At 46.8% G+C, this 69127-nt stretch overlaps 5 protein-coding genes, 2 long non-coding RNA genes and 1 pseudogene across 17 annotated transcripts; 1 reads left to right on the top strand and 7 right to left on the bottom strand.

The window, feature by feature from the left end:
- Positions 1-14170: 14170 nt before the first annotated feature.
- On the bottom strand, positions 14171-16039 carry LOC120640341 (annotated as a pseudogene).
- Positions 16040-17748: 1709 nt separating this feature from the next.
- LOC120641837 (autophagy-related protein 8C-like) lies at positions 17749-20834 on the top strand. The gene is made up of 7 exons (XM_039918109.1): positions 17749-17931; positions 18062-18126; positions 18225-18279; positions 19614-19669; positions 19746-19798; positions 20293-20411; positions 20518-20834. The coding sequence occupies exons 3-7, from the start codon at positions 18240-18242 to the stop codon at positions 20610-20612; spliced, it is 363 nt and encodes a 120-aa protein (XP_039774043.1). The 5' UTR covers positions 17749-17931; positions 18062-18126; positions 18225-18239; the 3' UTR covers positions 20613-20834.
- Positions 20835-33580: 12746 nt separating this feature from the next.
- Positions 33581-35255, bottom strand: LOC120641836. The gene is made up of 3 exons (XR_005662429.1): positions 35193-35255; positions 33877-34144; positions 33581-33788 (listed from the first exon to the last, which is right to left on the bottom strand). It is a non-coding gene; the product is annotated as an uncharacterized LOC120641836 (long non-coding RNA).
- Positions 35256-42699: 7444 nt separating this feature from the next.
- On the bottom strand, positions 42700-46115 carry LOC120641831 (aminomethyltransferase, mitochondrial-like). Its single transcript, XM_039918094.1, has 3 exons — positions 45341-46115; positions 43926-44044; positions 42700-43457 (listed from the first exon to the last, which is right to left on the bottom strand). Exons 1-3 carry the CDS (start codon positions 45908-45910, stop codon positions 42911-42913), a joined length of 1236 nt encoding a protein of 411 aa, XP_039774028.1. The 5' UTR covers positions 45911-46115; the 3' UTR covers positions 42700-42910.
- Positions 46116-46621: 506 nt separating this feature from the next.
- LOC120641835 (signal recognition particle 14 kDa protein-like) lies at positions 46622-49349 on the bottom strand. The gene is made up of 4 exons (XM_039918108.1): positions 49192-49349; positions 48804-48897; positions 48598-48707; positions 46622-47132 (listed from the first exon to the last, which is right to left on the bottom strand). The coding sequence occupies exons 1-4, from the start codon at positions 49192-49194 to the stop codon at positions 46932-46934; spliced, it is 408 nt and encodes a 135-aa protein (XP_039774042.1). The 5' UTR covers positions 49195-49349; the 3' UTR covers positions 46622-46931.
- A 349-nt stretch (positions 49350-49698) lies between these two features.
- On the bottom strand, positions 49699-53194 carry LOC120641833 (peroxisomal (S)-2-hydroxy-acid oxidase GLO2-like). Of its 9 annotated transcripts, XM_039918105.1 has the most exons (13): positions 52766-52973; positions 52532-52574; positions 52299-52442; positions 51602-51726; positions 51471-51517; positions 51319-51396; positions 51099-51223; positions 50895-50961; positions 50733-50792; positions 50559-50628; positions 50376-50476; positions 50183-50287; positions 49699-50110 (listed from the first exon to the last, which is right to left on the bottom strand). In XM_039918105.1, exons 3-13 carry the CDS (start codon positions 52436-52438, stop codon positions 49928-49930), a joined length of 1101 nt encoding a protein of 366 aa, XP_039774039.1. In that variant the 5' UTR covers positions 52439-52442; positions 52532-52574; positions 52766-52973; the 3' UTR covers positions 49699-49927. The 9 variants fall into 9 exon arrangements, with proteins under 9 accessions (XP_039774039.1, XP_039774035.1, XP_039774041.1 ...); XM_039918101.1 differs by lacking the exons at positions 52532-52574; positions 52766-52973 and adding an exon at positions 53051-53194 and having other exon boundaries at positions 52299-52531; XM_039918107.1 differs by lacking the exons at positions 52532-52574; positions 52766-52973 and adding an exon at positions 53051-53185.
- A 389-nt stretch (positions 53195-53583) lies between these two features.
- Positions 53584-59289, bottom strand: LOC120641832 (peroxisomal (S)-2-hydroxy-acid oxidase GLO2-like). 3 transcript variants are annotated; one of them, XM_039918095.1, is made up of 12 exons: positions 58968-59289; positions 58163-58309; positions 56778-56902; positions 56543-56589; positions 56376-56453; positions 54999-55123; positions 54774-54840; positions 54617-54682; positions 54435-54504; positions 54243-54343; positions 54050-54154; positions 53584-53936 (listed from the first exon to the last, which is right to left on the bottom strand). In XM_039918095.1, exons 1-12 carry the CDS (start codon positions 59039-59041, stop codon positions 53754-53756), a joined length of 1188 nt encoding a protein of 395 aa, XP_039774029.1. In that variant the 5' UTR covers positions 59042-59289; the 3' UTR covers positions 53584-53753. The 3 variants fall into 3 exon arrangements, with proteins under 3 accessions (XP_039774029.1, XP_039774030.1, XP_039774032.1); XM_039918096.1 differs by lacking the exon at positions 58968-59289 and adding an exon at positions 58683-58814; XM_039918098.1 differs by lacking the exon at positions 58968-59289 and adding an exon at positions 58596-58735.
- Positions 59290-65521: 6232 nt separating this feature from the next.
- On the bottom strand, positions 65522-68322 carry LOC120643125. The gene is made up of 2 exons (XR_005662857.1): positions 67951-68322; positions 65522-65788 (listed from the first exon to the last, which is right to left on the bottom strand). It is a non-coding gene; the product is annotated as an uncharacterized LOC120643125 (long non-coding RNA).
- Between the last annotated feature and the right edge of the window lie 805 nt (positions 68323-69127).

Below are 69127 nucleotides of genomic sequence, written 5' to 3'. Positions count from 1 at the left end.
CCGCAAAAAAAAGACAAGTAGGGCAGATACAAAGCCACGCTTGGATGAGCACAAATACGATGCAATGCATTGCGATACAATTAGGAATAAAGATATGACTGGGCAATCATTTATCGAGCAAGCATCGCATACACACTCAAAAGGTAAACTGGGTTGGTGCTACAACACGAGAGTTTACTCAAGTATTTTAGCCTGAAGTGTTTCCTCCAACAACGGCTACTAAACTTGCTTCGGAGGATTAAACACAACCCTAGAGCGACATGGATTAAACCATGGACCTAACAGCAATTACTACCAAGCAAACCCAGACAAAGTACTTAAAACAATCATCAACCTACGTAAAACAAACATCAACCTGGTCCTACAAGTTAGAAGGACTAACATAGGAGCTTGTTTTGCGGAGAGTACACATGCAGGAAATAATTAACTAACAACAATATAAGAGAAAGAGCAGCTAGGAGTCAATTAAAAGTGAGGACTTGACTTGCAGGTATGACCTAGCAACAAGAATTTATCACAAAAAATATGATTTTGATAAAGCATGCCACATAAATTTTCCAACATTTATTGCTGCTAACAAAGCATTAAAACAACCCTAGCAAAGTAAACGAACATAATTAGATCTACCCAAAAGTTCATAAAACCAGCACCTGAAATTTTTACAGTGGATTACACATGCAAGGAGTAAGCCACTGCGAATTTTTCATAAATTTTAGAGCAACGGAACAACCGGCAACAATTAAACTAACTTAAATACAACCCGAATTTTAGCAGGGGCAAAAGTGACATTTCCCATGCACAAGTATTTTTCTTCTAAAGATCTCGATTTTAGAAACCTAACAAAATTTATTTTGCATTTTTCTCATTTTTCTTTACTTTTCTACAAAATCTTGAAGTTTTCAGCCAAAAGATAATAAAGAAAATCTATCTTTAACCCCCCCTCTCACTGACCCGCGGGGACCACCCGGCAGTGGGACAGAGAGAGGAGAGGGGGGGCTCCCCTGCTTCGCTGCCCCGGCCGCGCACGCCGGCGACGCGCCGGGCGCGCGCGAGCGCGGTGGCCGCGGCGGGTCGGCCGGCCAGGAGGGCCGCGCGGCGGCGCGTGCAGTGAGGGCCGGCGGCGTACGCACGCGGCGACCGGCGTGTCCGAGGCGGCGCGGAGTCGATTCGGCGGCGGCAGCACTGAAATCAAGTGGGAAAGAGGTCGGGGAGTAGAAGTAGGCCGCGATTGATCTCACCGTGGGTCGATTTGGGGCGGAGGATGGCCGGATGGCGGAGCTCGACGTGGGGGGGGGCGAAGCTCGGGGCGGACAGCGATGGCGGACGGTGACTGAGGCTCGATTTCGGCCTGCGTGGGGCACGACCGAGCTCGGGGAGGTGTGGAGTGGGTTCGGGGCGTGGCGAAGCGAAGCGGCTCTGGGCGCAGTGAATCGAGGCGGGGTGGCGAGAATGGCCGGGATCGACGCCGGCGACGGCACTGAGCTCGAGCTCGGCTCGGCGTGAGCGCGTGGAAGGAAGGGGATGGCGAAAACGGACACGACTCCACGCGGATAAGGACGGGAGTGTGAGCACGACGGGCGAGGTTCGTCGGCACGACGCGTGGACACGGACGTCGAAGAGCGGCGACGGCTCCGGCGGCGTGTCGAGCGACGAGCAGAGGAGGATATGTAGCAATGGCATTTCTGTAAATAGCTCAAAGTTTCAAATTCCAGTTTGTAAATTTAGTTTTTCTCCTTGTTCTTGGCCTCAAATGAAAAACTTTTGAATACTAAAGTTGTTCAAAATTTTGAGATCTTCAACTTTTGTTTCTGGCACTTTTTCATTTGAACAATGGTTTGAAAGATAAAATTTAAAACTTGAGTGCACTTGAAAATGTCCAATTCCAAGCAAAATTAAAGATTTTTCTTTAAATTTCGTGCTGAAACTTGATTTTTTGCCAAAATGAAAGTTGCAGAGGAAGAAAAGTTCTACAACATTGATGTTGGGCAAAAGTTGATTTAGATCTCGGATTAGGAAGAAAAACAAGATCTAACGTAGCTCAGTCGAAAGTTACTAAGCGAACTCAATTAGCGCTAAAGACGATGATTAGCCTTAATTAGCGATCACGCACAATGTTAACGTCAAAATTAACACCGGGGTGTTACACCACCGTTACCTACAAAGGGTCAGCCATGAGTTTACCCACTAGCACCACTGGGAAGACAGTATCAAGTTCATAACTACCAGTGTGCACATGGTATTGAGCTTACCGGTTTCGACTACCTCCTACTTCCGGTATGTGGTTAGTACTGTTCAATCCTCGATCAGCACTGTCAACAACAGATCGGTCCTTAACTGACACAGGCGGAGACTTACTTTCCATCCAATTCATATCCTTAGCCAAATTTATCTCCGCCCGGTCTCCATTTCCTTTCCACATTGTTTTATCCTCAACAACCTTTCTATAATTCAAATGGTCCTAGCTCTCGCGAGTGACAGGAAATCACTCGACTTCTACCAAGTCCTATTTAGCATGGCGGTACTAACAACCTACACATACTAGTAGATCAACTGAGGGAACCTAGGGATCATGCAATTAAGGTTCCAGTCAACTCCTGTAAACTTAAATGCACAGATACATACTAGGAACATAAATTGGAATAGCATTTAAAATACTGGGATTGATACATCGGGGCTTGCCTGGGATTAACACTAGGTCAATGTTAGTTAAAGGATAGTTGCTCGGCGAGCATCTTCCTTCGGTCGTGCACATCGGGATCCATCCGTCCATCTTCTAGACGTGTCCACCATTCACCGTCTTCTGGCTCGGCTCCAACGTCACATCCTTCACGTGGTTCATCTATCGTACCTAAATGAAATGCAACAATGCATATGTATGAATGCAAAGTTCTGAGTTGTTTAGCGATTTAGGTGTTATTATTTTTCCTTCACGATAAAGTTGTAGTCCAACATAAAGTGAGTTGGTAGGGGAAACTTGTCAATTAATATTTCCTGGGCAGTTATTTATGGAGTAGTTATTTAACACAATTTAGTTCATAAAAGAACGGGGTGGGTTTCAAAATCTTACTAACTCATGTAACACCAACACCTTAACAAAGACTAGTCCACCAGTGTTTAATCCAACAATAAAGTCCCTCCTAACTAAAGGTTGAATTGTATAGGTAAAATAGTGCAAGTAATGGTAGTGAAAATTTAACTGAACGTTGACTATCCTATGACGAGATTACTATAAATTTTTTTCAGATTTAAAAGATCAGTACACAAGGCATGGAAAAAGATAAAACAAGTGATAGCTACATTAATCAAGTTTAAATTATACAAGCAATTATACTAAGTTTCAGGGGCTCAAACTTTACTGTCATGATTATGTACTCAAGGAAAAGCTCTAGTAAAGAAAATATGAGATTTTTCTAATGTTGGAAACTAGGGTTTTTGATTTACAATGTTTATTCATGAATAAATCAAAAGGAATAGTTATACATTACTAAAAATTCATAAAAATTTTCTATAGCATCTAGAAACAAAGTTAATGTTGTTTTAAAAATTTCAGCTCAAGAAAACTAGTTTAGAATCCTGTGGATTTAATTCTATTTAACATAGGCATAAACCAAGATCTAACAAAACCTATAGCTATATTTGTCAAAATATCCTCAAATTTTTACAGTAAGCTACTCATCTAGGTTGTAGCACACTTTCCGAAAATCAGCTAAGGATCATGGGTAGAACTTGAGATACATACAAATGTGGATAAAATTAATATTTAATATAGAGATAAAAATATTGGTCAAATGCAAAAGTGGATGTAACAAAAGTTGTAGATCTAGGTGCAAGGATTTCAGAATAGTTTAGTTTGTATTTCTCTGATTTTTATACTAATTTATATTGATTTTACAAGTTTGCTGTTTTTGAAAACAAAAAGGAAATAAAGATTCGCGGCTAGGCCCCTGGAAAAATTGAAAGCCTTGCAGAAAGGCCCTTGGCCGGAGGGAGGGAACAGAGGAGGGCGACAGGGGGCGGCGCCGGCCGGTTTCCGGCGACTAGGCTCGCCGGCGGCGAGGGGCCCGTGTAAGGATCACCGGGGTGTCCGACCCTAGAGGGGGAAGGGGTGAATAGGGTCGCTAATCGTTTTCTATCCTAGGGCTCAATCTATTTGCATGAGATAAATCTAACACGTCCTACACATGCTAGTTATGACTAAAGTTTATCTATGCTACTCTCTACTTACCCCTAAAAGACTTGCAACCTATAGCCAATCCTAACCAAACTAACTAGGAAAGTAAAGGCACGCAAGATAGAGTAAATGCGGAAACGTAATACGGTAAGTAAAGAGGTAAGGGAGAGAATATTCAAACTCCCGTGAAGACACCAAGACACACGATTTAACGTGGTTCGGTTAGGACACCAAGTCCCTTCCTACGTCCACGGCCACTTGTCCAACAAGAACAAGTGTGATGACAAGTCTCTTCGCTTGATCACCGTCTTGCGTTTCGCCACCAAGGCTTCCGGCAAGCAAAGGCTAAGTGGCGCAAAGTCACCAAGACAAGGCCACCACCACCGTCTCTCTCAAAGCATCACTAACGGCACCGTCTTCACTATTTGGAGCTTCTCACCAAGAGGGGTCTCCTTCCCCGCACAAAGTGTCGTTGCCACTCCACACTAAGTCGGAGGGTCACACGACGAGTACACAGTTGCTTGCCGCAGCAAGACTTTGCTCAAGGGAGCTCTCGCAAGAACTAATCCCTATACAAGTGCACAAAGCACTCTCTCAAAGCTTCTCACAAATTAGATATGACACTAAGCTTTGCTAGGATGGTTGGAGATGTTAGTTTGCTTGGGCAACACTTCCTTCAACTTTTCTGGCGTCCAACCATATGCAGCAACCGGCCTTGGGGGGTATATATAGCCCACACACCCCAAAAGAGTCGTTGGAAAAGTGGCTGACAAAAAGCGCTATCACCGGTTAAACCGATGATCCACTTTGTGTCATCACCGGTTTAACCGGTGAGCACCTTTTTCCAACTAGCCGTTATACTTCAACGGCTACCTTAATCAACCGACGTAATCAACCGGTGAATGTATCTTCATCGCCGGTTTAACCGGTGCATGTAACTGTCCTAGAGTTCCCGAAAACCAACTCTCTGGACAACTACACCGACGTAATTGACCGGTGTATCATCGGTTCAACCGATGTATGCATTTCCCTTGGTCTTCTTCTGCCGTTGCACCGACGTATTCAATATCTTCATCGTCGGTTCAACCGACGCAAAACCCTAGCCTCAGCTTTTGGGTTCATTGCACCGGTGAGTACAATTTGCTCATCATCGGTTTAACCGGTGATAGCAAAATATCTCTATCTTGATCTTTTCGACTTGGATTTCTTCACGGTCTCTTCAATTTTTGTCCTTTGGACCGTAGGGGCGGCCCTTCGGTCCTAGCTACGCCTATCTTCTCTTTGTCATCACTTGAACCTAAAAGCCTGAGAATGGTCATCTTAACAATCATATTAGTCCAAGTGTTGTGTTGTCTATATCAATCACCAAAACATTATATTGAAATATGGCATGAGAGGCCATTTTCGCTATAGCCCGGGGTGGGGGAGGTAGAGGAGACCTAGAGCTACCTCTGGGTGGTTTCGGCGCGGCTCGGGGTGGCCTGTGGCGGCGGCGCCACTCCGGCTAGGGGGAAGCGGCGAGGCTTGGCCGATGAGAACCAGGGCGACGAGGGGGAGCTGTTGGTGGGGTCGGTTTAGGCCGAGGAGGACCGGGTGGGGGCTCCGCGGGAGCAGGCGGCCGGCGGCGGCACTCCGATGGCCCTGGGCGGCGGCGAGCAGGTCGGGGAGCATCGATGGAAGATGAGGAAGGGGTCTGTGGCCTTGATTTGGGCTGAGGAGGGGTGGAGATGGTGGTTCCGCAGCGAGGTAGGGGCGGCGGCGGTGGCCATGGCGTGCGGTGGTGCTCGGGGTGCAGGGGCGAGCTCGATTCGGCTCGGAGATGGGAAGGGAGTGGAGAGGGAGGTCGGGAACGTGTGCTGCGCGAGCTCAAGTGGGAGGAGAGGGCCAAGGGCATAGGGAGATGGAGAAGGGGCGCACGGCACGGCGCGTCGTCGCCGTGGCGCTTCGAGCGGCCGGCCTCGGCGTGCGCGCAGGGAGACGGCGCCGCGTGGTGGGGTTGAGAAGCGTCGGGGAGGATCCGGGAGCGGGGAGGCGAGTTTGGCCATGGAGGGCGGCGCATGGCCGGCGGCGAGACGGCGACGAACGGCGAGGCGACGGCGTTGCGACAGGGAAGGAGGAGATGGCGGTGATGGCAATCTCGTAAATAAAATGAAGTTCAAAAATTCCAGTTTGTAAACTAAATTTTTCTCCCTATTCCAAAGGTCAAGTGAAAAACTTTTAAATACGAAAGTTGTTCAAAACTTCAAATACTACAACTTTCATTTCAGGCATGAATTCATTTGAAGCTCAATTTGAAAGATAAAATTTGAAACTTGAGTGCATTTGAAAATGTCCAATACACTTTGAAATTCAAATTTTTCTCCCATTTTCTTGTGGCAACTCGAAAAACATTGAACACGAAAGTTGTTCGTCATTTAAAACTCTACAGCTTTGGTTTTAGGCAAAAGTTCATTTGAGCAACGATTTGAAATTCATTTTTAAAACCCGTTTGTTTCAATTTGAAAGATATTTTAAACATTTAAAAACTTTGATTTGAAGAACTCGTCATTGCATGTGTAAAATTTTATTTTCTCCCCTTGACATCAACTAGACTTTGGTTTACCATGTTGTTAGTGATATGTCAATTCAATTTCAAATGCAAACTTGCATCATTTTAAAAGTTATTTAAGTTTTCTCACCTGAGTTCAAATACACATAGACACACATACATAAAGACAATCATGTATACACGTGCATTCATTTCAATGCTTCTTAGTTAATGATGCATGATGATAGGTTTAACATTTCTTGCTTAGCATTTTAAAACTCTGGGATGTCACAGCCTACCCCCTTTAAAAAGAATCTCGTCCCGAGATTCCGATGAAATGGTACCTTAGAATTGGTATATAATAACAAAATTTATCAACTACAAAAACTTAGAGGTGCAATGCGGAGGTGGAATAGGGGTACGAAGATCAATGCAATAGGGCCGCATTCACATAAATCAAAGATACCAACGCTCCGCCAATGACACAATCATGCAACCTCCATTGTTCAGCACAAGTAGAGGTGTACTGGTTGTCATGGTACCAGATGACCGTCCAAGTACAAGCCCACATGCACCAAAACAAAATAGATAGATACACGAGGTCCTTGGTCGTATCGTGGCATCTTAGTTTATCGCTCATGGACCCATTGCAAAAGAAAATAATTACAAAATCAAGGATATCGCATCTAGATACAAAGGAGAAAATAGGAGATCAGAAATGCTTATAGACAACTAACCTATATTTTTTTTCCAAAATGCACATGTAATGGTTAGATCATGTGCTTTTTATCTAACAATGATGCTGATATGCTGTCATGAAATGGTGAAATGCATTGATATTGAAAAATGCTCATGCATAAAGACATTTCATTTCCTAGTGCAGATCACAGGTAGGCACCTAAATTTGTGTTATCAACCCATGGCATGATCCGAAATAAGTAGGAATCATACAAGGAAATTTGATAAGAAACATAACATTGTTTGCCATTAACCAATTTTCAAATCAAACATGATATGATATGATACATGCACGTCCTATACGTCCTCACAAAATAAAATAACTGCCAAATAACTTTGGACTTACGGGGTTAGCGCTGGTGGCATGGCACAAATTACGTCTCTCCATATATATATTTAGCCAAATTCTATTCGTTTTTAATCTATCGCCATCGTGGTTAGCGTACCTGCAGAGAATTGTCAGCATATATATATATATATATATATATATATATATATATATATATATATATATATATATATATATATATATATATATATATATATTCACGACTGGACCCTTCGTGCCAGCATTCATGAACGGCCCCCATGTGTCCTACGCCACATGTATAACGCATATGCAGTTGCCCACATATTCACCCATACATTACCGTTCGCTATAGAAACGGCAGCCATACAATTTTCCGCCGTATGGCCAATGTTAACATATGCCATCGAGATAGTGTATTCACGAGCTCCTTTACTCCCAATATAATTGACTGATGGTCGGTATATTGGCAGCAGCTCAAGTAGGCCACTGCTTGAGCACTGCTTTGCATGTCTAGATTGTGGGCTGAGTATACCCAGAGTCGGGTAAGCCTCGCTGAGTATTAGTATACTCAGCCTTGTTTGTGGCTTTGTTTTTCAGGTGATACTTTTGAGGATATGGATGATGTCATGTATGTGCTTCATCATGATGTCTGGTTTTGTCGCTAGACTATCGTTTATTTTTCCACCACACTTAAACTCTATTGAACTTTTATAAATTCAAACTCGGTTTGTAATAATAATTCAATTTCATACTCTGTGCTGTAAAATTTGCGGAATGTTGTACGCTCAGGACTACTTTGTCGATCCTGTTTCAAGTGGTTTAATCGGGATTTTACCCGATAGCACTGCCGGATTACTCCGTTTTAAGTGCGTGTTAACCCTGGTTGCCGTTTCGGTGATGGTTAGCGCACTTAAGCCAGATTAATTTAGGCGGGGCTGCCACATGCTAGCAGCAAACCATCCCTCGCTGCCATGGCCTCCGCCGTCACCACATCTAGGACGTGTTCGTAGAACTTTGATGACGCCTCCAAAATTTTGCCACTGTCATCCCTAATCACAGCTCCTCCTGACCCAGAGCAAGATGCCGACACAAATGATGCATCAATATTCACCTTACACCAGCCGTCATCCGGTCTCCTCCAAACTCTCCTTCGACTAGGAGGATCCACTCTCGTTTCCTGAGTCAGGCATATCCTCAATCATTGAAGTTATGTGCATACTCGCGAGCACTAGGTTCCAATGCTTGTGTCTGTGCCTTCGTGCGTTGCGTCCCGACCACAAGGAGCAAATACTGCAAATGATCAAGGCAGCCTCTTGTTGGGTACAAACCTTGCCTGTTATTAGATCTGCAGTCCAAGTAGCCAGGTGCAAGTTGGGTAATTTGCATCCCGTGATATCCTTTAAAGCCTTCCAGAACCGAGTGGCAAAAGTGCAGCTAATCGCCACATGGAACAATGATTCCCCCGGCTCTCCGCATGCTTCACAATGATCCTCATTTGAGACGTGCCTCCTCCGCAGTTCCGATTTAGTGGGTAAGAAATTCTACATAGCTCTGCACCAGAAAATACGGACCTTGGGTGGCACTTTCAGTTTCCACACCTTCTTCCACCATCTTATTTCTTCTTATGTACTCGTTTCATTCAGCTTGAATGATTCCAGCTGGTCACTTTCTTTTTTCAGCATCCTATAGCAAGATCGCACTGAGTACAAACCATTCTTCTCGAAAGCCCATGTTGTCAAATCCTCACTCATTCGAGGACCAGGCTTTAGTTTAAGAATCTCCTCCGCATCTATGGTACAGAAAGAATCCCGCACCTTCTGAATATTCCACTGTCGTGACTCAGGGAGGAAAAGTTCACATACCCTTTCGGCCTGCACATCCGGGAGGTGGACAATTGGTTTCATCATTGTTGTGCCTCCGATCCACTTGTCTGACCAAATATTAACAGAGTCTCCGGGTCCCACTCTTTTAATTAAGCCCTTCACTAGCGCTTCCCTGCCAAAAAGGATGGCACGCCATGTCTCCGAGCTCTTCTTCTTCCTTGTTGCATCTAGGAAGCTGCATGCTGAAAAATATTTTCCTTTTAGCACCTTGGCACAGAGGGAGTCCGGCTTCATGATCAGGCGCCAGCGTTGCTTCCCCAGCATAGCTTGATTGAATAGTGGTAGATCCCGGAATCCCATTCCTCCATCATCCTTCGACCTTGTAAGCTTTGACCACCGCTGCCAATGAATCTTGTGGTTAACAATTGAACTTCAATAGTTTTGAGGCAACAAACTCTACTATTTTGTAGAGCTTCAAATGAACAAAGATAATATTATGAGAAGAACATTCGGCGACAACACATTAATTCAGTCAACAGTTACAAAGAAGGAGAGGTTATTAAAAAACCATATACCCGTTCCAAAAAAGAGGGGCTAATGTAAAAGGAATAAAATTGGTAGAATTTAGTAAAGTTGATGGGTCTAAGGTATGCCACTTTACATATTTTTAATATAACAATTTCTAGTTGAAAATTTCTAAAGTTTACCCTTTTTATTTAATTTTTTGTTTTTATTTTCTCATCATAAGGTTTTATGGAAAATTATTTTTATTTTCTCAGCATAAGAAATTAGACCTTATGTATCATAACCTAAAGTAGCTTAAACATATCCTTATGTAGCATAATACGACCAAATCTAGCGAACTAGCTATTGCAGAGCAGTGTGCAAGCCTGCATAGGCATGTGTAGGCAACCGAACATGAGCACCTCCATTTTTAGGTGGCAAGAGGGGAGGGGAGCAGCTCCATTTATACGTCTTTATGGTGTTGTGTATTGCCATGTGGCAACTTCTACTCTTTTCTTTACAAAATATCTAACTCTAGAAGTTTCTTCATCCATATCCAACTATACAAAATATCTAAACCCATGAAGCATGACAACTCCTCTCTCTTACCATTTTTAAATTAATCTAGAATCATCACAAGTATGCATTGTTATTTTCAACAACTACCTTTCTTGGACCAGGTTTCCCTCATGGTGGAGAATATTCTAGAAGATTGTCCTCCTATTTTCAACTCGATTGAAGTTAGCAGAGAAAGCTATGAGCAATTCCTTTTCCTTCCGTGTGGCAATTGGTAAATGTATGTGCTGCATACATCTATGATGATAGGGTTTTGCAATAGGTTATATTCTGAATTTCCAAAAAAGTAAGTTGTTTCCTGAGTAGCTATCAGAATTGAGATAATGTTGTGATATTGGGTAGAATTATTCTACATTTCGCTACGGACTGGAGTTGTTTCATCCTGGATTAGTCCTCATGTATGATTGAATTCGGCATTCCATGTTTGTGCCTCCACCTGATGGAATTTATAGGTCAAGGTGGTTTTTGTCAAATCAATTATTGCTCATATCATATGAATAATTGCATTATGTGTAGGTAGGTTGTAGGGGTTATGTCAACAATCTCTAAACGTTGGTGGGGCGGATGGCGAGAAGAGAATAACACATTTGGCGATAAAGGTCACCAACATAAGCCGTAGACATATGATGAGCTCTGGAACCAACCAATGTTGGAGAATGCTCCGACATATGAAAGTATAGTAAATATGATGGATAGATGCTCGACCCTAATGCCAACTTTGTACTCTGGGTCACTTGTTCTCATCCTTTGATGATTAACTTCCTTTGCTCCAGAAACCCCTAATATTCTAATACTGCACTGCTTGTTCTAATATGGTCGCTAATATGATGTTCTAAGAATAATACTATCTTCTTATTAGTGATCGAACCATCAAGATATGGACCTGGGATGATAAGATTGGTGATGTTGATGATGAAGTTCCTCTTAGAGCTAAGGCTGTTGTAGGTGCACATAATAAATATATTAATTTTGAAGGGCCGAACTACTTGCATATGGTAAAAATAAATAAAATTATTTTTATTCAGATTTAACAAGTATTAGATGCTTTTTAAAAATATTTAAATCAAAAACAAAATTATCTTTAGTATTTTATTCCACAACTTATTATTGATATTATCAAGTGGCTCCACTTTCCCTTTGTAGAAAGTGTAAAGTTTTTTTTAAAAAAAACGTATCTTCTATATCACATTCCGCTCACTACACGGTAGTCTTTTTTATCGCGTAGTTTTCGTGCTATTATTATACATGATAGCTTTTTTGAAGATATAATTTTCTTGATACAACACTCATACAACAATGTTGCATTATATTTATTTCAAATTATTATCTTCTTAGAAGCCAATGCCGTTTCGGGCCAATGCCTCGGGTCGTCGTCCGCCCATTCTGCGGCTCTTCTGTTTTGTTCTCGATTGACTCCAGTCGAGCCTTACACAGGAGATAAGCATCATGCGTCAAAAAAAGAGAAAAAAAAGAAAAAAATAAGAATACCTGCTGCTCTGTGCTCTCGTCGCCTCTGAGGCATGCTGCTATGTTCTGCATCGGCTGGCTAGACTGTCGAGTATCAGTAGCTGGGTAAAAAAACAAAAGATAATAGTTTAGAATAAATATAATACAACACTGTTGTATTGAGGAAATCATATCTTCAGAAAATGTATCATATAAAATGATAGCACAGAAACTACGAGTAAAGGACTATCGGTAGTGAGCGGAACATGTTAGAAAGGATACGTTCTGCTAAAAAATTTTACACTTTCTACAAAGAGAAAGTGGAGCTACTCGATAATAACTTGTGAGATGAAATACTAAAGGTAACTTTACCTTTTCTTTTAAATATTTAGAAAATATCTAATATTTATTTAATATGAATAAGAATAATTTTATTCATTTTTACAGAAACGCGAAAGAATTTCTGCATACAGAAAATTAAAATATGGCCCACCAGAAGATACATAGTTCCTTAAAACTCTGTGTTGGGTTACGTGCAGGATAGCCGCTATCAGCTCCAACAACTTTGTCTTTAGTAAGTATTGCCAGGCCTATGCTTCATCATCTATTTTTGGTCTAATATTATAACTTTTGCTGCATCAATTGTTTTGTGTCATACAATATTTTATATCATTGACATTGGACAATCTTTTTTTTCTGTGGATGAAACCATATTTCTGCACTTATATTATCTCTTTTAATAGATTGCTTAGTTTCCCCTCTCTATAACTGAATGTTGACGCCGTCTCGACATGTTACTCTGTAAGAGGGCAAAAAGATCATGCCATTTGCAAGGAAGATTAATCGGTGGGCTGACATTCCCCGTCACTTCAACACACAAGTATAAAGGACTACCCTGTAGTGAGTGGAACGTGGTAAAGAAGATACGTTCTGCTAAAAAAAATTTACACTTTCTGCAAAGAGAAAGTGGAGCCACTTGATAATATTGATACTAAGTTGTGAGATTAAATGCTAAAGGTAAAAATTATTTTCGTTGAAGATGAAAGAAAAAGGGTGGAAGGCTCAAGGCTGCTCAGAGAGAGAAAAAGGAAATTTTATCTGAGAATGTGCCCTCTTGGATTGAAGAAAAGGTGATTACTCAATATCTCTATTTGTCCCCACCACATTTATAGCCTCATTAAACGTTGGTGGGACGGATGGCGAGAAGAGAATAACACATTTGGCGATAAAGTTCGCCAACTTAAGCCATAGACATATGGTGAGGAACCAAACAATGTTGGAGAATGCTCCAACTTTGTACTCTGGGTCACTTGTTCTCATCCTTTAAAGATGAATTGCCTTTGCTCCAGAAACCGCTAATATTTCTAATATTTCAATACTGCACTGCTTGTTCTAATATGGTCGCTAATATGATGTTGTATGTACCAGTGCTGTTATTTAATTATGTATACTAGAAATATTGCTATGGGAAGATATATAAATTTAGTAATTAGTATATAAAAATACATAGTATATGTCGGGTGATGACTTCAATCTTTTCTTATTTTACTTGTCAAGCGCTAATTCTAAATAATTTTGGACCATTAACTTAACATACAACCATCCAAATTTCGATTAGGACCTGGATCGATGGATCAAGGAATCATTACTTGTTTTAGTAACAAAAAAGTAGAGATAGAGATAAAGACTAATCTCGCATTACTCGTTGTTATTATATAATAGCTGCGGTTCAAATACAAGCCCACATATATTTAGTATCCTAAGAGCAACTCCAACGGAGAGACTAAATTTGAGCCCCTATATTGCTTTTAGGAGCCAGCCTATAAAAATTTAAGGGCTTCAAACTCCAGCAGGGTGACTAAATTTAGAGGGCCTCCAGTTCTAGGGACTCTGGACCAAAATTTAGTGGCCTCCCCAAAATGGGGGCTCGCATAGGGGCCCGGTTGGAGATGTTTTTTCTACTGGGAGACTAAAACAAGAGATAGAGTCTCATTTAAGGGCCCGGCTGGAGTTGCTCTAACTAACATTGTCGCGCGGATATACTCCTCCATCTCACGCTTAGTCCATAGAGGTACTCACTTCACGTACTCGATCCTGACGCCGCCGACGGTGATTGTGTCCCCTGCGCACCTCGATCGGCACGAGTGACACGACAATCGTCTTGTCCCCGTCGGCGCCGATGTCGTCCAGCAGGTCGCAGATGCCGAACCTCGCCGCGGTCTTCAATTCTTCATGGCGCCCTTGTCCTTTCCCGACCGCCCCGAGTGCGGTGTCAACGCCACGCTCCCCACGCACTCCGGCGCCGCCGCGGTGGCCGCCCCGCTCCGGGTCTGGTTCACGAACACGTCGAACTTGATGAACTTGGAGCAGTCGGCGACCTCAATTCCCTCGACGACCAGCACCTCCTCCTCGTCCTCCTTCTCCCCGCGGCTCCTCGACGTCCCGGGCCGGGCCACGGCCACCCTCACGGTCCGGCTCAGGGTCGCCGGGAGCGTGTCCGCGGCGAGCTCCGGGGACCCGGCCTCCGCGGACGGCCTGGCGTCCAGCCACGGGAGGCCGACGTCCTGGTAGGTGTAGCGCAGCGCGGCGGCGTCGAGACAGTCGCGGACGCGGACGGGGCGGGCCTCCTCGTCGTAGAAGAGGAAGCTGGCGTCCAGCCAGTCGGGGTCAGTGAAGGCGGTGTTGCCGGGGCGGAGGCCGCTCCAGACGTGCCACATGCGGTCGACGTTGCCGTGGTGCGCGAAGAAGACGGGGTCGCGCGCCGCCGAGTAGAAGTTGCCCATGTCCTCGCCGTTGGGCTGCCTCGGGTCGCCGCTCCAGAAGTGTAGTATGTTGTGCGGCGTGTTTTCGATGGTGCCCGCGCCCGGGTCCGGCTCGTCGCCTTGGCGATACGGCTGCCTTCTTCTTCTTGGCACCGGAGATCATCTTGTGCAGATACAAACGTTAATTATTTGACAAGACTGATTACGTACGTCCTAGTTGACTTGTTAGTCATGTATCAATTCTGGATTACGTCCTAGTTAAGTTGTTGATCTGTTGGTCCTCATCAGGTTCCGATTGATACTGACCTGACGGTACATGATCCTGAGGTTCTGATCGATCTGCTGATCTCTTGAGATGGTCAAGTCGTCGGTCCCATTGTAGTCAAGGTCCAGCGTGAACTGTGGCAGGTGAGCAGGGTTGCGCCTCTCGTCGTACAGCGGCGAGGACTGATCGGCGTAGATCGCCGGCAGCGTCATGCCGCCGGGCGCGTCCAGTTCCAGAACGGCAGAGCGAACGTGTCGTCGCCGATGATCCTCTCGTGGAAGTACAGGTAGAACCTGCGTCCGATTTTTTTTTTGTCAAATAATTAAGCAGTGATGCATGTAGACATGACACTCGACAGACAGCACATGCATGGATGCGTGCATGTACTTAATGTACCTGTGCCACGGGAAGAAGAGCCAGCAGCTGTGGATCTGGAGCTCCAGGCCTGGGAACCCGACCTGGTCGTACGCCCCGTTGCAGTAGGCGCAGTGCACACGCCACTGCTGCGCGAAGCTGCGCGGGTCGTCGTCCGGCAGCGCCTTCATGAGCGCCACGGCCCGCTCGTACTTGGCCAGGTACTCCTCGTCCACCAGGTGCGCGGCCGGGCGCACGCAGAGCGGCGAGGAGGCCGGCGGCGGCGTGAAGTCGACGATCGCCGTGCCCGGGCGATACGTGAGGCAGCAGCTGACGTCGGCCGCCGTGTCGGGGAGGTCCTCGGGCGGGTGGCAGCTCTGGAGGTCCGGCGCCGCGAGCGCGCCGCCGCCATGCGTCGTCGTCGGCGCGAGGCCGGCGGCCGTCGCGGCCCCGCCCAGGCCGAGGAGCACGCCGCGTCGGTGGACGCGGCCGCCGGTAGCCTTGCAGCATGAGAGGCGCCGCGGTTTTCTCGCGTCCTTGCTGCGGAGGAGGTGGCTGCGCATGCACCGGAGCGTCTGGAGGCTGGACGGCGTGTGAGATCGAGGACTCGAGGTGCGGCGACACCTTGCGGTGGCATGGCGGCGCTCTCCATGGCTACGCTCAAGGCGGATCATCGGACGTGCTCGTGCTGTGTGATGAACTTGCGATGGGCCGGCACCGTGGCATACTGGCATACATGGTTGGGTATATATAGAGCGTGTGGGCGTAGTGGCTGGCTGTTTGTTTGATTGTTTGTTGCGTGTTCTATGCCGTCGTGTCGAGATTTGGTCCGGTGGCATGCACGTGCGTCTAGCTCCTTACGAGACAGAGCAGACAAGCAATGTGATGCACGATAAAACTTGTACCAAACCGGGGTAGATCGTACGTGCGTGATCACATGCTGCTGTAGAGTGGTATAGGCTTTTTGACTTGGCGAAGTTGTTCACTGAACACACACACACACACACACCCAAATTGAGGCGACACACTTAGCTATCATCTCGATACGAAATAATTTTGCCAGCGAGGAAACACTGTACACGATTGCAGGTCGATCATGTGATGGAGAGTCATGGTTCTGCACGTATGTATCTTCATCGCATCCGATCGATTGGTAAAGTGGTCATTGCAGCAGCAGCTACCTGATCTCTTTGCTTTGCATGCAGCTTCCTGATGCTGATCTCTTTGTTTTAATGGTCCTAGCTACACGAAAGAGTCGGGACGCAGATCGAGCGAGCATTTGCAGAATTGCAGTGGAGGCAAAGCAGAAGGCCGGAATCGGACGTTGACGAGCCAGATCGATCAAAGGCTACCTGCTACGATCTGCTAAGGAAGATTGAGCTTTAGACGACGGGCGGCCGGTTAGGTGGGCAATGCATCGTGCTTACCCTGGGAACCTCTTGCTCGAATGAGGAACACTAGGTCACCAATTCTTGCAACCTGTGGCTGGTAGTAGTAGTCCAGTTGCAATCCAAGGGTTCAACCACTACCAATACCATGTGTGGTTTGCAGCTCGTCTCCACAGAATTTTTTTCCGGCAACCGGCAACATCATCTTGGTCAAGCTTGTGGTCAGTTAAACTTGAGTGAATTGGGCCGGACTCCCAGACACCTCAGAGGATTTCTTGGGCCTCGTTCAGTTTAGTTGCAAAACTGGCCCAAGAGTCAGTTAAACTTGAGTGAAATCATGCCGTATAGTCGAAACAAATAAAGATTTGGTTTTTTTAGGGAAACTGGGCCAACAAAGGACTCATGTTTGTTAACGAGTACGGGCCTTTATTTTCGTCTTTTGCGGGATCCTTTTCGTATTTTTCGGAGGCTATCTGGACTTTGGAATATACCCGCTTTGGTTAAAATCCAGGTAATTACGGTGAAGTTTCTTAACATAAAGGAAAAGAGAACTTAGTTCAAACAGAATAAAAGAGAGAGAACTATGCCGATTATTCAAAGTAAATTAAATTAAATAGTAAATAAAAAGTCGAAGAGGTATAAAATGTCAATGTAATACCATTTTCTATCTCCTTTGGACAGCGTTCGGCAGCTCTTCTTCCGGTTTATTGCGCAGTACTTTCTCTCACAATCAATCTGCCGTATAACTTCTTGCGCAGTACTTTTCTCTCACAACGAATCTGCCGGTTTATCCATTTAATACCCGATGAACAGAATCTTGTTCATCGTCAGCATCAGCACAGTATGATGATACGTTGCCTTGCATTATTGGAGGACTTGGTTTCCTTGTGCCAAAAGAGCCCTGCCTGGTTTCCTAATCAAGTTTCCTGCGCGTTACGTTTCGTGCGCGTGCGGGCCTTTACATACAACCCCAATCCCCCACTCTTTCCCCTCCCCTTACCCACCGCTCCCGTCTCTCCGCCGCTGCCTTGGCAGAAGAAGAAACCCTCATCCGCGAACCCAATCCGGTGAGTCCCCTCCTGGTGTTTGTGTTTCCTCTCCGCTCTTCCATCAATCAGCCCAGGATTCCGCCGATCGGGGGCTCGCTCTAATCGATTCGGTGGTGTTTCGTGTTTTTTTGGTCGGGGTGGATTCCAGGGCCCGGAGCAGTTTCGCCGCCACCAACCGATTCCGTCGCCTCCCTACGAAATCCGACCCGACTCGTAAGACTTCCCTCGATTGGCTAGTTTAGACCGATCGGCTCGATTTATGTGTGTTATCTCGGGGAGTTAATTTTGGGGATTGGTTGGCGTTTTTGTAGGCAGGAAGGAGCGTGATGGCCAAGACCAGCTCGTTCAAGCTCGAGCACCCCCTCGGTAAGTCTAATGTTCCCATGCCCATTCTGATTCCGTGGTTGTAGCTTGATGTGTTGTGCGTTTTCTTCGGCGAGTTAATTCCGCTTGCTTGTTACTTGTTAAGGTTTCGACGAATGGCTGTAGTACAAAAATTAGGAGTAATTTTTAAGGATTACCATACTGAGGAACTGAGCGGTTATCCATCTAGTTGCTTAGGTTTTTGAGCAACCATAATCGGTGTACCTTGTGGGGGAAGGTCAGCTCTGTTCAAAAGTTAGCAACTGCTGGTTAAGTCATGCAAGTCTTGTGCCAATTGTTTGGGCAGCTTATCTTGAGGTTTTGTTGCTGGTGTTGATTGGGTAGCAGTAATACTTGACTGCAACTATGTGATTTGACTTAGTCGTCTGCCATCTGATTTTATGTAAGATAGTGTTGTTCGGTGGTTGTACATGAATGGAAGTTGCTTGCTAATCTGAAATTCTAAACTGATCATTGGGTTTGTCTTATGACATATATCTGAAGTGGTCCCTTGTCTGGAGGATCAAATATGTGGGATTTAATCATATTGAATCACATAATACATTTGAACTCAAAAAGAATGTTGCATGCTCACGAGGCTTTGATGGTCTGGAGTTATATTGAAAGGTTCCTGATGGTTGGCAATGTGTTCATGCTCCTGTTAAGTTCCAGGATAATCAGATTTGATTGTGTTTTTTGTGCTAAGTAACAGCCTAGCTGAACTTTGCATGTTTATTAGCTTATGGTTGAGTTGACATAAGTTAGTGGGTTAACATCAATTGATTGACATGTGCGCCTTACTTAAGCTGGGTAATAATGGTACACATTTTCTTTCCAAATATGCACTAGGCAACATTGATGACTCTGCCAGTTGCACAACAGCAATTATATATCCCACCTCCGAATTGGGCTTTAGTGGGAAGCTGCAATTATGCTTCTGAAACTCTATTTGGTATCAAAAGGTTCCTAATTGTTGACAATGTGCTCATGATCCTGATAAGTTACACGATAATCAGACTCAATTGTGCTTTTATGCTAATTTGTTACTATTTCCTAGCTTAACAGTTGTACTACCATTTATGTTGATTGATTGGCATGTATGCCTTACTTGACCTGGGAAATTATGGTAGATTTTCTTCTCCTTAAGAAGCAGGTGAGATAAATTTGCACCTGGCAACATTTGAGAATCTGTTAGTTAGTCTCTTTCACAGCAACAACTCTATGTCCCAGCACTGATTTCAAACATTTTCTACCATTGCATTCTCACAAGACAATTTAGCCTTTTATTCTGGTTACAAACTGAATCATTAAGCTGTTGTGCCATGTCTGTGTTACAGAGAAGAGGCAATCTGAGGCTAACCGGATCAGAGAGAAGTACCCTGACAGAATTCCTGTAAGCAAACCCTCCTGTTTACTCAGCTTCTTTTGTCATGGTTACTCTCTAACTTATGTCAATTTGTGCAATGCAGGTGATTGTTGAGAAGGCTGAGAGAAGTGATATTCCTGACATCGACAAGAAAAAGTCAGTTCTCAACTTCTCTAAGTTACCATAACTGCTATACTCTTTACAGCTAAACTACCAATGACCTATCCTCATCTTTAATTGTTTTTGGGTAGTACTAACAAGGTTTCTACCCTTTCTTCCCCGGATAACTGATGGCAGTCGGTGCCATCATAACATTATATCTGGCTACCCCAAGACAAATATGCAACACTATATTCAATTGTCTCAATTACTGTATCATGATCTATGATATCATCTAAATAGATACCAGCGGCTCATTGATGACATCTATACTACTAATAAATAGGCTTTAAATATTTAATATAGTTTCAACATTTCTGTGGTCCAGAAACAATTGGTGATTTAAGTTTTGTCTTGAAGGAACTGCAGTTTCATTCTGGATGAAAATAAATGTTGCTGCATGAAAGCACTATTGCACACATCAAAGCATGCCATGGCAGCCATAGTAGGCAATAATCTGTTCCGATTTTCTGATTCCTATCACTTTGCAGGTACCTCGTCCCTGCTGATCTTACAGTTGGGCAGTTTGTCTACGTTGTGAGGAAGAGAATCAAGCTCAGTGCTGAGAAGGCCATCTTCATCTTTGTGAAGAACACTCTTCCACCAACAGGTCTGTGAAAACAAATACAGCAATAACATTTGTGGAACTCTGATTTTTCTTCAGTCGTTGGCCATATAATCTGCATTCTCACTTCATTTTGCTTCTCTGTTTCCAGCTGCTCTGATGTCTTCTATCTATGAAGAGAACAAGGACGAGGACGGGTTCCTCTATATGACTTACAGTGGCGAGAACACCTTCGGGCTGCTCTAGATGGCGCCACAGCTCACCTCAATGGGGTCGGCCCACCCTGGCTTCCCTACTAATGCCTCCTGTAAATAAGACCTGCCAAGCAACTGTGTATATCCTGGTTTCCACATTGCATGTGATTGCACTCATCTAGTACTAAACACCTATCATCAGCTGTCCTTGATATACATCTATCGCTTAAATCAAGTAATCGACAGGCTATGAAACCTGTCAGTGTGTTACAGATGTGCCCTCATGTTCGTCTCTTGCTGCTGTTCTTACTAAGGATGGATTCGGATCAGATACGGATGAAATCGGATCCGAATGTCACTTTTTACCACATTTTAATCCGGATACGAATGCGGATCTCATCGGATACGAACGGATACGGATGTGATCGGATATTCCTCGAATACGAATATGGAATCGGATAGAGAAAAATTCTCAAAATCGAATTCAGATGCATCCATATGACATCCATATTAAAATCGAATACGAATACAGATATTCATATTTATATTTTAAGTGGATACGAATACGGATAATTCGAATGTTCAGCTATTCGGATCCATCCTTAGTTCTTACACGGTTCCTGCTGCTGCTGTAAACCTGCCATTGAATCCGGTCGCTGTTGCCGTTTTATTGCGCGTCCCACAGCGGCAGCTGATGGAAAAGCTCACCGGCTCCGGCAGGCACGACTGCACGAGGGCCTTATGTCGCTGGTGTCATAACCGGGATTTTTTTACCGACCGTTCCGTTCGAACCGCCGGCTTCCGGTTCCGGATAACCGGTCCGGTTTGACCGGTTACCGGTAAAAACCCGCAATTATACCGGTTTCGAATGGCTAACCGTCCGGTTAGACCGGTTTACCGGTCGGTTTGACCGGTAACCGGTCGGTTTAAGTTAAATTCAATTTTTTTTCTTTTTTAGTTTAAATTCAAATGCCCGCAAAGTATACTAAATGAATGTTTGTATAATATATTTTAGTCTAAATGAACCCTTCAATCCTCTTTTGTACTACTTTTACATTGTATTTGTATACTTTTGTATGCATGTTTTTTTTGTTTAACTTCAAATGCTCGCAAAGTATACTAAATGAACGAATATTTGAAAAAAAATTGACACCATTAGATTCGTCGCAATTTAAAGTATTTTTAAGATTTTTTTGGAATTTTTCCATTTTTTGGAATCCAAATTTAAAATTTGAATTTGGCCCGGTTTGAAACCGGCCGGAACCGGAACCGGTCCGGGCCGGTTAGACCGGTAACCGGACCGGTTCCGGCCGGTTTTTTTAACCCTGGTCATAACTGCCTTCGGGCTCTGTTGCTGATGGCTGCAGAGCCTGGGTGATGGTGGCCTTGCCGCTCGTCCTGGCAGCGGCATCGGGGTGTCGGGATGAATGCTGGGAATCCTGGTTCTTGCATTGGCGTTGCCCGCCGTTTACTGCTGAGGACGTTGGGGCCGGCCTGTTGCTACATTTACTTTTCGCTGTCAGTGGCATGGTTCTTATCTCTGGAGTTTTGTTGGCCGTATGTTTTTGTGGGCTGGTAGCCATGTCCCTGCTGTGTTCTTGGCATCTTGGATCAAACAAGGCGTGGGGGAGTGGCGAAGAAGTTGTGTATCTTAGATTGTTTTGGTAAATCTAGGTATAGTTTTTGTTATATATCTACCGGATGCCGTAGTTAAAATAACATACAATTTGGCACGGATGCAGAAGTTAGTTAAAATAACATACAATTTGGCACGGATGCAGAAGTTAAAATAATCTACAATTTGGAACGGATGGAGTAAGTAGATATGATTAGGATTTTGGAGAGTTTTGGATTGGGTTATCACCGGTGAGCACGGAGCTGAGGGGGGATTGTTGATGGTAGGGCGTAACACTTTTGTGCATGGTAGGGCGCAACACTTTTGTGCATGGTAGGGCGGTGGCCGTGGGAGGAAAGAAAGAGCAGAGTTGAGGAAGAATTTCTAAAGGTTGAAGTCGACCCATCGTCCAACGGCCACGAATCTGGATTGCTATACTCCGAATCCCTAGTAGACAGCTTTTCATCAACTTTTATAAATCTGGGTCACGGAGTCGAAGGAAGGCAGATATACACACACAACACAAGCACCCATCGATCCATCATCCATCCATCCCCTTTTCGAACACAAGACGTATAATGCTTACACTACACATGGTGGGGCAATGAAATCCGACCAAGAGTCTGCATGCCGAGAGTACCAATAGATTCCAGAAAAAGACAAGCAGCTGCTGATTCCTGACGGGAAGTCCGAACCTCTCCCCTAGTCCCCTGCCACGACCTAGCACTGAGATTTGCAAGCAGTTCGTTCCATTTAATTGACGCCTAGGAAGCAGGCAGGAAGAAAACCATACTCTCTCGTCTCTCCATGGTAAAGGAAGTTGTTTTGAGATTGTTTAAATCAAGTATTTTAAACTCTAACTGTAAATAAATTCTTTTGGGTTGAGTTTGAAAATATAAAAATAATATAAGTAGATTCATCTTGAAATGTAGTTTCGTAAAAGTATATGTTGATTACATTTTATAAATTTTTTATAATAAAAAGTTACTGGTCATTTGTTTTAGAAGATCGTGTCAATGTCCAAAACGACTTCCTTTACAATGGGCGTGTTTGGAGAACTAGCGCTTGGCTATTTGGACTAGAGCTATTTAGTCCAAACAAATAACCCTCCAATGAAATAGCTTTCACATGTTTGGATCCAATGACTATTTGACTCATAAAGTACATTTTCAATCATTTGGCCGCCACCTTTTTAAGAGAGAGTGAGAGAATTAAAAGGGCTCACCTGAAATAGCTCAAATAATCACCTCTTGGGTGGGATAGTTTATCGAGGTGGGCTATTTGAAAATAGCCAAGAACAACCCTCAGATTTGGAAAATTTGAGCTATTTTGAGCTAGAAAAGGGTGGACTAGAAATAATCCCTTGGATTCAAACATGCACAATATGGAGGGATTACACGAAAAATGGCCACTCCATCCGTCCCACAAAAACTGTTTGTTTAGAAAATTTCACACATTACTAGTAGTAGGAAATAGCTTTGTTATCCATAATTCTATTTAAATATTTGATTGACTTCGTGCCTTTCTCTACATAATAGTTTCTTGGTACTTGACACTGCTTTAATTAAATGAACATCGTTACAATCTAAATAAACAGTCTTTGTGGCATAAATTTTAAAAGTTAAATGAACGGTCTTTAGCTAGTTAGTAGCAGCTACTACGTAGTAGGTGTTTGACCTCCGAAGGTAGCTAGAGTGGAGCGCTGCCGATATGATGCCTGGCATGGCCAGTTTGCTGGCGGCCGGCCGGGGAAAATGGAAGATTCATCCGCCTAAGGCCATCCGCAGTGAGGCAAAGAAAATAGCTAGCGAGTTGGATGGCGAGAGAATGTAGGCAAAATAGTTTATTCTTCTTTTACCTTTTAATCCCACCTGTTCTCCTCACAGCTACTCGATGCGCATGAAATCGCCCGGCGATTTGCTCGTCGCTGGCTGCTTGGCTCCCTCCTCTCTTCATCTTCCACGTGAGCCGGCGACGTCGCCTGCCGTTGCGGACGCCCTGATAGCGTAGCCTGCGTAGCGAGGGGAGAACACGTAGGTACCCGGCCTCGATCACATGCCTGGTGTGGCGGCGTGGTGACAAAGCAGCTAGCTGTGCTGGTCGCCAGTACTGCTAGCTAGCAATGCAAGCCGACGTGCTAGTCTGCGTGCAAATCGATCGCGAACTCTTGTAGTACTAGGAGCTAGCTAGATCGAGGAGTCCGGCGCCGAGGACGGCGGCGGTTGGCGGCGATCTCAGGACGTACGGGGGGTTTCTCCGATCCCTTTCCGGCGTGGCTGGTTAATTTGGGGGCAAACAGATCGGTCTCGGGCCGGCAAGCAAGGAGCAGTGATCTAGCTTTTCTCCCCCACTGCGCACAGTGGGGGAGAAAAGCTGACCTTTGCAGAAGATGTGCATAATGCTCTGCCTGCCTGCCGACGAGATTATCCTGTAGTAGCTAGTTAGCTAGGAGACGCGACGACGGGATGGAAGAAGTACACTGTACATGCATGCCGCTCCGAGCAAACTAGCTAGCTCGGCAGGCAAAGCAAACTGCGTGGCACCCCGAACGATTCGACTTCGTATACATAATACATGTAGTAGTACGTACATACCCTCCGTCGTCGTCCTCACAGCACGCACACCCGAGCTACCCGTGACCATGTTGTTGCGTGACGCTACTCGTAATGCCAATCCTTCTTCAATGCCGCCGGCCGGCCGGGCTCCATTCCATCCATCTCCGTCTCCCTCTCGCTCCAGGCATCTATCTATCTCGTTGGCACGCTGGCGACTAGCGAGATCGATCCATCCATGGACAGTGACTCGACTCGTCCACTACGTACTCGCCGTGTGTCTCGGCCCCTCGATCGATCGTCTACAATTCAATGTGGCACTTGAATTCCCCAACCTCCCCTTTGTTGGGTTGTTGGCGCATTCACTCGCCTCGCCTCGTCGTCACTAGCAGAGCAGAGACTAACACCACCTAAGCTAACTCCTCCTCTATGTAAGGCACTGTTCGAGCTTCAATTCGGCGCTGCCGGCCATCCATCATCCTATATGTACCCCATGGACGCCGGCCATCATCCCTTCTCTCCTCGCTCGCTCTGTGTAGTTCGATCTGCTCTGCATCATCTCGATTCTCGCCTAGATAGCTCGCTACGATCCAACAAGTGAAGAGAGAAAGAAAAAAAGGCCTATTAAAGGAGCCCGTGCCTTCCTCCCGTCCTGCCCTCCACCTCCTTTCGTCTCCCCTCCCATGAAAATGAAACCAAACGGGTGCCTTCCTTCTCCACTGTTGTTCCTCTCGCTTATCATCAGCGAGCTAGCAGTTTCATTCCTGGTGTCGCCGCTCTTCCTCCTTAATTTGGTTGCCATTGCTCTCTGACGACGTGGTAAGAATGCTTCGTCGCTTCTTCTCTGTGAAATTAAAAAAACGGGATATTGGTGCGGTTCAATCAGAAAGCTTGTGCTCCAGATGCCAGGGGCTCCACTCTTCGATTGAGCCGTGCCAATATCACGTCGTCGTTGCGTTGCCGGTGTCTCGTCATCACAGGATGTCATGTCATTGTGTTCTTATTCTTACTATTCAGTTTTCTTTTAATTAATCTGTGTTCGTGCTACTATTCTTGATCTCATGCTTGCATGCATGCAAAGTGCATCATCATCTCATATATATGCAGGTTTTCTTTCCTGGAATTTTAATTGCAATGGATGCATGTCTTTATTTTTTTCTTCAGAAATAGGTAATGATATTTCTGCAAAACTGCACCGTAGTAGTACTGTGGTAGTACTATGATTCTTTCAGCATGCATGTTCTCTCCTGTATAATTCAGGTTTACAGTACATAATTTTTGTTTTGAACGTTAAAGTACAGAATTTGTACGTGTTATCATTGTAAGGGTGGGGCTGTCCTGATTATATGGATTAATTCTTGAGCCGAAATATGACAGTTCAGTTTACCGTTATAATTAGGACACGTACAAGTTTCATGAGTTTTCCAACGTAATTTGTCGTTACCTTTCTTTTTAACGCGTGTGGCAAGAAATTTGCCGATCTGGTCATCATAGAGAAGAGTATTTGTCGTTACCTTTTCCCCTTTGTTTCAAATAAAGCTACAAATTTGCATCAAACTGCTTTAGTACAACTAGAGTTCGGTCAAGTTTTGCGGCTCACCCGCTGTAGCAGATGCTTTTGAGGAATAGCATAGAGGCAGTTCTCTACTTCTCTTGACGAACCAAATGAGGCCAACTATAAAGGAGCGAATGATAGTAGATACAAAACTACAAAAGGATGAATGCATCTCGCCATCGTTTTATGCCAGCTTCAGCACTGGCATTTTCTGCAAACTCGAAAGCTGATCATGAACATGCCCAAGGAAGGCCGACCGATCTACTACTACTACACTGCAACTGTGGTTCAGGCTTCAGTGCCTGTATAGCCTGTGATAAAGAGCTTACCTTGAAAGGGTGCTTGCAATCTGCATTCAGAAAGAGCATCTCGAAAAGGGCAGTAGGAGCAAACCTTCACATGTTTCTGCATTCTGCGCCTTTCCATTGTCTTCATTTTCCACAGAAAAAGAAAAAAACATTGTGATTCTTCTTGTTTTCTCTGCCCATGCATTGCAGTAAAATTTTATATTTTAATGTCGCAATGTACTCTCACACTGGGTGACGTGCCTCTGCCGTTTTTGGGGACCGAGGAAGATGTGATCGTTAATGGAGTGCCGGTCAGTTTAAGTACATGTTCTTCATAGGCGTGAAGAGGTATATGCAGATTCTCATTGCATTGGGACTTGCAAATTCTTATTTGCAGATCCTCGTACTAGAGTAGCTAATTAACTTAAAAGAATGGAAAACCAGAATTGGCAGTGTGTTTATTGTTCAAAAGTATAAGGCTTTGGCAGTGTGCTGCATTGTGGTGTGTGAATAGTCGCATACTGTATGAGTATATGGTTTCATATACTGACGTTTTTTTTGTAGATAGTAGATAAAAGGCATTGTGGTGTATGCACAACGTAGGAGTACTGCCGTGAAATTACATTAGTATCTATACTGGAAAATAATACATTTGAGTTGTTTCAGTCTCACCAGATGATGATGAAAAGAAACAAAAAATAAAGGATGGAATAATTATTCCCTAAAAAACTGAATAATGACAGCAAGTGACGATAATAGGCCGCAGAAAACTTGCACCAGCTACTGCACTGCACCATCCATCACACGGCACTCGGCAGCCAACTGACAAAACTAACTATTGGCAATAAAACGCAGGCCGTTCTCTCTGCAGAAACTACCTGCGGCAGCACGACATAAATACCGCCGCAGCGGCAGGGCACGCAAATTTTACAGCAGGTAATGTAAATTCACTTCCAAGTCATAGATAGCCTACTGCAAGAAGGTGCATCACTGTGCGGATTCTTCTGTTGCGTGAGCTTTTTTGTTTCCTACTGCAAGGAGTAGCTGCATCTCTCATAAAGTGCAGCAACTCCTTGCTGATTTACAGAATGAACGACTGATCCTCCACAATAGCTTAGATGAATCCGTGGAAATGAGCAAGTGCATGAGCCACTAGAAGATTGATCGGTGGAAATCAGAGGTCCCATCTGCTATTCTGCTGCGATTCAATTTGGCATCAGGCAAAATGGTTCAGGTTCGAGTGATTCAGCGATCCAATGCTGCAACTAAACGTGGCACCAGTGCAGGAGTTTGCTGGCGTAAACTGCATTTGAAATTCAGGTTTTGTCCAAGAGCTTGGTGTCATGAAGCTGTAGCAGCTAATGGTGGAGCTGCCCAGCTGACACGAAGCATAAGTTGGCAGGGAGGATCAGGAGCCGGGCGACCCCTCCGAGGGAGATGAGCATGTACCCGTGTCGAGGCAAGAGCTTAACGCCTGTCCCCTCCCTTGCAGGCCGGGAGGCCAACCAGCCGCGCAGCACGAGATCAGCTAGCTAGCTGAATTCATGGTTTTTGTAGTATGTATCTGCAGACAAGTCCGGCGATCGCTTGCATTTGGTTGCTCCGATGCGTTCGTCCTTCTAATAGAGCAGCTATTGTCTCCTGAATTGAACGAGGGCGCAAGATCGACGGTCGTGTCCAGCTTGCGCGACGACGGGAAGAGCTGCGGGGGGAGGGTCACAGGAACAATGGTGGAGCGGAGTAGGAAGGGGTGCGGCAGGGGAGAACCGGCTTGGAAGAGAAACGAAAGATCCGGGGTGGAGCGGAAATCCGTTCGTCGCCGTCGCCGCCGCTGGAGCGGAAGGGGACGGATAGCAAAAAAAAAAAAAAAAACGGATCGCAAATCCTAATATTTACATAAAATTCTCTGATTAGGATCGCGATTCGTAGATCCGGTCTAGGGGGTCTAATGTAAATAGTTGGATCCGATTATTGATTCTGATTCCATTTAGTTTTTTTTTTCAAAAACCACCAATATGTCATTTGAGCTATTGAAAAGAAGATATTGTTATTAATAGATCTTAGCACTTCCGTCACCTGCAGTTTATCTATTAAAAGCAATATCCATTTTTCAGTAGCTCAAATGGCATGTTGGTAATTTTTATTGGATCCAGCATGCTTAGATACGACTCCATTGAATTTTTCAGAGTTTTACCATGTTGCTGCAATTTTTAGGATTTCAAAACTAAAAATAGATTTATAAATAATTATAAACTATTTTACTAGTGGGAAAAGAACTAAAAATTCATAAAAGTTTTCTTTATGTTGCCATTTTCTTAGTTAAACTCTAAACTTATGTGTTTGAATATAATTAGACTTTAGACCTAACTGCAAGTGATGGAAGGGCTAAAAATCTGAACTAAACTCGTTTTGGGGTTAAGTAGAGAAGTTGAAGAGAAAAAGAGCTAAGAAACTAAGCACAAATTTTTTAGGGTCAAGGAAATACTTCTATAGAAATCAGATATTTGTATGGCCAGATAAGCACGAGGTCTTATAAATGGGGGTTGCCCCCTCCCCTGTAGAAACCAAGAAGTATGTAGAAGATGGATAGTAAAATCATATGATCCATGAAGTCTTATAAATGAGGGTTGCCTCTCTCTCCTATTGCCATAATATGATGTAAGAGGTATCAAGTAGAAGATGACAAGTTTTCATTTAGTTTAGTAGTGTTGTGCTAGGGTAGCCACATAAAAAATGCAAAAGTTGTGTTATACTAAGTTATGGTGAATAAAAAATTGAGTCGAGTTGTTCTCTTGTAGCGGTGTTTAGGTGAAGGTATTTTTGGTGTAGTGTGGGTATAGGATCCGCAGAAGAAATGGTAGGACACTACTTTTGTGTCGCTTCTATAAAGTTAGTGCCAAAGTCGGTGCCAAGTTCAGGTGCCGATTTCTCAACAGAATCCAATATCATCCAATTGCAAATATAGTATATCCCTAACTACTATATGTTAAGATGAACATAGTCAATATTGAATTCCTGCAAAAAAGATTCCAATGTCATCCATAGTTAATGCTTCTTCATTAAAAAGAAGAGTGCAATCCTACCTGTTTGGCTTTGGAAGATCATCAATGATCACAGCTGGATTATCACAAGAAAAATTCAGATTCGCCTTTAGATCCTCAATAAAAATGTGTGCATCATTATTAAGATTACTTTGAATCCTCCAAGAAATATAGGAAATTAAAATATATTAGCAAAGACTGATCTATCAGTCAGACTTGACTCTGAAAAATGGAAAAATACCTATGAAAATATAGTTGCATAATGATGTCGCAAGTGGACCATTAGAAGATAACACATGTGCAAATTGAACAATCATCTGTCGAGAATACAGCTCCTTCATAGCCATGACAGCTGTCTTATAAAACTGCTTGTTATTTACTGTGCATCTGCTTAAAAATGGGACAGACATTAATTCATTTAGTATAATAAGCCTAAAGAAATAAGAGAGGTTGAAATAGACTCTCTTAGGAATTTAACGAATTCAAGTTCCAATTCTTCATGTCTTAGGTTGAATCTGGTCTCCCGAGGCTCTAGAAAATTAAATCAGATTATCTATATACTAGAAACAAAATGTAGTTAACCCCTTGAGTCACTATAGATCAATAATGTTTCCCTATCTTCTAGTTTCAACGTAACAAGAAATAAAATGCACGGTACATTTCAAGAATATAAAAATAAGCTATAAAACTATCATGGTGGTTAGGAAAAAATAATGCCTTTTTTGACTCAAGCGTTGATTCTAATTATGTATGTTGTGCGATTAACTTGAGAATTATGCAATTGAGTATACATTCTGAGTTCAGCGCGGGGAAACAGGTTTTGAGCGCCTCACTAACACCATAGAGCTCAAAGTACATCTCACACTTATCCTTCCAAAGCCTCGAATTCTCTCAATCGAACCGGGGCAACTCGAGTTTGGGCAAGGGACTGGATCGGGGAGCACTACAACAGAACTCAGAAACGACATCATGGGTGTGGGATGGGGCTCATGAGACGTACCAGTGACCGGGTGTGGCGGATGGGATCCCAAGATCCCACCGCCAGCATCCTGGTGATGGTTGGCGACGCGGTGCCCGCTGGGCCGCTCCAAGGGTTGATCCACCGCGACGGAGGCTGAGGAGGAGCTGTCGCGGGCTTTGGCGGCGGTACTTCCGGAGGAGGCGGAGGCACTGTTTCGAGGCGGCGAATGTGTGAGGTTGTGCTCTCCAATTGGGCGAGGAGCTTGTCCATGGCAAGGATTACATTACCGGCGATACAACATTTATCAGTGAGCTCCGGTAACGATAATCGGTTGAAAATCGGTGAAAAATCGCCAAAACCGATCGGTAAATGGACCCAAATTCAAAAAAACGAAAATCGACAATTTATCGTCGATAATCGATGCAAACCGAACGATTTATCGCTTCGCCTACTGAAAATATGTTTTGGCAGTGGAAAAAATATAAAGGTTTGATAGCATTTAATTTTTTAGGTTATGTATTGTATTATATTAGATAAATTACACATATATGCACAATTTTACACTTGAAGCCAATGCCAATCTTCTCTCCATGTTCCCAAACTAAGTCCTGATTATCAGACATTCACCTGCAAGAGGGAAATCGAACCATGTCTGTGTCAAAATTATGCTACGAATAAATGATACTCACTCTTAATTTGTACCATTTAGGCATACAATATAAAGTAAATGCATGCACCTTGTTTTCCTATTTAACATAGCATATTGTACAACAATAAACTTTTCTCCGGGACTAATATCTAAAACTGTAGCCTAGATTTTAGATCTGTGATACAACCAACCATCCAAGGAATATTGTATACCAATGTAGTATATTTGGCCAAATTAGTGAGTAGAAATACAAAAGAAGCTGACCCGAACTGAAAATCAGCCGATACAAATCGATAATCAACGATTTACCTCGATTATCGACGCCACGATCACAGCTCCCTCGCTCTCAGCTGCAGCATCATCGATAATCGCCGCATATATATCGATTATCGGTCTTAATCGCACGAAAAATATTTTTTCCCTAAACAAACAATTGTTGCTTTCAACATGTGACAACACTCTGGAATCAAGAGAAGGTCTAGTTTTTTATAAAAATAAGTTCTCTACTTTTTATGAATTTTTTTAAATTTTAAAATTTTCCATTGAAATCCATCGAAATTCCAGTCGGTTTACGTTTTCAGCTAGCATCGGTAATGATAAATTTCACCGATAATCGCGATTATCGAACGGTTTTGTATTCCATGGTCCATGGACGCGTCTGCGGTGGACTTCCAAGCCTCGAGCCCAGAGAGCTTGTCGAGCACTCTTGTCAGCACCGCATCAAACCCGTCGAACTTCATCGCGAGCTCATCCATGGAGGTGGTTATCGGTGCCTCAAACTTGGTCGGCTTCTGGGATGGCGCCAGATTGAAGAACTCGCGATTGGGGAAAAATATTTAGAGGAGAACTGGATAGGTGGCGAAGAGGATTGAAGGGAAAAGGGTAGCAATCAGAGAGAACTGGAACGGGATTTGGGGGGAAGAACTCAGATGACGAGTTCAGAGAACTCGGAGGGCGAGTTCATAGTTCAATTTCCTTATTCGATACCCGTTCTGTGCAAGGCGCGGTCTACTTTATACTCTGAGCAGTTCCGACGCCCGCCGATTATAACGCAGGACCACCGGCCAAAAGGGCTCAGCCCAATACAGACACAGCACGCACGCGAATACAACACCAGTTGTAACGGTTCTCGAAACCGCCATGAGCCGTGAGCCGTGCGGGAGGCCGGGAACGGCGGGCCTTATCACGACACTACGCCGCTCTGCTCAATCCAGGCGCTTGTGACATCCCTGCTGAGCTTTACTAGAGCTTAATTCAGAGCTGCGCGGCTGTGCCCTCCATTGCCGTGCGGCCACGACTCACCCAGAGCATCGTTGCCACAAACCCAGCACGGCGGCGCTGGCTGGCGCTTCAGGAGTATCCGACCGATCAGCCATGGACGCAAAAACGACCTGAGAATCAGCGTTCAGGAGGTCCAAGAGAAGAATAAAATGCATCCGATTTGCTGCCGTACAAGACCCCCGACCAGATTTATTCCGGCCAGATCTAAAGAACTCCGGCTTGACGCTCGTGCTAGCAAGGCTTGGAAGCTCCCCGGAGTTCGGCGAGGCAGCGGCAGCGCCGCGGGATCGCGGCTTGACGAGGGGCCGCGGCCCGCGCGGAAGGCTGAAGAGGCCCGTTCCCTTTGCTAGCGTGACTGAATCGGCGTATAGTCGTCGGTAGAGGATCGGCCGGCCCTCGAATACCGTCCGCCCCTGCTCGCCGTCTCCGGCGGCAAAACCACCCGCCGATGAGTCGAAAGCCGATAAGCGAGGCCAGGAGGAGGACACTGCTCCAGAATCAGCGCTAAGAGCGCCGGCGAGCCACCCGCCGCCGCCGGCGTTGGCGCCGTGCTGCTCGCCCGCTCCACGATGCGCAACGGCGGCGTTCGTTTGTGGCATCATCGTGCCTCTCTAGTTCCCAACTGATACTCTGATAGTGTATTCGCAAATCGCAACGCCGTTCTCGAGACGACTAGGTTGTGTCCGATCAGCAAAAGTAATTTAATAAAGAATTAAGAACGGCGTTGTGGGCCAAGCGACACATAAAGAATAGGTTGTGTCCGATCGATAAGAATTAAGAATTATTCAGTGTGTTAGATATAATGGGCTTGGCCCATTACTATTTAATAAATCAAATAAATTTTATGATCCAATAAATGGTTTAGTATCGTACGGGATATTTACAGAAGGTTGACTCAACTTAAATGATTGGTCTTAGACTGGTTAATTTGAGAAGTTTAGAAAATAATAGCTGACTGTCGCGCGCGCCGCCCGGCCCGTGGGCGGGGCGTGGGGCGAGCATGGCTCCACTTTTGTCACTCACTGGTTGAATGCCCGTGTGTTGCTACGGGAGTTGATTTTCTTAACGCAAAAAAAGAGTATACAAGAACAAATTATAATGCAAATCAATCATCCAACTGGATACCAGCAGTCTGAGCTAAAGATTCAATTATAAAAAGATACAAATATGCCAACAAATATTCACCATTGACTGTGTAAATCTATTGCCATTCGAGCCTTGTCCATTAATAAGAAGCCCATCAGGGAATGACAGGTCATTTCCACTGTCTAAAATGCCTTTCAAGTCCTGCAGGAATTGATAATTTCAGTTTACTCATGCACCAAAGTGAGCAGTAAGATGCAATCTGAGATAGTACATCAGAATATAAACATACAGTGTGATTGAGTTTGAACCAGTCACCGGCCAATATGGTGAAAATCACCGGCAGGGGGTCAAATGGAACCGGGATCCTTGGTCTGCTAAGAACCCTGATGCCACCATAACCACCGGCTGCCTTGTGGAATAAAAGGGAAGGGAAGTAGTAGTAGCTCCCAATTTGGTCCTATTGCATGTTGTAAGTGAAATTGCCACCCGGAGGGATCGGGCAGTTTGTACCATACACGCCGTCTTGCCATGAGCTCCTCCTCTGTTGAATTCCTTGCCTACAATAAAAGAACAGTTATAAACATTATCACTCTTTTGCAGGGCCCAAATCTTCACACCCAAAATTAACATCGGCCGATGATGTCACACAACAGTACACAATCAAGTAGCCATGAGACTGATGCATTTAACATTCAACACAGTCACTCCATAGGTAACATGGACAGTGTGCATTTTTTTTCTTATACAGATTTCTTGCTAAGCAAATGACTGGATCAATATGGTGAACCGGAGTCACTCTCGCCACTCTCTTAAGGCAAATGAAGCCATGGATCACAATAATCTGCACATGCTCAATGCTAAGCCACTTTAATCCCCACTGATCTGTACAAGTATTAGTTGTACTTGTACATCAGGACATGTGCTCTTTTCGTCATGGATCTGGAAGGAAAGCGAAAGCACGAGTAAAAGACAGGAGGGGACATATTAATAAAAGGGACAAAGATCAAGTAGACATATTATAGTATCAGATTCCTCTAGCTACTAAGGAAAAGGAGGAAGTGAAATTTTATCCTCTGACAGCTCACTCTCCATCAGATACACACAGTAACAACAAAACAACCTCTGCAAGATAGGCACCAACCGGACCAAGATTCACAGCTGAGCCTACTCTACTGAAGGAAATTTTTTAACTATCAACTTGGGCTTAGAAGTAGTCCTGGCTTGTTCTCAAACTCCTGCCAATGTTTTGACAGCCAATGCCACTCCCAGCTCCATGTAGCATGCGTGAAGAAAGTGGCATTCAGAACTCCAAAAGAAAATGGCATGTACTCGGGAGTATCAGAAACCAACAGTTCAGTGAGAAACAGACAGGAAAGGGAAACAGCATGATCTGGGTGACGGCCATTGCATCCACAAATCTAGAACATCAACCCATGCTCGGAAAACAAAGCTTGTCAGTCCCAACCCACAACCAAAGGAAGCCACATTCAGAGAGAAACATGCCAAGCCTGAACAGGCAAGTCTGCTAGTGGGGACAGTGAAGGAAACAGAGTACAGCAGTAGTAACCGAGAGAAGGAAAAAAAAAACTATTGGTAGTGGATTACCATGAGAGGAGGAAGGGGACGGGCAGGTTGTTGAAGATGGCCTTGTTTAGATGAAACATAAAATTTTTTGAGATGAAATCTTGCTAATTTAAAGTACTAAATAAAATCTATTTACAAAATTTTTTGTACAAATGGGTTGTAAATCGCGAAACGAATCTAATGATGCTAATTAATTCATGATTAATTAATAATTAGCGAATGGTTACTGTATTATTACTGTTGTAAACCATGAATTAAATACGCTCATTAAATTCGTCTCATAATTTACAACCCATCATGCAAAAAGTTTTGTAAATAGAATTCATTTAGTACTTCATGCATGTGTCCAAATATTCGATGTGACTTTTTATTTTTTTGCGTTTACAGGTTTTACAGTTTTACAGGGTCTGATCTAAACAGGGCCATTGACGTTGATGTTGTCGTTGGTGACGGCGTCGATCTGCGGCCCCGGGAACTGGCCGTTGATCAGTATCCCCTGCATTACAGCAGTTGCATTCAGCTGACGGCCATTAGCGAATGCAGGTGAAATAATCGCTCGCCTCCTCTCGCGGGAACAGAGCACCAACAAGAGCAGCAACGCAGCAACAAAGGGCACAAGGCGGCAGTGCTCGTACCTCCTGCTTGACGCCGAGCGGGTAGATGTCGCCGAAGGTGACGTTCCAGGTGTAGAACCTGTAGGGGTCGGCGGCGCGCGCCGCGAGGAGTGAGGAGGCGAGGAGGACGGCGCAGCTGGGGCGAGCGGATGAAGAGGAGGCACCCTCCCTCGGGTCCTCCTCGCTTCCAGTGAGGGGAACAGCGGAGCGGCGGCTGCAGCGGCGAGCGAGACGGGACGGGGAGGCGATGGCGGGAGGAGGGGCGCGAGGGGTCCCGGCGTCGTGTGGGGGAAGGGACGCAGGTCCGGGCCGGCGGCGCGGCGCCCTCCGCGCCCTCCCTCGGACAGGCGGTGGATCAGCGCCGTCGTCCGGGCCGGCGGCGCGGCGCCCTCCGCGCCCTCCCTCGGGCCGGCGGTGGATCAGCGGTGTCGTCCGGGCCGGCGGCGCGGCGCCCTCCGCGCCCTCCCTCGGACCGGCGGTGGGGACCGAGGGCGACGCGAGCGGGAGCGAGATTGGGGAGCGAGGGGGGAGAGGAACCGGCGCGGCGCCCTCCGCGCCCTCCCTCGGACCGGCGGTGGATCAGCGGCGTCGTCCGGGCCGGCGGCGCGGCGCCCTCCGCGCCCTCCCTCGGACCGGCGGTGGGGAGCGAGGGCGACGCGAGCGGGAGCGAGATTGGGGGGAGCGAGGGGGAGAGGAACCGTTCGCTTCGTGGGGGCTTCTAACCTATCTCCATCCATTCCCCCTCCCCAACTCCCCCAAACGTATTATTTACTATATTTTACTGTCTTCCTCCAAAAGATTCCTCCCCCTATAACTCCTTCTCTCCAACCATTCTCTCACATCTATTCTCCTATATACTATCACTCATTAACTAACTATTTATTTATCATTTTTTAATTTTAAAAAAATCATATAGTATTTGTACTGTCATAATACGCATTATCATCATGTTACGGGGCTCAAACGGAATTAATATCGCGAAGAAACGGTGTGATTAGAATATAGAGGGAGTTTCAACTCCCCCCGTATATAGGGGGAGCTTTGGGGGGAACCGTTGGATCGCCAACTCCCCTCAAAGCACCCCCCTACGTTCGGTGGGGGAGGTATAAGGGGAGCCGTTGGAACTCGCCTTAGCGGTGGGCAGAACCACATGAGAGGTAGACTCACTTCATTCTTTTTAGGTAGCAGTAGATTTAATCTGAGTTAAAAGTTACTGAAGTTTCATGTTCCCTCTATTCGAGTTGGAGTTACGGGGGTGGAGTTTCTGTCTCCCCGTCTCTTCCTAAGCCGCTGAGACTCGTGGCCTTCCATTTCCTGCCGCGCATCTTTGATATAACCCGCAGGGGGCTCTTTCAGTTTCTCTCTTGCGACCACAAATCCAGCAGCACTCTGAGCTTTCCATTCCATCTCCTGCGCGCACACAAGATAGAAGAGTAGGCCTCCGGAACGTCTTCGTCCGCTGGGTTCACCTGCTCGGGTGAGGACGGCAATCACGTTTTTGAGAAGTGTCGGCGGCGGCAGGATTACTCGCTTGCAACTCTGTTCTCGGCGACGGCGCGGCACAACTCCTTCCCGTTCTCGGCGACAACTCTGTCTTCTTCCCGGTGTGGCGTTGGCGCTAGGCGATCGAGCGTGGTCTTCACTGCAACACTTCTGCACTGCATTAAGCGGGACGACTACATCAACAAAGCACCATGTCGCTTTTCGGGTGCTTCCGGCTCTGCCGCTGGGTATGCTAATCTTATTCTCAAAATTGCAATCTTTGTGATTAGCATAAACTGTATGATCGATATGCTTTATTTGAGAGATTCTACGTGTCATGCCTTGCTAGCACTAGTTTCATATTCATGATGACTTTGATGATGAATTCCTTTGATAAACACATACATGATATTATGTTCATGTATTTTTTGTTTGCGTCATATTTATAGAATAATTTAAACATAAAATTGCCTAGATTTCTAACACAGTGTTAGGTGGCAGCCTGCTGGTGGCGCCATCAGCCCATCACAATTGCCGATTACTTGGCCATTAGAGCCTTGCAGGCATTCCTCACTTGTCACCGAGCTTGGCATGAGCTTGATAAGATTTTTAGTGACTTATTACTTATTAGCATGGGCAAAGGCTGCGTGCATTGCAGAATTGCTGGTACACTGTTAATCCGAATGGCAGCAACACAGCAAGCAAGGCTTGAGCAAAGCTCAGCGCTTGCAACAACAGGTTATCAATTCCACCTCTCATCCGTATTCTTTTTCTTGGAATCTTTGCGCGACCAAGCCACATGCAAATGGGGCATGAAGCGAGGTTCTATGATTCTACTGAAAGTACACACATGCGTCAAACATTTGTTTTTGTCTTTACAACATTGGCATCTCGAGCTGTGAATATTTCAAGATAAGCATGAACAACACTACAACAGCACAACTTCAGCGTTCAGCAGCCCACAGATTTGATCTAAAACAGAACTGCATTGCAAGCATACATTTCAATCTATTTGAGAATCTCAGAACTATTTAGAAATCTTGGGACCACAGCACGACTGCGAAAATGAGCTAGCCTAACTAGTTGTTTCTATGACATTTTGCATGGACTCAACTAAGATCCATGAGACTTTTAGTAAATTTTATTATGCCTGGTACATCCAGTTGTTTCTACTTCTTCAAAAAAAAACATCCAGTTGTTTCTTCTTCTTTTAGTAAATGTATTGGACAGTAAATGGATTCAGGTCATCTTTGAGACCCCAGAGTTGAAAGTAGGCTCCTTGTGGTTTCAATATGGTGGGGAGAGGGAGGTCAAGCTGGAGATCACCTATGTTACGAGAAGATCAGACAAGGGAAAGGGTTAGAGGCTTGCTTTTCGTGTTCGTCAGACGAGGATACAACGACATATGTGCACTGGGGTGTGCTCGAGACCACAAGCACAAGGGATGGCACTGATGTGGCCGTCTGTACAATATTGTATTCAGGATTCAGATGTAAAATTCAGAAGCCAATTTGGGTAGCAGTTTTTCTGCATATTGTAACCTGAAGAACGTTGTCTGGCTCGTTTTGGACGACAAGTGGACAATACATAAAAAAAAAGGAGCTCAGGACTAGGAGATTTACTAGCAAGCATATAAGGTAGAATAAAAAATACCGCAAGAAAAATTAGAGGAAGGGTTGCTGTAGATACCAGCACATCAGTCTTAGCCGGCCGCGCCCTATCAGATGTTGAGAGAACCGGTGATTATTTATGCTCGACCATATCCTCTGGTTTTGTCTGCCATGCCTCCGTCGTCTCGATCACGAATCCACTCTCCAGCCGCTCCAACAACGCACGCATCTGAATAGAACACTGAACGGTGACAGAACCCAGTGGTAGCTAGCCCGACCAACGCACGCCGGTCGTCCGCGTCGATGAGGAGGCTGTGTCGCCGTCACCGGAGCAAGAGAAGTGGCTCCATGACTAGGAGAAGTCCATCCCCTCCCCTGTTATGTTTGCAGAATTTCGATCAGATTTTTGCGGGCCCGTTCATCCAGCAAAACGGGGGCCAAACTGAATTCATGGGGTGGACGGTATTTCTCCATCTATACACAGCACATGGGAGTCTGAAATTTTGCACCGTGCCCTGGGAATCAATCAACTATCTTTCCTTCTCCACGAATTTTCTTGGCGCGTCCGTGTCACCTTCGATTTGGGGGCGAATCGGGGATCTGAAATACCGTCCACCCTCTCTGCCTCTGCTCTCTTCAGCCACCGCTCCAGTTCCACGCCGACGGTCGATGTGCTCTGCTCCATGGCCATGAGCCTCCCTCTCGCCATCAGTGTCGCATGCCCTCGCCAGCGTCCGGAGCTCCGCTACTGTCGCTGAGTCACGAAAAGCTACAAGGTTCGAAGCTGCCTACCCCCGTCGCCGCATGACTGGGAGGCCGGGAACGGCGGGCCTTATCACGACATTAGGCAGCTCATGCTCAACGAAACCTGGCGGCAGCGTCCAGGAACTCAAGAAAGGATCCAGATTGACATCCCTGCTGAGCTTACTAGAACTTGAGAGCTGCGCGGCGCGGCTGTGCCCTCCATTGCCGTGCGGCCACAGCCCAGCCATGCTCACGACTAATCCAGAGCAAAACGCTTCTTCTCCGACGACGCCTCTCCGGATCTAAACCCCACACGGCGGAGCTGGCTGGCGCATCAGGAGTATCTGACCGATTAGCCATGGACGCAGAAGCGACCTCAGAATCAGCGTTCGATCAGGAGATCCAAGAGAAGAATAAAATGCATTCGATTTGCCATACAGGAAGACGCCGACGAGATTTTTTCCGGCCAGATCGCAAGAACTCCAGCTTGACGTTCGTGCAAGCAAGGCTTGGGGGCTCGCCGGAGTTCGGCGAGGAAGCGCCGCGGGATCGAGCCTCGACGAGGGGCCACGACCTGCGGGAAGACTAAGAGGCGGGTTCCCTTCGCAAGCGTGATTGAAATCCTAGCCGTCGGTAGAGGATCGGACGGTCCACAGCTGCCCAGGGTGGACGGTAAATGAAATACCGTCCCCCCGGACGGTAATTTGGATACCGTCCACCCCTGGTCGCCGTGTCCGGCGGCAGGGCCCCCCGCCGGCGAGCCGAGAGCCGACAAGCGAGGCCAGGAGGAGGACACTGCTCCGGAATAAGCGCTAAGCGCGCCGGCGAGACACCGCCGCCGGCTGCGTTGGCACCCAGCATGGTACCCGCCGCCGTGCTGCTGGCCGCGCGGGGCCCTCCGCCATCGCCGCATGAGCGCGTGGTCACCTTCACGAGCGCGCACCCTGCTGATGGCCGTGGCGGTGGCGTCCACCGTCTCGAAGAAGAGGGCGATACGATCAGAAACCGAAGCGTTCCGTGATCCCGTCCTCGCTGCCCGGCATGGAGGCAGCGCGACGTGCACCATCCCAAGCCATGAGCCCGTGCCGGAGGCCGGGAACGGCGGGTCATATCACGACACTACGCAGCTCGTGCTCAACGGAACCTGGCAGCGGCGGAGGAAGGATTCGCGCGGCGTCCAGGAACTCAAGAAAGGATCCCGACTGACATGCCTGCTGACCTTACTACTTCAGAGCTGCGCGGCTGTGCCCTCCATTGCCGTGCGGCCAGCCAAGCCATGCTCGCGAGACTCACCAGCAGGGTGATCAGACGGTTTTTCCTTGCTTGCAATTCGAAAGAACTCCGGCTTGACGCTCGTGCAACCAAGGCTTGGGGGCTCGCCGGAGTTCGGCGAGAGGCCGCGCCGCGGGATCGAACCTCGACGAGGAGCCGCGGGGACTGAAGAGGCCCGTTCCCTTCGCAAGCGTGACTGAATCGATGTATCCTGGCCGTCCGTAGTGGATCGGACGGCCGATGGCTGCCCAGGGGGTGGACGGTAAATGAAATACCGTCCACCCCGGACGGTAATTGGGATACCGTCCGCCCCCTGGTCGCCGTGTCCGGCGGCAAGGCCACCCGCCGGCGAGCCGAGAGCCGACAAGCAAGGCCAGGAGGAGGACACTGCTCCGGAAGCAGCGCTAGGAGCGCCGGCGAGCCACCCGCCGCCGCCTGCATCGGCACCAAGCAAGGCAGCCTCTGTCTGCCCCGTCGCGCGCGAGCGCCGTGCTGCTCGCCCGCTCCACGATGCGCAACGGCGGCGTTCGTTTGTGGCATCGTGCGTGCCTCTCTACTTCCCAACTTATACTCTGATAGTGTATTCGCAAATCGCAATGCCATTCTCGGGACGACTAGGCTGAGCTCTTCCCTGTAATTTCCTTTTGCATAGGTTATGTCCGATCAGTAAGAATTACGAATTATTCAGTGTTAGGTCAGCCTGCTGGTGCCGCCATCAGAATTGCCGATTACTTGGCCGTTGGAGCCTTGCAGGCATTCATCCCTTGTCACCAAGCTTGGGATGAATTTGATAAGATTTTTAGTGACTTAGTACTGGGCAAAGACTGCGTGCTTTGCACCAGTTGCTGGTACGCTGTTCATCCAAATGGCAACAGTGCAGCAAGCAGGCGTAGGCTTGAGCAAAGCTCAGCGCCTCCAAGAACAGGTTATCAATTCCATCACTCATCCATATTCTTGGAATCTTTGCGCGACCAAGCCACATGCAAATGGGGCATGAAGCGAGGTTCTATGATTCTACTGAAAGTACACACATGCGTCCAACATCTGTTGCTGTCTTTACAACATTGGCATCTCACCCGATTGAGGGGGCTAAAGTACTTCACAAAACGCGTGCTCCGGGAAAGTGTAAATTCTTCATATGGCTTGTTCTTCATGACAGATGTTGGACCGCTGCTCGGCGCAAGCAGCATGGCTTGCAGGACGAAGACTTGTGTGTGTTCTGTGCCCAGTCATCGGAAACCATTGATCACATTCTAACCACTTGCCCTTTCTCCAGGGAGATTTGGTTCAAGATTTTGCGTAAAATTGGGTGGGAGAGAGTTATGCCCAGTACGCTGACATTCAATTTTCCTTCATGGTGGACAGATGCACGGAAACAGATTCCCAAGGCAGGTAGAAGAGGCTTTGATTCTCTAGTCATTTTGGTGTGTTGGATCATCTGGAAAGAAAGAAATGACAGAACCTTCAGCCGCTGTGTCCACACGGTTGACGATGCTATACTGCGTGTGTTGGACGAGATCACCGCTTGGTCTCTCGCTGGGTTTAGACAGCTTGAGTCCGCCTTTGTAGTTCCTGGGGTACCAACAGGTCGCGAAGTGTTAACCGTGTAATCGTGTTTACTGCTTTGGTTTAGGATTGGTTTCACCTCTCCGGAACCAATCCCGCTTGTAAAACTTTTTTCTATCCTCTTAATGAAAAACGTGCTCAGACACGATCGCGAAAAAAAAGAATATTTCAAGATAAGCATGAACAACACTACAACAGCACAACCTTTTTTCAGCGTTCAGCAGCCCACAGATTTGATCAGGAAACCAACGTACATCAAATTCCGCAAACATGAACATATTTGCTTTTGAAAATATAAAGCATTATTAGCAGACAGAAGTAAAATGTCAAGCTGTACGAGGGAGTCTTACAGAAGTTACAGCTGCAACACTGCAGAAGCCCGTCAGGGACAGACTGCGACAAGAGAATTGCAAGAGAGAACTGTAGCTGAAAGAACATCCGTTTGTACAATCTATGAGGGCTTGTAGTACTTGGTTGGCACGAAGGGCATCTTTGTCACAACAGCGTCATAGGACTTGCCACGAACAACAACCTTGAATTCTGTCCCAGCCTTATGCAAACCTGATTTAACGTAACCCATGGCGATGTTCTTCTTCAGGCAGGGGCTGAACCCTCCGCTGGTCACCTCACCGATTTTCTCCCCAGAGCTGCTCACAAGCTCACTGTGACCCCGTGCAGGCGGCCCTTGTGTGAACATGCCAACACGCCTGATCTTTGGACCTTCCTGAAGCTGCTTGAGGATCACATCTGCACCAAGGAAACCACCTTCTGCTCTCCTCCTTTTGCCGATTGCCCATGAGAGGCCGGCTTCGACTGGCGTGATGTGTTGCTCCATGTCGTTGCCATACAGGCAGAGGCCAGCCTCCAGGCGGAGACTGTCACGGGCACCCAAGCCAGTCAACCGGACCTTGTCCTCTGATTTTTCCAGGATAGCCTTTGCAAGATCGACTGCATTCTCTGATGGAACAGAGATTTCAAAGCCATCCTCACCAGTATAACTGAAATAAGATATCCTTAGAATATTAAAACAATTCTGAATTGTGAAGCAATATAGGAAATTTACGTTCACCCTTCATTGACCAAAAACCATAAACCCATCATAGTTAACTATGGATGTTGGGGAGATCAAATAGAACCGTGTCAATAAATTTGTGGGAAATCACATACAAGCTTATGTAAAATGCTGCACTGAAGAATTTTGAGAAAAGATAATCTAAGATAGCTTTGATGATGATGACTTATACAGTTGGTTGAACAATAATCACCAAAATATATCACTTTGGCTTGATGGAACAGGAAATGATACGATTTCTTTATGTACAAGTATGAGTGTATGACGGATGAGCAGTGACTAATCAAAGTTAGTAGTTAAGGACTTCACCTAGCTTTTAAGGAAGCACCAGAATCATATGAGGTGGAGGTGTGGGTGTTATTTAAATAATGGAAGTAAAAGATCAAAGTAATACCCTGTTCTTGTAAGAAAGCATGCATATCCATTGATGTCAATCATCTTGAAGTCACTGAAGTACATTTTGCTCAAATCTTCTTTTGTCAGCAACTGGAGGGTAGGTGCAGCAAGAGGACCCTGTGTATGTCAAGGAATAAGTTATACAATATGCTGCCTTTCTATGAATTTGGAAGCTGGTACACATAAGTAAGCACTCGGATAAATGAACATTCTATTTGCCACAAGTGAAAGTTGATCACTTCTGTGAAATAATATTAAAAATGCTTAGGGAGGGTACATATTTGGGAGACTGCTTCCCGAGGAATTAGACAGGAAAACCATAATTACAGATCATGCAGATTGATTCTATGTATGGTTACAGAGCAGCCAAAACATTTATCCTCCTACTTAGTAAAGAAATTGTGAACCATGAATGGAGTTTAAAAAAAGGTTCATCAGGAACCACATTCCATGTGTTGTGTTAACAAATTCATATGAACTTGGAGTGGACTGTTTTGACAATCCATTCTAGGTATTTCTTAACCACAAGACCATGGAGGCAGCTTTACTTCCACCAACCAAGAAAACGACATGCAAACCTGCTCTACTGCTATCTCAGGTAAAACAATTGGTTGAAGCCCAGAAAACACTCTAAGGTTATCACGATTTGACTTGGCAACTAGCAAGCAAGCAACATCGCTTGATCCAACTAAATTGCATGGATGTCTCTCTTATGATTCATCAATCTGAAATCATAGTTAAGAATCATAAAGAAGCCCACCAGACATGTGCATATGAATCATAAAAAATATTGTTTTACCATCAACATAACATCAAGATCAAAATTCTGGTCTGCATACTGAACTAGTGTCATGCCATCACATCGGATGGGCTATTGAGAAAACCCAATAATCTTGCTAAAAAAAACTAAATACACTTGATACTGGCAGAAAATTCAAACGCCAGTACACCACAAACTAATACAGAGATCTCAGATAAATTGCAAACACTTTTCACCAATCACCAATCATAGTCTACAGTCCATAGCATCACTGGGTACAAATTGAAATAAAAATCCCAGCAAAGAAATCTAGCACAAAAATCAGCTTTTTGGCAAAACAATCTGCTTTCAGCCATACACATCCTAAAGCCCCCATTGATCTAATGGTTATTATTATCAAAAAAATCTAATGGTTATAACTGCACTGTATCAAACAAGCCTCTGCGTCCATCTAGTGATCCTATACATCTGAACTCGAATACATTTTTTTTTTCAAACAACAAAAACCACTTCACAATAGTTTCTCTGTCCTGCCGTTATTGATCATCAGAACATTAAAAAAAACTTCTGGGAATATTCATGTATGGAAGTCATCAATTAAAGCAGTCCATGAACACCAGCAGGCAGCAGGAGGGCAAGAGAACGGCACTGACCTGCAATGCGAGCAGCGAGCGCTCATCGTGGATGTGCCACTTGACATCTCCGCCCTTCTTGTTGAAGGCCTCCATGTGCGCCTCGATGTGGGCGAGGTCCTTGTCCCTGCAGCCGGCGTTGACGACGAGGTATATGTGCTGGTCGGTGACCTTGGTGACGATGGAGTCGTCGATGGCGCCGCCTTTCTCGTTGGTGAAGACGGTGAGCGTGCCGGTGCCGTCCTTGAGGCCGGCGACGTCGGCGATGACGAGGGACTCGAGGAAGGGGATGGCCCCGCGGCCCTTGAGGCTGAGGCCGCACATGTGGGCGACGTCGAAGAGGCCGCCGTTGGTGCGGCAGTTGACGGTGGACTCCATGATGGAGTCCTTGTACTGGATGGGCATGCTCCACCCGGCGAACGGCACCATCTTGCCGCCGTTGGCGACGTGGAAGTCGTAGAGCGCCGTCTTCTTGAGCTCGGCCTCCGCCGCCTCCGCCGCGCTCGCCAGGTGGCGGACGCGCGCGGGCGCCGCGCCGGAGAAGCCGACGGCGCGGCGGGCGAGCTTGGCGCACGCGAGGAGGCCTCTCATCGTCGCCGCGGGGTGATGGGGTTGATTGGTGGGTTCTTTTGGAGATTGGTGGGAGAGCAGGCGGAAAAAAAAAAAGGAAAAGACTTACAGGGGGTGGGTGGAGCGGTGGGATCGGGTGCGGGTGGTGGTGGGGGTGCGCGCGCGCTCGGAGCAGCGGCGGCGGCGGCGCTTGGTTGGTGATGACGGATCAGTGAGTGATCAGTGGTGCTCGCGTGTCTCGAGTTGTTATGGGTATTTTTTAGCAGGTGTCTAGTCTGGTGGTAGATGCTGACGGTGACGGCTCCTCGACTCAACCAACCGTGCAGTGCTTGTTGCTTCCTGCTCAACAACGATTCTATAGTGTGGGGTTGGCCAGCTGGGGACAAAAATCCCAGGAAGAATCAAAGATAAACTACCAAGGATGTCAGTGTCCAGCAAGGCGCCATGTCGCTTCAGCAGTATAGTTTATGCCCCCAACATAAAATGGAACTAAATTCTAATGAGCAACTAGCATAAGTGAATCTCAAGGACAAGATAACATTGATAGTTAAGGGTAAGCGATAAAACAATTTGACGAACATAGCCACCATGATCAGAACACCAGCCATTCTGCGATCCCCGGAAATTCTTAATTGCAACCACGCATTTGTATTCCAGAACTAATTCAACAAATGTCTACTAACCATTGCGAATGGGACCAGAATCCTGGCAGCATCAGTGAACAATTCCAAATAGGACCAGAACTCAGTCAAAATATCAATGAACCATTGCAAATAGCACCAAAATTCAATGATCTGATCTAGAATTCAAAGAGCTCGTCTTTCCTTTGATGCCAATCAGAAAAACACTATGGCGGCTAAGATTCACCTCAAAACGCATCTTCAAAAATGCTAGTATCGACAGCACAGCTCTATAGAGGTGTATTCACAGGCTTCACCTCCCAGACACAACAAGAATAAAAACGGATGAGGAAATCTTGACGACACTCAGATTAGTCTGGCTGTAGACAACAGAAAGCACAGTAGTGAGTCCTGCAAGCGCCTTACGACTTGGACCCTGAGGATTTTTTCGAGGATTTTTTCGAGGACGCTTTCTTCTGCTTCTTGGGTGCAGTCTCGGGTACCTTCTCAGCATCTGCAGGCTTCTTCCTGTCTTTCCTCTCCCTTTTCTTCAGAGCATGCATATGGGCTTTAAGCACTGTTGCATATGAAGCTTGGAACTTTGCGTACTCCTTTAGTGAGACCTGGAGGTCATCCAAAGTTGAACAAGCTATGCAAATTACACAAGGATAAATAGACAGTTTCAGCAAGTTGGAATAGTGCTTATGGAACAGAAGGATACAGGAATTTCACATGAATCAACTAAGCATCACAAAATAACAAAAGTAATTGCAAGTGAGTGTGTTCAGAAGACATTGAATAAAAAAATACCACTGTCGACATCCTGGTAAATTAACACTTGCAGTCTTATGAAGCTCCATAGAGAAGCATTTGGTCGGAGATGTTCTAATTGACTGCACAAATTTGATTCCAGGGCAAGTAAATGTGCACGAAATAGAAGAAAACTAACACAAATTTGACTTGCATGGTCACAGTTCTGTAATATAAAAGGTAAAGTTACTGGTATTGCTTGTGATGACCTTGTCTTATTTTTATGTGAACCTGGAGTAATATATATTATGGGTCAAGAACCAATATTTCTGTCCCTATATATGGAATGGTTTACATCACCACATCAATACAAGTTCAAGGAAATTACTTATTTAGAATAACTTGGAATTCTGAGCATGTCATGCCTGTTTCATTTAAAAACCAAACAAGTTCCCATGCTAACTTTTTTAGGAATATTTATCTTCATGCCAGCCTGTGTTTTGAGGCAAAGATTTACATTTGCATGCACCTTGATAAAAGTTTTTACCTAATGCTAAAATGTGGAACTAAGGAGAACCATCACTGTTTGATACAAATTTAGAATTAAATACAACAAGTAAAAGAATATCATTCTTTAAAAATTTCACACATAGATATCTCAAGTTATCAAAATTGTCAAATTTAGGAAGTACAGCAGATAATTGTTAAGCAAATTATGTAACCCTTTACATGTTTCCTTTATACCAAGTGACTAGCAGATGTTGAGCATATTTTCTCGCCATTGTCATGCACACACGGTTGCATTCAATACAACAATAGAAATCAAAAAATGTATATGCTATATCATCATTACAACTCAGAAATCACCAATGCATAAATTGTATCATTATTAGCAAGATGTCGTATTTACTCCGGTACTAAGAAACTGATTCTGTAATTTCTCTATACTTTCCATTCTGCTACAGGAGAAGTTGTTCATACTCTGCTACCCGCCATTCTTTTCTAGATATTGAAGGCACTGCTTTAATTTACTAAGCTTATGGGTTCCTACTTCCTATCTACTTCCGAAATCCATAGAATCCCTTTGACAGAAAAGAAACGACATATCCTACCACCATATGTCCATAATCGATAACCATGATGTTTTAGCACATAGGTGAATATGTGTACAAATGTTGATCTTAAATTCATACTCATAACTACTGCACGGACATAATTAGGAACAAATAAGCTAGCAAACTGCTCACTAGTCACCACTACACAGTGTGCACAAAACCATCAACTCTACCCAAAACATATCCGATAATCCCAGGAGCAGCACAAGGATGGTCTCAGTACCGAGGTGGAGATGCTCTTCTTGCCATCGGAGGCGCGGACAAGGCACCGGTACTCCACCTCCTTCCCATTCTTCTCCATCTTCTGCAACTGTGCCTTGCCCTTGAGAGACGCTGCCCACATCAAAGAACGCATCAGGTCAGACTTTCAACTCTTCACCCACTCCAATCTACAAACCACCATACGAGTCAACAGAGAGGGGCACTCACATCGCTTCATGGTGACCCACACGGAGCCCTTCTCCGTGCTCCGCTCGTACATGCTCGTCAGCTCGCTCAGGAACCGATCTGGTTGCAGCACCACCTGAAAACAGCCGCACAGATGCGACGCGTAAGGGGAAAGCAATCGGAAGCACTCTCGAGACAACCGCATCTGCGATTGAAATAGCGGAAGAAACCCAACATCTAATGGCGATTCCCCAGAACTATTTCCACTTCTAATCCGAACGCTAGGGCAAAGAAAAAAGGACAACAAAAAGATCTGGATCCCCAGAAATTCTCGCCGCCAAATCGCGATCCTCAGCGCAAAGGGCACGAAGCACGGCAAAACTGCGAGCGAAAACAGCGGAGGGGGCGAAGAATCGGGGCGCGAAATTACCATCTTGAGAGGCCGCCTCGAGCGATCGCTGAGAGAGCAGTCTCCCCTCGAGTGTTCCTCTCTTCTTCGAGTCTTCGTTGCCTTTTGGCCTTTGGGAGGACGAACCGTGGAAGACGAGAAGGGTATAGGGGGGTACAGGAGAGCACGGACGGCGGAGATTGCGGAGCATGTAGGATTCAACGGCCGCGATGCGGGTTAGGCTTCCTGGAGACTTTGTCAACTGCTTGAGACGGAATTTGCTCCGCCGCCGCCAGCTACAACCCTTGCAGTAACTTTTTTTTGTTGTTTTTTGACCGTAGGTAAAATGATCTGTACTTTCCTTGTGGATCGTAAATTCTTGACTGCACGATATGATCGACGATTCTGAATACCGCTGAAGGCCGTGGTTCACATTGACATGGGCGTGCACGCGTGTAATTTTGAGTTTTTCTGAACTCCTGATTCAGAATTTCAGATAACTTTCGGACTGCTGCAGAATGCTCGTACACAAGCTCGACGGCAAGGAAATTCGGGAAACGGATCTGCAATTCACCAGTCACGAGTTAACAACAAGAATGCAATCACCCCTTCATGGTTGCGCGTGTACGCATGAATCTACCAGGTCACCAGGAACACAAGAACTGCTGGTGTCTGACGCTACTGAATCTCTGAATCCATTTATGTCATGGCGTTCAGGTTCAGCAGCCCCGCGAGTTTCAGTATTAACACAGAGACAAAACCAACAGCAAGAGCGAGGCTACAGCCGAGAGCGACCGATCCTGTCATCCTCAGTGCTGACGTGGCCGCGAGTGATCTCCTTCAGCGACGTGCAGCCGCTCAGCGCCATGGCAATCTCGAGCTCGTCCCTCAGCATCTGCAGTGCCTTCCTCACACCGGGCTCGCCGTCCACGGCGAGGGCGAACAGGACGGGCCTTCCAATCTGACAGAGGACAAGCATGATGCGTTACATCTCAACATTCAGACAGTCAGAGTAATCCTGCAGAGGACTTACAAATACTCCTGAGGCTCCCAATGCCAAGGCCTTGAACACGTCAGTGCCACGGCGGATGCCACCGTCAAGGAACACAGGGACACGCCCTTTGGCTTCTCTGACAACCTGAAATTTTCATCGCCACTGTAAGTTAGCATCAACCAAAGAATATCCAAGGCAGCTGTGCAACCGTGCCTGTGATTGGTTAGCATACCTCTTCGAGGCAGCTGATGGTTGAAGGAAGATAGTCTAGCTGGCGTCCCCCGTGGTTGGACATGATAATACCCGCAACACCACATTCAATGGCAATTCGAGCTGCACATTTGCAAATATTTGGGATGGTAGCTCAGCATCACTGACATAACATTTAAAGAAGTAACTGAAACCAAATACTTGCCATCTTCTGCTGTTATGACTCCTTTCACTAAGATAGGCAACCGGGTAATCATCTGTAGCCACTTGATATCCTGCAGTGCATGTCATTGATAGGTCATTTTCACTGAGCTATGCATGAGATATGCCATTAATCTCTGAGGGTTCATTGTAGTCATTAAAATGTTGCAAAGCCTACCTTCCAAGATAGAGAGCTGTCAATCTGGCTAGTGACATATGCAGCAAGGCCAGAAACATTCTGAAATGTTACAAAGCAACTTCTGTAAAAATAAAATGAAACGAAACGTATTCATCTGAATTTCAACCCTATACAATTGGAGCAGCTCAGATTTCAGAAAACCTTGTCCATATTGCTGAGATCCAGTCCTTCAAAGCACTTCAATCCCACATTTTCAGGCAAGGAGAATCTAGTGACAGAAAGAAGAATAAATAATTCATATAATGAACTCCAGATGGTATTTTTGGTAAACCATGTATAGTTCAGATACAGAACTCCTGCTGAAACTATAAAACATCACTTTGTATACAGTACCAAGATGAAGACCTGTTCCTGACATCAGCTTCCCTGTGACCAAGCCGTGGGGCATCAACAGTGATTGCAATTGCCTTATAGCCAGCGTTTTCAGCCCTTCTGACAAGCTGTTGCACAAAGTTCCTGTCCTTGAATACCTAAATATGGCAATGGCGGTAAACAGGGGAAGATCAAATCTAAGGGAAAATAAGGTAAGAATGCAAGTATGTAACATTAGGTATGATGATCATACTGAAAGTTGAAAGAAACGGAGTCCTGGTCCACTCGAGCTAACTTCTTCAATACTACAAGATGACCATGAAGACAAAGTCTGAAAATGTAACCAGTAAAGAAATTAACATGTGAGTCATCATTTAACCAATACAAAGGTGCAATCTTCCAAACCATAATAGTTCCTGCAGCAGCTGCAGCTCGGGCAGAAGCAACCTCTCCTGCATTTCAGATGAACCTCCACAAATAAGCTTGAATTACACCAGAAGACAAGTTAACTGAACTATAGTATAGCGAGATAGAACCTTCTGGATGGGCCAGTTTGTGCAAAGCAGTGGGAGCCAACATAATGGGCATGGAAATGTTGTAGCCTAAAACGCTCAGGGACATGTCGATACAGGACACATCAATCAGTACCCTTGGTCGAAACCTAATACCATCATTCATTAAAAAGGACATGATCAGATTCATTAGTATTTCATTTTCTTCTTGTTTCCAGATTTAGATCGAACACATAAGAACACACCTTGGAAAATTTTATTGGACTATAATAATAAATTACAAAGGACATGATCAGATTCATTAGTATTTCATTTTCTTCTTGTTTCCAGATTTAGATAGAACACATAAGAACATACCTTGGAAAATTTTATTGGACTGTAATAATAAAGTAAGCTAGTATAAGTGCCAGTTCATCATTCCAATTCTTTATCCTGAAAGGATGACTGCTCCTATATTTTCTGCTAAAGAAATTAACACTGAAGAAATTCCCAGATAACATGCTTCTATTCCCTAGCGACAAACATGCTAGGTTGTCGTTCTTCAATCTTACACCACAAAATTTGCCAGTTTCTTCACTTTTAAAGACGCAGTTGGTAATACATGGTTTTCGGAAAACCTAAAATAAAGGATGAGAAATAATCACATCTAGCTATTTAGCTGATCCAGTTGATCACTGCATACAAACACAGCTAAAACCTACAAATCTGTAAGATAACTTACAAAATTCTGGAGAATGCCTCCCTATTCTCCTTGAGTGTCCGCTGATCTTCTGCACCTGACGCATAGAAGTCATAAAACATCTTCGACAGCTTCTGCTTTGCGAGCTCTTCATAGTCAGAGACATTCATGATCAGCGCCATCTCCCTGCTCAAAATTCTTCTCTTAGCTCACAGTTCATCCATCAATGTTTTCTCCTGTTATTATAAGATATATTGAGGATTGGTAATCGACGCCTGCTAAAAATAAGGATAAGGGCAATTAGTCATGATTAATCCACTGTGATTAGATTAAACATGTTAGATGTGAGAAGCTCATAACAACAACCAAGTGTAAGGGAAACCGAAATCGAAACAGCCTAAAAGCTCAACAGGGTAAAACGGAAATCAAACATGTGAGAAGCTCACATGAATTGTTCCAGTAAAATCAAACGCATCATCAAACTAAAAGGGGTTATGAAGGGCACTAACAATATAGCATCTCTAGAAGGATGGATCGACAAGACTCAAGAGGACTGACTAATCAGTAGAGTGCAGGCTCAAGGTTTGTGCCTGTGTGTGGAAATGGATTTGCTGTGGCTGGTGATGGTCTGTTACTACCACTGGACTGGAAACTATTGGTCTCAACTTTCAACGCTGATGACAGTGACAGAGCAGCACGCCTTCTAAAATATCTCGATTTCTGCAATAATGCATTCCGATTCGAGTACCGGAACACTTCTGCTCGAATTAAACTCGTAGAGAAACTGTTCGTACCTTCGGTAGAAGTCGAAGCCCCTGTAGCAATAGGACGACCACCGCTAAGGCAGCAGTTGTCACTTGTCAGTCTGCCAGTCACAAGTTCATCATCCCTTTCCGCCCCAATAGACTATAGATAGGATGACGGAGCTGTGATAGTGATAGATTGAGAGCTTGCCGCTCAGCAAGATGCCATGCTTCAGCATGGAACCGGCAGTGGGTTAGCTTCCCCGTAGCAAGGAAATGCGAGGCCGCCGTTGCTTCAGTTAATTTGGGGAGGCGCGCTGCTAGGCGGCGGCCGGCGGCCGGCGGAGGGGGTTGGGGGCCATAGCATGGCCGAGCGGCTCGGGTTCAAGCGCAACCATCGGGGTCGGGCTCGGGCCGAGCGGATGCGGCTCGCTGGGCGCGCGCCGAGGCCGGTAGGTGGCGGCCGACGGTCGTAGCAGAGGCGGCGCGGCTAGACCGCTAGAGGAAGACGATGAGGGGTATGTGAGGCGCTGCCAGTGGGCCCTGAGCCTAATTGTACCCGTGGCAGCGAGAAAAGCATCACGAGTTGCAACGAGAATGCAGATCTCGACTTCATTATTTTCTGACGAAATACACAGTATGGAAGAGAATGCAGATGTGCGAACCATCACAAGTTGCAACAAGGACAGCAGATGTCTCCAGCAGTAACACACGCATGCTGACCATGGCGTTCAACGGCTCAGGGAGTTTCAGACTACAGCATAGAGCGACGGATCCTGTCGCCCTCGGTGGTGACGTGGCCCCGGGTGATCTCCTTCAGCGACGCGCAGCCGCTCAACGCCATGGCGACCTCGAGCTCGTTCTTCAGCATCTGCAGCGCGTTCCTCACGCCGGCCTCGCCGTCCACCGCAAGGGCGAACAGCACCGGCCGGCCGATCTGACAGTGACAGACAACAAGCAGGGCGCGTTTTGTCATTCGTGGGTCAAGGAATATACATGTATGCAGTAAGTATTCGATCGATCGGATGCGAGCACGAGCAGTGGACTTACAAAAACTCCTGAGGCTCCTAGTGCCAAGGCCTTGAACACGTCAGTGCCACGGCGGATGCCGCCGTCGAGGAATACAGGAACACGGCCCTTTGCTTCTCTGACAACCTGAATTTTCCTTCCAAATTTGAGTCTTTAAGCTGGAAAAAAAAAGTGACAAAATTTTTTGTCCATGTGGGCGGTTAGCACAGCATACCTCTTCTAGGCAGCTGATGGTTGCAGGGGCATGGTCTAGCTGGCGGCCACCATGGTTGGATACGACGATACCGGCAGCACCAGATTCAATAGCGAGTCGAGCTGCCGTTTTGCAAATGTTTCGTGAGAGACTGAGAGTGCAGCTCAGATCAAGTGTATACTGATACAGAAGCCACTGAAAGCAAGCACTCACTGTCTTCTGCTGTTAGGATTCCTTTCATTATGATTGGCAGCGATGTAATTGTCTGCAGCCACTTGATATCCTGTATTACACCATGCGGTCAAGATCATCAATACTTTTATACTCAATGAAAAATTCATGGAATGTACCACTGTTCTGTCGAACTCTTTCACAAAGCACATAGCAAATCATACCTTCCAAGAAAGAGAGGGGTCAACCTGGCAAGCATCATAGTATGCAGCAAAGCCAGAACCATTCACCTGAAGCAACGAGAACATGGAATTGGGAAAAGTAAAATAAAAATCTCAATATTTTTCCATACATTCGGATCAGCTCAGTTTTTTCGACAACCCTGTCTATGTTGCCAAAATCTACCCCTTCAAAGTTCTTCAATACCACATTTGGAGGTAAGGCGAACCTAATGTAGCATATAGAAGAATGCATCATTTAGATACTGAACTTCTGATGAAATGGAATTTATTTTTCCCTGAAAAGCATGTACAATTATGACGCCTAAATCCTGGTGAAATGAATATATTTGTGTGTAAACACTTCACATATTTGATGGATCAGGACCTGTTCTTGACATCAGCTTCTCTGCGGCCAAGCCATGGAGCATCAACTGTCAGTACAATTGCCTTGTAGCTGGCCTTTTCAGCCCTTCCAATAACCTGTTGCACTAAGTTCTTGTCCTTGTATACCTTAAGATAAGAACCATAACAGTAAGGCGACACTATACCGTGCTAGGAGAAGTTAAGAGTGTATAGGGTATGTGTCGTGGTGCTGCAAACCACAGCCGGGTGGCGGAAGGCACCCGCCCTAGCCCAGAGGGTGTGTACTCGGGGGTTAGCTAGTCTTAGATCAATCTTCCTCAAGAACTCGATGAACACAGCAAGATTTAGAGTGGTTCAGGCCGCCGGAGCGTAATACCCTACGTCCACTGTGTGTTGTATTGCCTTTCCACGAGAGTGAGAAGGTGCGAGAGTTTCAGCCTGTCTGATGTGGAGATTCTGAGGATCTGTCTCGAGATTGTCTGTTCTAGCGGGCGTGCTCTCCCTTTTATATGTCCAAGGGGAGCACGTACACTGAGCGGGGCCCCGACATGTGGACCCGGCGATGTATTATAAACTACACTTTGGCCTTCAATGCCTCAGATCCGGAGATCTTGTCGTCGGCTTCCGTGCGTAGCTTCTGACCAGGGATGGTCTTGAGCTGTCCTGTCAGAGTAGAGTCTAGCCTCTGCAGCCGCGCGTCGAGGTCATGATGAAGCGCCGAACTACTGACTCAGTCCACTGTAGCAGTGTGTACTGTTGCTCCAGTCAGTAGCTGGTCATCATGACTCGTCGTCCATGCTCGCGGCGCTGAGTCTTTAATGCTTGCCTTGGTAAATGACGAGCCACGTCGGTAATTGGCGATCCATAGTGTGGACTGACAAAAGCTGCCCCGTCCCCAGAGGCAGCAGAGCCCACCTCAACCACTCGCACTTAATGCGGGTGGGTGAGGGAGCTTCCAGCAGAAGGCTTGCGCCCGCGCCCGCGTGACACGTGGCGACTCCGGACCCCTCCCGAGCAGCTAGCTGAGCCGAGAGCTCACGGGGGTCCGGATAGGCACGTGGAGGTCCAGGACCCATCTGCGGGAGTCCGGATGGCACGTGGAGGTCCCGGACCCACCTACAGGGGTCCGGATGGCACGTGGAGGTCCCGGACCCTCCTGCGGGGGTCCGGGTCCGCGGCCACAGGTACTGAGTATTTCCACCTCTAGGACACGTGGTGACACCGGACCCGTCCCCGAGCGGGAAGCGGGTCCGGGACCGTTGGTCCGGTGAGATGGAGTCGGACCCCAGGGGTCCAGCTGCTCAGCTCCTTAGGGCGTAGTTACGGATAACTACGCGAGTCTTGGCACAGTAAGAGTGGGTACCCCAGTTGCAGGGTACCGACAGTATGGGTTTAGTACTGAAAGTTGGAAGAAACGGGTCCCAGGTCCTGCCGAATTAACCTCTTCAATACTATAGGATGACCAGGAAGACAATGTCTCGAAATATGAACAGTTATAACTTATAAGCCAACATGTTGGGTTTAGATAGCAATTACATTAAAAAAAGTTGATATGATCTTTCAAACCATTATAGTTCCTACAGAAGCTGCAGCCCTAGCAGAAGCAAGCTCTCCTGCATTTCGGATGAACGTCCATAAAGGGAAATTGGTATGAAATATGGCAAAAGGAATTCAAAATGAATTGAAAGAAAGCTAATAAGCCCTAGCAGAAGCAAGCTCTCCTGCGTTCCAGATACATAAAGGGAAATTGGTATGAAATATGTCTAAAGGAAAACAAAACGAATTGAAAGAAAGCTAATACCTTCAGGGTGGGCCATTTTGTGCAAGGCCGTAGGGGCAACCATGATAGGCATGGAAATGTTGTGGCCTAAGACACTCGTGGACATGTCAATGTGAGACACATCAATCAGCACCCTTGGTCGAAACCTAATTAATGTCATTCATTAATAAAAAACATAGTGAGGTTTTTTTGAGAAGATTAGGAACGATCAATATTATTTACATTTGGAGTATAATATATAGTTTTTTTTGTATTTTTACCCCTGCTTTGAAGTGCAATTGTGATTTTGCCCTTATTTTTCTAACTTTGTGATTTTGCCCTTTATTATTTTCACAAGTCATTGCAATTTTACCCTTAATCTTTACATATTTGCCCCTGTTTTGATCGTTGGCTAAGGGCAAAATCGCACTAAATTTGAATAGTAAAGGGCAAAATCACAAAGTTAAAAAAATGAGGGCAAAATCATAATTACACTTCAAAGTATGGGTAAGAACACAAATACCCCTAATATTTACTATTTTGTTTTCCAAACTAGGTTTGGATACAATTTAACAAGAATGATTGACGGTAAAAAGCTGTATGTATCCATTAATCTTATAACTGCAGAACCTAATAAAACTGAAAAGATGGAGTCCTTTTAAGGAGGAGTTTACTCTAATTATTCACAGGCTAAACCTTCCTTAAAACTGGAGCTTGGGCTGTGGCTATGTAAATTTTCCTAATTCTCTTGTTTAGCTAGGATCTGTTTTGGGGCTTGTGGCCTTATACAATGCACATATTTCTCTTTTCCAATTTAATATAAAAAAACTGAAAGAACGTAAATCTTGCAATCAAATTTTGAAGTCATGGGAAACATGATATTCAAATGTCACCAATTTAAATCATCAAAATTCAGGACTTTAATCAAGAATTACGATGTATGACAGTGGATTGCACAAGCATGTTATATGATGCTATGCATGTGGTCTAGGACGTCTTAACACATTTCACACGGCTTATATCAGTTCTTGTTCTTCAGTGGAATTTTCACCAGCAGTGCTTTGTGTTTGTCATACCAAGTACAAACCAACTTAAGTTCAATCTTTCTTAATTCAATTGAACCATTTTACTAGATTGAGAAATAAATTCACATTGTTTAATTTCTTGTATAAGCGTTAAGTCAACCACTGGTACTACACAGATCTCCTGACTCCTGCATGTTCCAGAAAAAAAAACTTATTTGCAAGATAAGTTAAAAGATAGAGAAGTTTCCAAATAATTTATGATCTGGCATGCGTGCCCATTTTCAAATGTACATAAAATCTTCTGGTTCACGTAGCCTTACTTTTAAAAGTTACTATCAGTGTTAATAATTATATCCGATTCACCAGATGCAACTAAAACATATCAATTGGAATATAACTTACTGAATTCTGGAGAATGCTTCCTTGTTCTCCCTAACTGTGTGTTGGTCCTCTGCACCCAAGGCATAGTAATCATAAACCATCCTTGGTAACTTCTGTTTCGCGAGCTCCTTGTAATCGCAGACATTTGTTGGGATCAGCACCGTTCCCCTGACCAAATTCTCTTGGTCAGCTCACAGTTGAATCATCAATGTTGCAAATTAAAATAGATTACTTCACATGCAAGTCATACTTGTGGACAAATTGGATAAAAGAAGAAATTAAATTAAAGATTGCCTAATAGTTTGATATAGATCAGCCAAGAAAGACAAGTAACAAAAAATAACATGCATGATAATGCAAGATAGTAGTTCATTGAAAGCAATTCAACTGAGCAAGCAAGAAGATCAAACAAGAAACTTTGCGGTAAATTATAAAGAAAGACAGACTATCCCACGGTATAGAGTAGACAGCCAATCAAGGGGGCGACAAATGAGTATTTAGTTTCAGCTCCACGGTGTATGCGCAATGTTATACACGCAACCTTGATTTCTCTCTCCCTCTATCAGCCACAAGAACCTTATCCATGCAATGACGCGAACTCTATTTTAGTTACACAGTAAGGAGATAGTAATGCTGATCTCTCCTAATTGTTGGAGAAGTATAGAAACAAATAGAAGTAGGACTCTATATGATTGGGAGTACATATATTATAATAAAGTAACCATCCATGCAACATTCTTGCTTAACGTGACGGGCAACTTCATTGGCTCCGAACAAAACGGGGCCCTTGCGCTGCCGGCGAGAACAGTGCAGAGAGTGTCCTTACCTGCCGGCTGGCCGTGGCACCAGAGGTGGTGCAGTGCTGACCGAAACAAAGGTCTGGCTGCAGCCCTCAGCCATAGCCGGAGACTGTAGTGGCACTACCTTGACACGTTGCCCAACCCAAGGCGCCCTGGCTTGAAAAGGACCGATCACCGGCGGTTCAGGCTTGGCAATGGGACGGGCCGGCGGCGGGGGCGCGGCTTGGAGAGCGCAGAGGCCAGCGGGATTGGGGAGCCGGCAGCCGGGTGGGGACTGGGGAGTAGGGGGCGAGCTCTGGACCTGGACGGGGAGGGTGAAGTGGCCAAGTGGGAAGCCTGATCAGATCGGAGCAGCATGCTGCTGGGATATGATAGCTTTGATAATGCAAGAGCATCTGCTGCTGGGATGGGATTGGCTTTCACTAGCGGCTGTTCAGAACAACGCCGAGAAGTAACTTTTGCTGTCTGTTTCTCCAAAAAAGCCTGGCATTCAGTCAAGGCCACTGATTTGTTTCCTTCTTTATACTGTATATACTCACCTCGCCTGCTTGTTTCTTTCCTTATATTGTACTCACCCCCGTTTTAAATTATGAGCCTATTTGGGAGACTTGCACTCCATCAACTTCCATTATGAGCCTATTTGATTGCATCTTGGAAGTGGTGGACATGTGTAGCACGGTCAGATCTAGAGCTTGATCCGCGGAGCAGGAAGCGTCACGTGCTCGATCTGTCATCGTTTGAATAACCATTTTCATCGCGATGCCCTATAAATGAGGTGCTCGTCACGCAGGTGCTCACCAGTCATTTTTTTTTGTGACTGTGCTCACCAGTCATTCGTGCTAATCTTGTGTCACCTATCCCGGGTGTAGGAAAAAGATGGAGCTTGTGTACCTGTTTGGCTGATAACGTAGATCTGGCTCCTCAAATTCTAAGATAAGTTGGGAATTCGCTTTTACCCAAAGAGATGGATGACTACTATTTGATTTTGCCCAAAGAGATGGATGACTACTATTTGATTTTACCCAAAGAGATGGATGACTACTATATTTGATTACATCTTGGAAGTGGTGGACATGTGTAGCACGGTCAGATCTAGAGCTTGATCTGCGGAGCAGGAAGCGTCACGTGCTCTGTCATTGTTTGACTAACCATTTCCATCGCGATGCACTATAAATTAGGTGCTCGTCACGCAGGTGCTCACCAGTCATTCTTTTTTTTTGTGACTGTGCTCCCCAGTCATTTTTGTGCTAATCTTGTGTCACCTATCCCATACTTTTCACTTCTCCCTCAGTTTCAAATTATTGATCGTTTTAACTTTTCTAAATTTTTTATTTTTGCTTATTTTTGCTACACATCTAAATATGTATTATATCTACATGCATAACCAATGTATCTAAAAAATTTCACAAGGACTCGAACCCACGATAATTTGCTACGCATCTAAATATATATTATATCTATGTGCATAACCAATGTATCTAAAAAATCTCACAAGGACCTCTAGCCTCATGCATAGATTTCTTACCATCCCACTTAGGCATCACATATGGTTGAGCGAGGATGCTTTTCTTTTTAATAACCCGTGGAGTACCATTTAGTACCGGACAAGACACCGACTGGTACTAAATGTCATATTTTAGTACCGGTCGGTGTCATTGGCCAGTACTAAATGACCGCGCCATTTTAGTACCGGGCCAAAAGACCAACATGTGCTAAAAGGTGACATTTAGTACCGGGTGGAAATATGAATCGATACTATATGGCTTTAGGGAGCGTCAAAATTTAGAACCAGTATTAAATGGTCCTCCGAGGCCATTTAGTACCAGTCCTAAGAGCTTTGTTATAATGATTGTAAAGTATCAATGGGAACTTTCAGGTACTTTTTTTTGAAATTTTTTCTAACTGTTGATCAATGGAAGATATTTTTAAAAATTAAATTAAATTAGTATTCGGCCCTACTTTTTGTACTTGGTTCCACATTTTTGTACTACTAGATACTTTAGTCTAGGTAATTGTAGACATTTTTGCACCATCGACAGTCCAATGCCACAGCGTCACAGCGTTGGTCGTTTTCTCGCCAAACATTATTCGCATAACGGGTGGTATTGGTGAATAATTACTCCACAACTCCATGAGGAGGTATGAACATAGAGATTTTGGAGCACTATTGAGGAGCTCTCTAAATTTCATGGAGCTGGCCCCTAGCTCCAAGTTTTTTCCGAGTAGGGATTTGTGGAGATGAACGTGTTTGGCACGAGAATTTGAAAGTTAGAGCTGAAATTCATGAAGTGGAGCTCTATCAGACAGAACCTATAAAGTCATTTTAACTTCCTATCAAACTTTTAGTCTTAATTAAATTTATAGTAAAATAATTAATATATACAACATCAAACTAATTACTTAGATAGACCATAAAATATGCTCTGTCCCAAAATATAGCTACTTCTAGCATTCAAATTTTGTCTCATAATATAGCTATTTTAAGTTTCTAAGTGGATTATTTAGTATGAAAGGTCTAAAATACCCCCCTCCCTCCGCATGCAAATTAATCGAACCACCAACGATGAATTTGAAATTGCGTGTTTAGCTTGAATGGTGTGCAAAATGGACACAAGGTTTTACTGTTTCGGGCGGAATATCCCATTTAGTTGGTAGCAGTTCGTGTTACTTGCACTTGTTTATAGTAAAGATTACAAATGGACGTGAGAGGGATAGGGGTCCCAAATCTCTAGCTTGTGTTGAGTGGAGTTCCCGTGAAAGAGCTCTTGGAGTCAAGCCAGGCGAAGGTCGGGGTCCCTCTTTCCCTTTCCCTTCTATCCGTCAAGGCCTCGAGCCCTCAAGGGGAAGGGGCAGTTTACATGAGGGAGAGGAAGGAAGAGGGAAAAAACCTCTGGGACGATCACGCTCCTTTCCCTCCGTGCGTGGGTCCCCCTGGTCCTTTAGATGACGTCTCCTCCCGACCCGACGGGGCGGACAACGGGCGCCTCAACGAGGTAGGCGGCGTGAGCCCCCGGCGTGTCGAACGGCTTGGCCCCCGGCGTGGTGTGCGGCCCAAGACCTGGCGTGGTGGGCAGTGGGAGATCGCCGTTAGGCTGCTCGTACTGGCTACTGTAATCTATCCGCAACCTAAACCTCCAATACCTATATAGAGTAAATTTTTGCTGCAGCAGATACTATAAATGCATACGTTATCATTCCAAACCGTGTTCGGCACTGGATATCCAGTGCGATACGGACGAGGCACTAAACTGGCATGTGTGGGCCCCTTCGCCCTCCCCGCGCCCGTCCCTAAACGCTGCAGCTCCACTGCCGCCAGTGGCGGAGGTAGGATGGGGGACAAGGTGGGGGGTGAATTAATGGAGTTGTTAATTTGCATGAAGATTTAATGACGATTTAAGATTTTTACTATAGTATTTTAAATGTGATTAGTTGCTCTTGGGGGTGGGGGGCTAGACCCCCCAGCCCCCCTCTTTGGATCCACCACTGACTGCCGCTCCGCCCCACCGTGCGTCTGGGCTGCGGGGGTCCTCCCAGCGCGCCCTCCACCTCGCCTCGCACCGGCGGAGTGCCCTCTGCCGCGCCCGCCCTCCGCCGGAGAGGCCTTTGCCGAGCGCGACGGAGGAGTCAAGGAGCACTCGTGAGGGGTGGGGGGAGAAAGAGAAAATGAATGGGAGGGAGAAGGCGTCGGTGGTAAAATAAAATAAAAAAACTGACACGTGGGCCCATACAGAGGATATACCGCCGGGGAGTCGGACGAGGCGGAGCCCATCCCCGGGAGCCGGTCGAGGCGGAAAAAAAATGGGGTGGACACAGCCGCCTTTTTTATTTTTTGGCCCTTCGCGCGAAAGAATTTCACAAATAGACCCTTGGGGAAACATTTTCCGTTTCTGGACCCAAGAGGTCGGCGCCACAGCCCACGGCGCTGAGATTTAATGTCTCGGCTCCGTGGCCCATGGCGCCGAGCTGAGCACACCAAATCCACCCCAGCACCGCGCTGGCAGCCGACGTGGCCGACCTCGGCGCCAAAGATCTTGGCGCCGAGGTCCGCTATACTAGGGCCGCCGTTCCTTCCTCAGCCGCGCCGCTCCATCTCTCTTCTCTCTCTCGCGTCGCTCTCCTGCCGCGCCGCCTCAGCCGCCGCCCGCCCTCGGCCTCCACCGCGCCCGCCCAGCCGAGGCTCGCGCGCGGCGTCCCCCCCCCCCCCCCCCCCCCCGCCTGCGGGACGCCCTCCTGCGCGCCTCTGCGCGCCCGCCGCCGCGTGGGGGCTAGCCCCGGCGGAGGCCCGCCTCTGCTCGCCGGTGTGGTGGCCATCCGCGGGGCGGTGGACGACCGCCTCTGCTCGGTGGCGTGGGGGCCGGCCGTCCGCAGCCTCCTTCGCCGTCGCCTTCCGCGGCCGCCGTCCTCGTCTGCGGCCGCCGTCCCCGGCCGGCGGAGCCATCCGCAAGGCCCCAGGCGCGTCGCCCCCGCCCGCGGCCGGTGGGCGTAGCGGCCAGCCCGGCTTGGCGCGGCTGGGCGCGTGGCCCCCGCCCGCGAGGCCGGGTCCGCCCCCTGCGCGCCTGCCGCGGCGGCCAAGGCTGGCCCGAGCGGGGCGCCTGAGGCCCGGCCCTGCTCGCCGGCTTGGGGGCCGGCCGTGACGGCGCCGGCCTACTCCCCACTGCCCTGCCCCGCGATCCGCAGATCGTCAAGGTTAGATGGCAACGGCAATTTAAATATGCATCTTTAGTTCAGGTGTTACAAACTCACAAGTAATTATTTAGCGAATATGCTAGTTTAGTTTAGATGTTACAAATTCGCAAGTAATTAATTAGCTTCAAATAGAGTAAATTCGGTAGTAAAGTAAATTTGGTAGAGTAAATTCGCTAGTTTAGATGCTAGTTTCTGCTTTGATGTTGGGTCCAGGGACTATAGCATTTAGGATCTTAAATAGTACTGCTATTGATGATCTACTTTTGTTTGAATTCGGCAATGAACTTGCATAACGAACCGCAGAAGCATATTGGCACATCAATTCCTTCGGGTACGGTGGCTTCACACTTGCTCCACGGAATGTAGGTTGATCCTGACGAAGACATTGGCGCTATAGTGTGGTGCGCCAAATGACGAATAATGATTTCAATAATGCACCTATCGTATACCAAATCGATGAGTGAAAATATAGGAGGGGATAGAGGATACCTTGCTCTTGCAAATACGCGGTTCCAATCGGAGTTTTCAAGGCCCAATTTCTCGATTCAGATGGTTTGACGAGTGGGAGTTGAGAAACTAACCGAGAAGATGGTGAAAGAATGGATGGAACCATGGGGAAGAAAGGGGTGTATAAATATACGCTCGGCGCCAAGATCTATGGCGCCGAGCTCGGCGCCACGGATCTTGGCGCCGAGGTCTAGGTCCACGTCATAAGCCACGTCGACCCTGATGACACGCTGGCAGATAGCTCGGCGCCACAAGACATGGCGCCGAGACGTTAGAGCTCGGTGCCACAGCCCATGGCGCCGACCCTAGGGTCCATTGCCAAAAAAGGTTTCGTCAGGGGTCTATTTGTGAATTTCTTTCGCAGGAAGGGCGAAAAAGCAAAAAAATACGGGTGGACACGGGGTCCATCGCAGCTCGCGTGCGCCCCCGCGCCTGTGGAACCGGATCCGCTGCAGTTACCTCCCCTGCAGTTGGGTCACTGCCACGTGGACCCCACTCGTGCAGGCCCCACACGCAGTGACTCAACTGCACGGCGGCCAACTGCAGCGGAGCCTCGTCCCGCGCCTGTTGACCCCCAAGCGAAATCCAATGGCGAAACCTCCGTACGGCGCAGCGGCTCCGTTTCCAGCTACGGCGCATTCCCTTCGGCTCCCTTCGACGGCTCGCCTCCTGCAGAACTCTCGGCTCAGCTTCCTAGCCCGCGTTTCTCCCGCGTCGACTCATCTCCCGATCCGAAAACCGTGGACTGATCTCCCCGATCATATCGCTAAGGGCGGCACGGCGAAGCCCTACCCAGCGACGGCGATAACGACGACGGCGATGTCGGAGGTATGAGGCGATGAAGTGGTAGTTCACGTCGCTGCGGCCAAGCCCTACCCGGTCAGGTGCGATGCTGATTCGCTTCACGCCTCTTGAAGCTTCTTGTGTTTGCCTCGTTCCTCGATCGTTCTTTTTACTGGTCATCACCTTCCCGGCCGGGTCTTCTCAATCTTTGCTTCAACGGCTGGTTGTTGTGAACTGTGCAAGGAGGCAAGGAGCATGCTAGAATGATATACAGGTTGCAAGAACGATCTCATATATAAATGCTAGCACTAGGAAGCCAAAGCCAAATTGAACAGATCATGCTAGCATTAAGGATGCCGCCATGTTGTATGTAAGGCTACTTTGATTTTGCCTCGCTATGTATCAGGATGTGACATCGTTTTCTACTTTGGCAAATGTGTGAATGATTTTTAATTGCTTATTCTCTATGCAGGTGATCAACCAGCTTCCATGGATGAACCAGGAGCCTCCACGTCTGGTGTTCCATCTCCTGCTCCCATGGAGCATCCATGTTCACTAGAAATTGATGTTGTTGGTGGTGGTCGTGGAGAAGAGGAACAACAAATACACAAATCTCGTTTTGGGAGTTACTCAAGATGCTACAGAGCAAACTGCTGTTAGGAAGTTACAGTTTGATGGAGTGCAAAATCAGGAACCTATGTAAATGTAATGATCTGAGAAGCCATGTTCAGAGCAAGCCATGTTCAGCTGATTAGATCAACCAGCTTTTTATAGAATCGAATCCATTTTTTCTTGGAACCTACCCTTTATTCTCTGTCAATACATAATATCAAGCTCACAGCCACCAGCGAGCATTAGCTAACATAATATCCTGCATAATTGCATAAAGAAAGTCGAAGATCAGGTTCCCAATTCATCAAATACTACTCAAGTTTACTCTATTTGACAACTATACATTAATTGACAACAATTTACTCTGTTTTATGCCATGCATCCCATTCAGAGCAAATTCAGAACTACAGAAATTCAGAAAAAAAAAGGCAGCAAGAAGTTTACAGAAAAAGGTAAAACAAGTGCACCGATTAACTCTGCACCAACACCATTAGGAACCTCCGTGGTTCAGAACTAGAGACCTAGAATAATCCGAGAACAAGTTCAATTAGGGAAAATTAGGTGGAGGACACCGTTCAAAAGTGACTTTTGCCCATAGACACTAAAAAAAATGGTCTTTGCTCCATCACACTCAAATTTTGTGTTCATTTGCCACAACACATCACCGTTGCTCGCCGTTCTCCGCTCCGTTTGCATCGATCCCATGCGGCCGCGGGGCACGTCGACGGCGACGGCGCACCGCGGGACCCAGTGGTCCGGGCGGAACGCGTCGGGGACCTCAACGCCGGCGTCCTTCCGTAGCAGCTCGCAGAGCTGGGCGTGGAGGCCCAGCAGCGCGGCGGAGGGTGTGGGGCGGGGCGGGGTGTTCTCGTCACGAATCGAGAGGGAGATTGGGAGAGATCTCGCTTGCCTGCTCGTGCTCGGGCGTGCCCGGCTCCGCTCCGACTAGTCCCGAACTCATATGGTGTGCACGCTTGGACTGGACCTGCTCCCAGCGCCCGCACGACACGGCGGCGGTGGTGCCCGTACCCAGCGGCGGCGTGGCGCGGAGCTGGGAGGCGGAGTCCCGGCGGCAGCGGCTCGGCGACATGTGGGCGGCGGAGGCCCGGCGGCAGCAGCTCGGCAAGCTCGGGCGGCGGAGGCCCCGCGACAGGGGCTCAGGGGCGGAGCCCGGCGGCGGAGGCTTGGCGACAGCGGCTCTGGCGCAGAGGCCCGCGGTGCGCTCGCCCGTTGGCTCGGGCGCGGAGTTGGGCGGCGGAGGCCCGGCGGCAGCAGCTCGGCGAGCTCGTGCGCGGAGCCGGGCGAAGGAGGCGAGGTGCGGCACTGGCCGCCGCTGCCGCTCGAGCAAGAAGACAAGGATGGGGAGGGAGTGGATGACAGGTGGGCCCTTTATTACTGTAGCTGACGGAGGCAAAAAGACCGTGCTCTTAGTGTGCCGTGGCAAATAACCACGGAATTTCAATGTCCTCTAGCAAAGCCAATCTTTTTCAGTGGCCGGTGGCCAAAGCCACGTTTGAGGGGTGTCCTCCACCTAATTTTCCCTTCAAAAGTGACTTTTGCCCATGGACACTAAAAAAAATGGTCTTTGCTCCATCACACTCAAATTTTGTGTTCATTTGCCACAACACATCACCGTTGCTCGCCGTTCTCCGCTCCGTTTGCATCGACCCCATGCGGCCGCGGGGCACGTCGACGGCGACGGCGCACCGCGGGACCCAGTGGTCCGGGCGGAACGCGTCGGGGACCTCGACGCCGGCGTCCTTCCGCAGTAGCTCGCAGAGCTGGGCGTGGAGGCCCAGCAGCGCGGCGGAGGGTGTGGGGCGGGGCGGGGTGTTCTCGTCACGAATCGAGAGGGAGATTGGGAAAGATCTCGCTTGCCTGCTCGTGCTCGGGCGTGCCCGGCTCCGCTCCGACTAGTCTCGAACTCATATGGTGTGCACGCTTGGACTGGACCTGCTCCCAGCGCCCGCACGACACGGCGGCGGTGGTGCCCGTACCCAGCGGCGGCGTGGCGCGGAGCTGGGAGGCGGAGTCCCGGCGGCAGCGGCTCGGCGACATGTGGGCGGCGGAGGCCCGGCGGCAGCAGCTCGGCAAGCTCGGGCGGCGGAGGCCCGCGACAGGGGCTCAGGGGCGGAGCCCGGCGGCGGAGGCTTGGCGACAGCGGCTCTGGCGTGGAGGCCCGCGGTGCGCTCGCCCGTTGGCTCGGGCGCGAGACAAGGATGGGGAGGGAGTGGATGACAGGTGGGCCCTTTATTACTGTAGCTGACGGAGGCAAAAAGACGCTCTTAGTGTGCTGTGGCAAATAACCACGGAATTTCAATGTCCTCTAGCAAAGCCGATCTTTTTCAGTGGCCGGTGGCCAAAGGCACGTTTGAGGGGTGTCCTCCACCTAATTTTCCCGTTCAATTAACATGCACTGACCTGTGGAGTCCGCCCTGATGACCACAATGTCAAGGCGCTCCCTGCTGCGCGGCAGCTCCTTCACGAGAGGGATCAGATGCTCACGACGGCCGGCGCGGATGAACAGCGTGACGCAGCAGAACTGCAGAGTGTGGTGCGCCAGCTTGCTTCGCAGCAGGATCGCGGACCTCTCGGAGTACTGCGAGGAGGCCCAGTCCGGCGATGGGGATCCGCGGATGCTCCGGCGACGGGGAGGACGACTCGGGCGCGCAGGGGTGGGGGCACCGCCGGGAGAAGGGGACGCGGCGGCTACGGCGATGGGGATCCGCGGCGGCTCCACGACGGGATCCGCGGCGCAGCCTCGCGGGGAGGCGGCGGCAGGCGGACGGGGAAGCTGAGGCCCTAACAGTAACAGTCGGTGAAAAGTGGTTGTTTTTTTCCCTACCCTAACATGTTTCGTTATTATTTGATAAATAATATTTAATTATGAACTAATTAGACTTAAAATATTCATCTCGTACTAATCAATTAAATTATATAATTAATTATTTTTTTAATAATATTTAATACTTTATGTATATGTCCGAATATTCAATGTGACAGACACTATAGAAAAAAAATTCTTTGGGAGGCCTGAGCCACTCTTGAAAGGATGAAAAAGAGGCGAGCCGAGCCGAAGGAGCTGAAAATGGACCCGCTGCACCGTAGGGAGGATTTGCCGTCGGATTTCGCTCAGGGGTACGTGGTGGCCATCGGACGCGGGGGCGCATGCGAGCTGCGATGGACCCGTGTCCACCCCATTTTTCTTTTTTCCGTCGGGGCCGGTGTCTGACGCTACAGAATCTCCAAAGTCCGAACCCATTTTATGCTAGGCCGTTCACGTTCAGGTTGGGAGTTTCAGTATCACAAACACGAACCAGCACAAGAGCGAGACTACAGCCGAGAGCGAAAGATGATCCTGTCACCTTCGGTGCTGACGTGGGCGTGCGTGATCTCCTTCAGCGACGTGCAGCCGCTCAGCGCCATGGCGGTCTCATTGTCTCAAGCTCGTCCCTCAACATCTGCAGCACCTTCCTCACGGTCGGCCTCGCCGCCGGCCACGGCGAGGGCGAACAGCACGGTCCTTCCAATCAGACAGAGGACAAGCATGATGCCTTAGCTTACATGCCAACAACGTTCTGTTCCTGCATTCACCAAC

Source organism: Panicum virgatum, chromosome 7K, assembly GCF_016808335.1.
Source record: "Panicum virgatum strain AP13 chromosome 7K, P.virgatum_v5, whole genome shotgun sequence".
In the NCBI taxonomy this organism is placed as follows: Eukaryota; Viridiplantae; Streptophyta; class Magnoliopsida; order Poales; family Poaceae; genus Panicum; species Panicum virgatum.
Note: the sequence above shows the minus strand (reverse complement) of the source record. Positions and strands in the feature narration are given on the sequence as shown.

Bases quoted from the DNA above. Each gene is read 5' to 3' on its own strand.
- LOC120641837 (XM_039918109.1), top strand. From the start codon at position 18,240: ATGGCCAAGACCAGCTCGTTCAAGCTCGAGCACCCCCTCG. The intron at 18,280-19,613 runs GTAAGTCTAATG...TCTGTGTTACAG, and splicing joins CAAGCTCGAGCACCCCCTCG to AGAAGAGGCAATCTGAGGCT. The intron at 19,670-19,745 runs GTAAGCAAACCC...TGTGCAATGCAG, and splicing joins AGTACCCTGACAGAATTCCT to GTGATTGTTGAGAAGGCTGA.
- LOC120641831 (XM_039918094.1), bottom strand. From the start codon at position 45,910: ATGAGAGGCCTCCTCGCGTGCGCCAAGCTCGCCCGCCGCGCCGTCGGC. The intron at 44,045-45,340 runs GTCAGTGCCGTT...TGACATACACAG, and splicing joins GCTCGCTGCTCGCATTGCAG to GGTCCTCTTGCTGCACCTAC. The intron at 43,458-43,925 runs GTATTACTTTGA...ATCTTATTTCAG, and splicing joins TGCTTTCTTACAAGAACAGG to TTATACTGGTGAGGATGGCT.
- LOC120641835 (XM_039918108.1), bottom strand. The intron at 48,708-48,803 runs GTGAGTGCCCCT...TGATGTGGGCAG, and splicing joins GTGGGTCACCATGAAGCGAT to CGTCTCTCAAGGGCAAGGCA. The intron at 47,133-48,597 runs GTACTGAGACCA...GATGACCTCCAG, and splicing joins AGAAGAGCATCTCCACCTCG to GTCTCACTAAAGGAGTACGC.
- LOC120641833 (XM_039918101.1), bottom strand. From the start codon at position 52,438: ATGGCGCTGATCATGAATGTCTCTGACTATGAAGAGCTCGCAAAGCAG. The intron at 51,727-52,298 runs GTAAGTTATCTT...TGATGGTATTAG, and splicing joins GAGGCATTCTCCAGAATTTT to GTTTCGACCAAGGGTACTGA. The intron at 50,962-51,098 runs GTCTTCATCTTG...TTCTGTCACTAG, and splicing joins GAAGCTGATGTCAGGAACAG to ATTCTCCTTGCCTGAAAATG.
- LOC120641832 (XM_039918095.1), bottom strand. From the start codon at position 59,041: ATGGCTGAGGGCTGCAGCCAGACCTTTGTTTCGGTCAGCACTGCACCA. The intron at 56,454-56,542 runs GTTTGAAAGATC...TCATATTTCGAG, and splicing joins CTTCTGTAGGAACTATAATG to ACATTGTCTTCCTGGTCATC. The intron at 54,841-54,998 runs GTCCTGATCCAT...ATGCTACATTAG, and splicing joins GAAGCTGATGTCAAGAACAG to GTTCGCCTTACCTCCAAATG.